The sequence below is a fragment of the Schistosoma haematobium genome, chromosome 1 (assembly GCF_000699445.3).
Source record: "Schistosoma haematobium chromosome 1, whole genome shotgun sequence".
In the NCBI taxonomy this organism is placed as follows: Eukaryota; Metazoa; Platyhelminthes; class Trematoda; order Strigeidida; family Schistosomatidae; genus Schistosoma; species Schistosoma haematobium.
In genome coordinates, this window is record NC_067196.1 from 65,940,016 (window position 1) to 66,012,104 (window position 72,089).

General features: G+C 36.9%; 2 protein-coding genes across 4 annotated transcripts in view; both read left to right on the plus strand.

The window, feature by feature from the left end:
• Nucleotides 1–13,368: 13,368 nt before the first annotated feature.
• On the plus strand, nt 13,369–43,451 carry SEC13_1 (GTPase-activating protein S13). Of its 2 annotated transcripts, XM_051209396.1 has the most exons (11): nt 13,369–14,415; nt 15,025–15,176; nt 16,003–16,140; nt 16,346–16,440; nt 20,283–20,439; nt 22,019–22,288; nt 24,994–25,251; nt 26,604–26,689; nt 35,245–35,355; nt 37,680–37,818; nt 42,684–43,451. In XM_051209396.1, exons 2-11 carry the CDS (start codon nt 15,029–15,031, stop codon nt 42,803–42,805), a joined length of 1,524 nt encoding a protein of 507 aa, XP_051074851.1. In that variant the 5' UTR covers nt 13,369–14,415; nt 15,025–15,028; the 3' UTR covers nt 42,806–43,451. The 2 variants fall into 2 exon arrangements, with proteins under 2 accessions (XP_051074851.1, XP_051074850.1); XM_051209395.1 differs by having other exon boundaries at nt 13,369–15,176; nt 16,346–20,439; nt 22,019–25,251; nt 35,245–37,554.
• Nucleotides 43,452–47,245: 3,794 nt separating this feature from the next.
• SEC13_3 (GTPase-activating protein S13) overlaps nt 47,246–72,089 on the plus strand; it is a 37,216-nt gene continuing 12,372 nt past the window's right edge. The window contains exons 1-7 of one of the 2 annotated variants that reach the window (XM_051209397.1): nt 47,246–47,572; nt 48,428–48,472; nt 48,512–48,627; nt 50,710–50,861; nt 52,532–52,665; nt 57,472–57,623; nt 70,864–71,266. In XM_051209397.1, coding sequence (XP_051074853.1) covers nt 47,570–47,572; nt 48,428–48,472; nt 48,512–48,627; nt 50,710–50,861; nt 52,532–52,665; nt 57,472–57,623; nt 70,864–71,266 — 1,005 coding nt within the window. In that variant the 5' untranslated portion in view covers nt 47,246–47,569. Of the gene's footprint in view, nt 47,573–48,427; nt 48,473–48,511; nt 48,628–50,709; nt 50,862–52,531; nt 54,033–57,471; nt 58,809–70,863; nt 71,267–72,089 lie in introns of those variants that run through there. The other variant, XM_051209398.1, reaches the window with a different exon arrangement.

Below are 72,089 nucleotides of genomic sequence, written 5' to 3' on the forward strand. Positions count from 1 at the left end.
ATCTGTCTCAGCATCCACATTAGAGCTACTTGGGAAGGTGATGGTTTTGTCTGGATCATTAGTCGCTGTTGTAGCACCTTGGCCACCAATATCTAATGGCGTATCGCTCATTAATTGTTTCGGGATATAAAGCTCTATGGTGTGTTGCACAGTTGGGTGTCTGGCACGTGCCGTTACGGCACTTACGACACTGACCCAATCTTCGCTATCAGTACCCATCTTACCAGTACAGCCCCCATCAACATTTTTTTAGCCAACGCCAGAAGGTTAATTGCTTCTTGGGTGAGCAATCTTTACCTCGAACAACAAAACATAAAGAGCCAATGAGAATTAGGCTTTGGGCACCTTTTATAGACAGTGGCTCATAAGCGGGTACACATCTTATGGAACCACTTCTTACACTCATCAAATTGCATTTCTTCTTCCACAGGAAAAAAGCAATATAGCTGTTCATATTTGTGAGCAGAACCTACCATCTCAAAAATTAACTAAAAATGACAACACAAAACAGTCATGTAAAAAATTTCAAACTTTAACTACATGAATCAAGTCAAAATCGACCAAGTATGCTCTGATGCAGTAAATACACAAAAGCGAAATCAAAACACACAATTACATTATCACTTTAACTGAAATAAATTCAATCAACGTGTAAAAAGTAGTTTTGATGCGTAAATTACTATCAAAAAAGTAAATTTAACACAACAAGGATCAATAATGCTGTTATATTAAAATAGCGCGTTAGTGGACGATTAAGTTTCATCAGTTTCAGATATAACCTCTTCAAAATTCTTGATTTTTTCACAGAAATGAGCCATCGTTTTTAGATCAAGGTCGGTTTTGCATGAGTGTCTTCGATCGTGTGGTCCATTATTGTCATTATATTTTATTGAACTTTAGCCATGCACCCAAAACATTAAGTCTTTAACAGAATACGTTATGGTCACATCTTCCGTTAGAAATTACCAATAGTTTGTGACTAAATATGAGAAAAACATGTAGACGTAAATTACTCGACGTAAAATTTCGGACTTCCTGAGAACTTCTACTCTGACTATCCCTCCTGTTCTCCAGAGTGACATAAGTTATAACGATATCGGGATCTTCGTCCAGTGTATGGAATGTCAGTTTGAGAACACATGGTAGGAGGAAAAATAATCCAATTTTCAATAAGCATTCCTAGACGTTAAAAATATAGTGATATCGATCTTAACCACACAATACTTAAGGATGAATATGAGATAACTGGAAGAATAGATATTCAACATTAAACACGGGAAGAAGGCCAGCATTGGTGAACGCTAAAATATTCACGCATTAAATCAGATGGCATGGCTCAGCCTTAACTGGTAACGACTTTTATAATCGGAACGTGTCAACCCAGTGAAATCAAAAGTCAGAGGCTAATGGGCTCGAAGATATATTTGATAGGATATCAATACATTGATAAGTGACTGATCTAAGCTGGCTAGCAGTTATGGGAGGAGAGAAGAACGGCCTACTCACTCGTGAACTTGTGCGAATGCGTGACCGAAAACCTTCAGTTAGGTGACTGCAATAAAACGAATGAGGTCAGCATCAAGCACCAAAGACCTACAAAGCTCTTGATTTGAGTGATTTACCTACCGCTACAAGCCAATGTGATTGATTACAGAGGCCTTTAAGGGCAAGAATTTCAAGCAAATTCAAGGAAGAATTATGAGAGTATCTCATGCTTGAGGTCAAGTGTAGAAATATTTAACTGTGTGCCTTCATTTGGTTAAGGTTATTATAAACAAAGACGTCAGTAGCGAATGTTAAATTCTCTTCCGAAAACTGGTATTTATTTACCGCAGTGCCTCTACGGGTGTAAAGTGTGTCATAATTATGATCCTTTGTGAATTGATCAACATAAAAGATAGTTCATTTCCACATGACTCAGCACAAGAGTAAAGTTTATCCAGATACTTTACTAAATTTAATGGTAAACGTAACTGGATGATAATTGCACACCACATGCTCACGTACTAGTCCCGAAAAAACTAGCAATCATTTTCCTTCAATGCTTTAGGGTTTTTAAATGATTAATATCAGATCTAAGAAAGTTCGCACTGGTGTTGTAATCATTCAAATAACTGTAAGATATATCCCCTTTCAACAAGTACTGAATATGCCATCACTTGCATCTAAATATTGCCGGAAAACTTGTAGTGACATTGGACCCTAATACGAGACAATGTGGGAAAAAGACATTCAACATTTAACATGGAATAAAACCCAACGATGAAGAGGGCGGGAAGAATGAATTGAATTAATTGGAGTTGATCGTATGGCATGGCCCGGCCATGCAGGCGTAGTCCCTGCTGAATATAACCCGATATCTCTTATTCATATTAAATATATTGTTCTATCTTTAGCCAAAGTTTGTTCTCTATCGTGTATTGGTAATTGTTACAATGTAGTGAGTTGGTGAAGACAATGATGTGACTTCCACGTAAAATCTTATAGATTAGGCATTTATATCATGAAAAGTCTACAATTATAGGATTAGGTCTATCATTAGAGCAGTACTAATATCATAGTAGACCATAATTCTACAAATTCACCGCCTAAAACTTCAGTTTGACCAGCTTCATTGTCGGATATTTGTTGTGATCCTGTCTGAAGAATGAATGGTGTTACGGGTTCTCTGCTCCAACTCTTCATCTGAGGACAGGAGATCATTGTCCTGGCTCAATACCGAGAGCATTGAACCAGCTTCTTTTTATGTAATATTTAGTTTTGCACACCAGTGATTCACAATATATTAATTTCATCTATCCGGAGCGGTGGCTGAACATCCGGAATCATCATTATGTAGCGGTAAATAAATCCCCAAAATCAATAGCTCTGTAAGCCTTCGACATTTGATGCTGACCGCATTAGTTTTAATGAACTCGTCTAACTGAAGTCGCTCGGTCATGCATTCGCACCAGATCACGAGTGGGAACGCCGGGCCCATTTTCTCCTGCCACCGCTGGCCAGTTTAGATCAGTCACTTCTCGATATATTGATGACCTGTGAAATATATGTTCGAACCTTCTCGCTTCTGACTCTTGATTTCACTGGGTGGGCACGATTCAATTATAGAAGGTGTTACTGGCTAAATTGTTGTCAAACTGCAAATACTCGTTGCATCTTCAATAATAACAACCTCTAAATAAAATTAAGTTGATGTACTTGATAAACCGATGCTCATGAGCAGCTTCCAGAACCATCTGAAGCTGTTAACACTTGCCAAACTCCAAAGGTTACGTAAAGGTCTAACGCTCACTAAACTGAGGGCTTGGAATGTCACACAAGATTAATTGACGTGCTTGAAATTGCAAACGCAAATGACCATCGTATTATGGGTGGATGAAAACGCGTAGCAAGTTTCATGGCTAACCCATTGGTTTGTTAAGAAGCAACACTATTGTTGAATTTCAGCCGTGAACTAAGTACTTTCTTGGAAACAGCAGTAAAATGCCTCCCAACCTTCCTTTTTACATGTCTTTCTCCACATGGAACATAGGTTATCTGGAGTCCGTCTACAATAACTTCTGTTACCGAGACTGGGTTAGGGAGGAGTACTGGTCATATGGTTACCAATCACATTCTGTAGAATGAAAACTTGCTAAAAGAGGTGCTAGTTAGAGAAGTGACGCCTGGTAACCTGTCCATGATAAATAAAATTCAAATTAATGCCAACATAAATAACGAGTCTAGTGACCAGAAAATGACTAGAGTTTTAAGGTAATTTTCACGACTGCATTATTAAAAACCTAGAAGCACTAGACGTCCGTATCGTCCTAGTACGTAACACCTCATCAGTGATCATCCATGATCCCGCACATGGGATTCGGACTGAGTACCTTCGGTCTCGCGCACAAACACTTAACCTACAGACCAGTGAGCAGGCGTCCAACGAATTTAATGTTCAACTTCATTCAATCCATGGTCTTGCGCAACCGTTTATTCGTTGTCTGAAGTGGATAACTGTTTCACACTCGGCAGGGATTGGGCTCCACTGGTCGAGGGTTACTAATCATCAGATGTATAGTTTATATAGGGAACGAGCAGATTACGGAGCAAAATTCATTCTTTCACGGTAGCTGATGCCAGCTTTTAATGAACACCTTAATGAACGGGAAGTTAAGTTCCGACGTAATTTGCATTTCTCAAACTTTTTCTGTTTTCTTAAGCAACAAAAGTACCATTTCTGATCTAAAGAATCTATTCTGAGCTATACGTTCGTTGAATCATTTTTTAGTTTCACGCATCATGACAGTTATCTGTGGGTGTCGACAGCGCTATTATCAATGTAGCATATAATGGCGCTAATAATGACATGCTGAAACTCAGCACCATCATAACATCGACAGTTACAGACCTCCTATGCAGACTTGGGTCTCCCAGCAAAGGGTCCCTGAAGGCGACGGTGGTTCCGCAAAACTCCGCAGACGATTGGACTCATGTTAACATAGTTCAAAAGGATCAGGCATCATCGTCTAAGTTGACCATGCCAAGCATTGTACGGAAGTCATCTGGTAACTTGGCCGCAAGGTCTACCACCAAGAATGTCCGTCCAGTCACCAAAGAGCCGGGAAATCGGAATTGCGCTTCGCCCTCCAAACAACAAGGTGCTCAACCTGAACGCACCGTTCAATCTGAGAAAACAACAACGGTTCGTGAAGACTATGTCATAATCATGAACCTTAAAGAGAGCCCTGACCTTTCCCTCAGTTTGCAGAACAAAACTGACAGGATACTCTGGGAAGGATTGAACAAGAGGCTTGAACTTTATGGAAAAGAGCCCTTGACGGTCACACGGCTCACTTGGGGAAGGGACTCTGAGCATAAAAATCACCCGAGACTACCTCTTGTAGCATTGACTAATGCTACAAACGTAGAGGATATCCTACTATCTAGTCACTTGCTGAAACCAGATAGGAACGTAAGAATACTGCCTGACATACCGTATTTTGAGTGAAATCTCATCCGGAACATCCCTTTAGGAATCTCGTAAGAAGTTTTTCCGCGGAAGAAATATCATTGTGCAAGGTTTACCGGAAAACACGGAACCTGGTCAAACACACTCTGATATTAGGAAATGGAAACTCATCAAGCGATCCCTGAAGCTCAAAAATATGCTGACTCAGCAATTGACGAGACTAGCCAAGAAGGACGTATATTCTAGACCCAGCCAATGAAGATAACGTTCTCATCCTCCCATATGACGGCTGCAACTCTAAAAGTATTTCGTGGCAACAGACGTCGGTTGCCAACCGGAATCCATCTTCACCCGGACAGGCCACATGACTCCAGAATCAAGCACAAAGGTAAGATAGAGCTGTTCATTCCACTTATGAATTGTCTTGATTACAAGAAAATGTGTAAAGGACAGAGGCTATCAACTCTGAAAACCGTGTATAGGTAGGCCACCTGTCCATTCACGTAAGGCTCATACAGACAAGCAGGAAGAAGCTCATGCGTTTCAAATTGAAAGCATAAACTGCTCATACATGAACGCCACGAGTTTACGAAATAAAATGGATGAGCTACGTGAACTCAGCAATGCTCAGCAAGGCTCATCTGATAAAAATATATGAAATTTGAATATCTTCTCAGTTTACGAACCAAGAGGTAGCAATACCTGCTGTGGCTTTATGTCCGGCTTTTATCACGTAATTTATCCACCAATCAAAATACGAGTTATACAATCTTAGCACTGTGCCAAACCAATGACGTTCGACCGGTATGGGCAGCCTAGCGTCTTATTTGGTCATATGTCTGCCTAGCCCGCCCACTTGAGTCCAGAACACCAATACCAGCTTCCACTATGCGAATCGAATCGATTTGCTGATTTCAGACATACTGGGTTTATATATCAATTAAACAGACCGCAACATACCATAAAATAGGAAATAACATTTGTACACAATAAAGCCCAAAAGTGGCTGTGGACGTGGGAGGCAGTAGTTAATAAACTGAACATAGCTTAAAAAGAATAAATCGTACACTAATAAATTATAGGTCAAAATAAAGCTTATAGTAAGAGAAATATAAATATACATAATCTAATTATTGAATAGTTATACCACAAGAATGTATAGATAATACTAGTCAATTAGTATGTCTCAGAAGTTACTCGTGATTCAATCTTCGCTGGGACATAACAATAAGCGGAATGTCTTCTTTTCGCAACGACAGAAAAACAGGAATTGGGGGTGGAGTAGCCTTATAAATAAGATCATGCCTGGAGGTACATCAAGTTCACAGCCAAGAGTTTATCAGTCTTGATAAATCCATATGGTGCTCAGTAAAATTGTCTACCATCTCGAGGTGTCTTGTTGGGGTTATCTATAGGAAGCCCAATGCTGATACCCAGTACGACAATCGTGTGCTGTAAGGATTACCCCGCTCCATGAGTCTCGGATTCACTCATATCCTGATTCTAGGAGACTTTTATTTTCCTAAAGTCAGTTTCGCGGAACATACGTATATTGGAGGTGAAAGCTCAACTGAAGCTCGGTCCTTCAACCTTATTAAGGATCTGGGATTATTGGAAAATGTGAAGTCGGAAACTCGTTGGAGAAACAGTCAGACGCCATCGCACTTAGACTGGTTATTTAGAAACAGATTATTCCTAGTTCACGACCTCTCAATACTCGTTCCCCTGGGGAAAATCGATCACGCCGTCATAGCTTTCAGTTTTATCAGCAAAACTGAGCTAAGACATCCCACCAAAAACAGACGCTGGAATTTCAAACGGTTGAGTGTTTCAACCTTATAGGACTATCTACAACAGGTGGATTGGGATGTTCACCCTCAACTTGATGTGGATGCTCACTGGGATTTCTTACTGCATACGATCTTATGTGCTACGAAGAAGTCTATTCCTCAAACGGTCCCCAAAAGCCACAAGGAACCTACAGTAATCAAGAACCACACTCTTCACCTGCTAAGCCACAAAAGGCACTGTTGGGCAGAATACAAACGGCACATACACGCAACACAAACATATAAGTAACATATGCACAGAGGAAATAAGAGAAGACAGGCTTCGGTACCAGATAAAGCTTATGGATAAATTTGTCTCCAATCCGAAAACCTTATTCCGTAATGCAGCCTCTCTTCGACAAGCCAAAACTGGAGTTTCCTAACTGCTAGGTCGTAATGGCCCGACCAATAACTACTATGACAACACTAACCTTTTGGCTGAACAATGCTCTCGGACACATCAAACGACCCACATCAACCATATTGATGAAAACTTCAACTGCAACTGAGCAGGACTTTCCGAAGTGAACCTGAGCGCTGACTTAGTGTTCCGAAATCTGTAGCACTTAAGAAAAAACATTTCCCCTGGCCCGGATATGGTTCATCCTGCTCTACCGAGGGAAGCAGCCTCAATACTGGCAACACCACTTAGCGTGAAGTTCTTACACTCGCTAGGCCGAGGCAAACTAGTTGAAATATGGAAGCTGGCTCGCATCACACCAATTTTCAAAGGTGGTCGACGCAGCGAACCCTCAAGCTACCGACCACCGACTCATCTCTTTACATTCAAAAATTATGGAGTCTCCGATATGTGACGGTATTGAAGATGCCACGAGTATTTGCAGTTTGACAACAATTTAGCCAGTAACACCTTCTATAATTGAATCGTGCCCACCCAGTGAAATCAAGAGTCAGAAGCGAGAAGGTTCGAACATATATTTCACAGGTCATCAATATATCGAGAAATGACTGATCTAAACTGGCCAGCGGTGGCAGGAGAAAATGGGCCCGGCGTTCCCACTCGTGATCTGGTGCGAATGCATGACCGAGCGACTTCAGTTAGACGAGTTCATTAAAACTAATGCGGTCAGCATCAAATGTCGAAGGCTTACAGAGCTATTGATTTTGGGGACTTATTTGCCGCTACAGTATACATGACTATTTATTATCCTTAGATTTCTTTACACTCCAATAACATGGTTTCAGGAAGAGTAATTTTTGTGTAATAAACCTGTTGACTGTGGTGGACAGATGGACAACCATCTTTGATCGCAAGGGAAGGTTGACCTCATTTACCTTGACTTCTCAAAAGCTTTTGATAGGGTCAACCATATATGTCTTATCAATAAGCTCAAACGATTGTATATCAAATCACCTCTAATGGATTGGCTCATTTCATAGCTAAAATCTACATTTTAAGGTCAGGGTTAACTTCACTTTCTCTCAGACCATGGAATGTCATAGTGGGGTCCCCCAGCGTTCAGTACTAGGAGCTCTTCTTTTCTTGATTTATATAAACGATCTTCCACAACAAGTATCGTCCGAGTTATTGCTTTTTGCTGATGATGTGAAACTCTGGAGAGAGATGCACAACCGAGAGGATATACTGGCACTTTAGGAGGATCTGACTCAACTTCAAAGTTGGTCAGATGACAACGGACTTACCTTTAACACTTAAAGGTATAAAGTAGTCCATCTGAGACATGTTGCAAACTACAGTTACAACTTAAGAAATTTCTCTCTAGAAGTATCCCAAGTTGAGTCCTGGTGCCCTACTATTTAAAGCCTTACGCTAACTGTGACAAAAATGCTTTTCGAGCAAACCTTGCACTGGTAATATTGAAGCGCATTTTGGGCCAGTTTTACGGAAAAACTTTCCACATAATCTTCAACTGTTTTTTTCGTCCCCATTTAGAGTACGGAAACATGGTATTTCCCCCCTCGCTCCAAAAGGACAAGGACACTGAGGCGTACTACCGGCGAGCCACGAAATCAGTATTACGAAGAGCGCCTCCAATTACTAAACATTTACCCATCAAATTATAGACGTCTGAAAGGTGACCTAATGGCTTACAGTATCTTTAACACATCTGGACATCCCCTTAAACACCTACTTAACTTTATCTCCGACACGAACCTAAGGGGTAAAACCCAGAAACTGGAGACACAACATAGCAGAACGAACTACTGACACAGCTTCTACTCCTTAAGAGCTGTCAAATGCTGGAATTCGCTGTCAGCTGAGCTAGTCCAAGCGACTTCCCAAGAGTCCTTTAAGAGGAACTTTGACATATGCTTAAGGACTAAGGTTAATATCTTACTATGATTTACCAATTACATTCTTACTCTATTATCGTTAATATACCTAGGTTCCTGCCTAGAGGTATCGGTGATCCCCTGCTTCTAGACACGGAAGCTCGTTAAGTGAAAGCTTATTCTATTCCGTCCACAACTATTTGAACCACTTAGATGATTCCTATGCAAATAATCATTCGTTTTAACCGTACGTATCGCCTACTTCTTCACCATGAATCGTTTCAGAGCCTAACATTGGTTCCTTGTTGGCTAGAAAATAGTCCAAGGTCATTTATGTATTGTGCTTCAAACACTTAGACACATCAAAACCAATACTTTCCGGTAGTAGTTGTAGAACTGATCACTATTTCCTGGAGGCTGATTGGCTGACGTACCTCAAGGTCACCGATGTGGTTGAGTTGCCAACGTAATGTGAACCCTCACTCTACTATAGGGAAGAAAGGTTGAAGTACTTTGATCGGTCGTTATAGGCGAGTTCAGAAAAATCCATCACTAACTTAGTCCCCACACATTGAACACTCGAATGTGTTAGCGTCCTTAAAAAGGCATAAATTAGCAGCTTGGATACAATATTCCAAGTGATGTTTCATATAAGTAGGGTATAAAATCTGAAACAAAGCATTTGAAATTTCAGGGAGATGATCATAACACTCGCAACATTTGAAAGCTGGTACATCCATCTCGAAATCCAAATTTTGGGACCATCCAACTAACTCGTCTAAATCAGCTCGGATCCGAGCTGATCTCAAGATCAAGATGATCAGTATCACTGCGTATTGTTCTTCAGACTTTGTCATCCGCAAGTAAATTTCGTTGACTGAAGTAGTTTTGGTGATTTCTTAACGTGAGTAAGGGGAAATGAAGAACATGAATCAATACTTTTGACCCGTTTCCTTCCGGATATATCCGGACGCTATAGCGTCTTACTTAACCTTACTCCCCGCATTTGGCCGCAGATGGGTTTCTTGTTCACCTTTGTACTTTATCTCATTCCAAAACTGGAGAGTTTCTGTATGCTTTGTCATAATCTATAACTATCAAAACAACAGGCGAACCGCTATCTTTGGTTCCTACCAATCCACTTCTGCAGTTATTGAGTTGTTGCTCAAAAGTTAATAGATTGTGTGGCTTCTTATCTGTTAAGCTAGTTGAGCTTTTAGGTCCGTAGATGGACATGATTTCCCCTTCCATGCCTATGTAGAAGGCTAACGATAAAATCCTTCCAACCACTATGGTGTTAGTTCTGGGGAGGTAACATCTCGAATAGCTCCTTGAGTGGTTTGAAATCCCAAATACAGATACTCCTGAAAAACCCAATAAAAAGGACTACAAATGGATGAAAACATTGGTACTATTCAGATTTATGTAGTAAGGACAGAAGGCCTACGGCCTATGTTATTCCCTTTCTAGTATGCTTCTGTGAGTGTCCAGTCTTCTCTTGAAAGAGTCAATTGAAGGTGCGGACACCACTGCTTCAGGCAGCAGGTTCCAAGTATTGGTGACGCGGTGTGAAAACCTGTATGCCACGGGTATTTTGTTCGTTCTTGGCTTTTCTACTCGCCTGCTATGTCCTCTAAGGTGTCCCGATCTAATGGGAAGAAAGAGAGAGAATAAGTTAGGTCCGAAATCATTTCTCAGTATTCTGTACATCAAAATTAGATCTCCCCTTAGTCTGCGATAGGGCAGAGTAAAGAGGTCCAGTTTTTCAAGCCGCTCTTTGTATGATAAACCCCGGAGTTCCGGAATTGCACGGGTAGCTCCCCTCTGTACTTTTTCTAGTATGTCCGAGTCACCTTTTAAACAGGGGCTTGCAGCCTGAGCGCAGTTCTCTAGCTTAGTTCTCACTAAGGATGTGTATACTGTGGTGAACATGGTAGTATCTAACTTAGTGAATGTCCTTTTTAAAACCCAGAGGGTTCGAAACCCCTTAACTGCGACCTCCCGGCAATGGGCCATCGTCTTAAGATCATTACTCACTGTCACCCCTAGATCCTTATGAGACCGGACTACTGGTAATGACACGTCCCTTATGTTGTACGTACTAACCTTTGAATCCCCCAAGTGCATGTAGACACACCTTTCCGCGTTGATAGGCATCAGCCACTCTTTAGACCAGTTTATCATATTATTTAAGTCCGCCTGAAAAGTAAATGCGTCTTTGTCTCCAGTTATTACTCGCCAAATTTTTACATCGTCAGCGTATAATAACATTGGAGACTGTACTATACTTGTAAGATCATTAACGTACATTATAAAAAGTGAAGGACCTAGGACGGAACCTTGGGGTACTCCACTAAGTACTGGTCTCCAGATGGAGCACTTGAAATTTATTCTTACTTTTTGTCTACGACCTACTAGGAAATCCTTAATCCATTTTATAAGAGGTCCGGCAATACCAAGGTTTTCCAACTTCAATAGCAGTCTATTAGTTGACACCTTGTCAAAAGCCTTACTGAAATCTATGTAGACAACATCCATTGAGTTTCCGTTGTCTAGCGCATTAATCCAGAACTCCCTAGCTATAAGGAGGTTCGTTGCACAGGACAGACCCTTCCTAAAACCATGTTGTGCCATGTTCAGCAAGTTATTGGTTTCCATAAATGCCGTTATGGTCCGTTTGATTATTCTTCCCAGTATTTTAATTACCACACTGGTGAGGCTTACGGGTCTGTAATTCGATGGAACTTGTCGTGGACCTGTTTTATGTATGGGAGTGACGATTGCGTCCTTCCAGTCCATAGGTAACACACCTTGGTCCAGTGACGTTTTGAATATCACAGTCAGTGGGCTGCGATATATTGGGCAATATGTCTCAAGATTTTGGGGTGTAGTTCATCTGGTCCTGTTGACTTCTCCATGTTTAGGGTGCTAAAAGCCTTAAGCACATCGTTTTGGTCGAAGTCCACGGTGTGCAGCTGGTTTGTTGACTCTATATTTGGGTCTGTTTCTTTCTCTAGAGGAGGTTCCTGAGTGAAAACTGCCCCAAAATGGTCAGCCATAGCCTCTGCTTTTTCTTGATCTTCCTCTATCGTTTCAGATTCACTTCCTTCTTTAATTAGGCTGGGAATCCAATGATGCATCCTTGTTCTGTGGTTTATGTACGAGAATATTCTCTTGGGCTGCTTGAGTGCAGATTGTGCCAACTGCATTTCTTATTTTCTTGAGCTTCCCGAATTTTCGTTACACATTTGTTTCTTACCGATCTGTAGCGTTCCATCGTATCTGCTGTGCCAAGGCGGATAGCAACATCCCAACATTTCTTCTTTTGTCTCAGTAAGCGCCAAATATCCCGGCCTATCCAGGGATGGCCGTTCTTCTTCTTCTTTGGGACTGTCCAGGGTATGTATGGTTGAGTTATCCGATTGTATAACTGCCTGAAAATAGTCCATGCTTCTTTTACTGATGCCTTAGAGTCAATTTCCCAGTTCTCAGCCGATGCTGCGGAGTTGATTGCCTCCATGTCTGCCTTCCATATGTTGGGACGGGCCGGTGCAACTGTTTGACAGGCAATCTCAGCCATGAATTTGAATAAGATGACTGCATGGTCACTTCTCCCAAGTGGTGGGAGAAAAGCCATTTGACCAACGTCATCACCGTGTGTGAAGACTAAATCTAAAAGAGAGGAAGAGTTTCTTAAGTCGTATCTTGTGGGATCTCTAATGTGTTGGAATAATGCTAATCCAATCGAGGTTTCTAACAGTTTGCAGTCGAACGACGATATGGATGACCCTACTTCTAAGTTAACCCAGTTTATATGTGGTGCATTAAAGTCGCCTACTACAAGACTTTTACCGTTATTACACCAGGACTTAAGTTTACTTAGGATAAAATCATCTGCTACACATTCTGAACTGCGATATACTACAACTAATTCAATATCTTGCCGTCGGCATTTCAACTTACATCTCACCAGTTCACATGTCCCTGAAACATGTGCTACTGTCTCAGCTAATCTTATGGTTAGGGTACTTTTCGTGTACAGAATAACCCCGCCTCCCCTATGGTTTAATCTATCAGCCCTACTGGTTATGAAACCAGTCAACTGGATTTCACTATCTAATAATTCTGACGTTAACCAAGTTTCCGAGACAGTAATAACGTCCGGTTTTTCTTTATCCACCACTGACTTGAGCTCCGCCATTTTATTTAGTAGGCTGCGAGCATTTGTGTAGCATACCTTTAAGTCTGTGGAGAGCTTTCCCTTGCCACCCAGAGTGGCTTGGGGATCGTTTTGCTCCGAACTTTTACAACTTGAAAATCCTTAAGAACAAGGTTTTGTTCCCCATTTTGGCGACGTTCATTTATTTCCGCTTCTGCAGCTCGTCTCTTAATACGATCAGCTAGGCTGAAATCCTCACGGATATATATTCCGGATCCTATCAGTTTACGTGAATTACTTGGAATCAGGTTCCTTTCTTCCACCGTGTTGAATGTAACCTTCAGGAGGCGGTTTTTCGGAGGACTTTCGGAACCCATCTTTTTTCCTATTCTATAAAGCTTACAAATACTGGCTCCTGAAACTGTATCTGGGAGTAGTTTACTCAATGATGGTAGTAGGAGACATGCATATGTTTTGTTATAAGCTTTATTGAATATCGATTGTAGTAAAACTACAATTTAAGGATAACTGAGAGTATTTTGCGTTACCCACTTGTTTGTTTTTTCTGTTTAGGACTTGGGATCACCCTCTGCAAATGTTACATCTGAATGCGCTACTTTTCATTCCAGATTAAGTAGCTTTCGGCGAAACACCCTTAAATTGGTGAAAAAGTGTTAATAGAAATAATATTTCGAAAATACTGGGAGTAAAGGAAAAAGTTGATAACTGAATGAACTCCAGTTTTATTATAGGTGTGTTGCTGATAGAAATTTACTGACTACCTACACCATGAAAGATTGTTTCTTCAATAAGAACCAATAAGAGAAATCGGAAATAATTCTGTTCTCATGGTTCTAGGGTTATAGAAGTGAAGAGCACGGGACACCTTTTAAGAACACTTTCCCGGTTCTGTAGAGTTCACCTCCTATTTTTGAAACTTGAACCTAAAATCAATGCTGCAAAGATGTTAAGCAACTATCAAGACTGGCCTTTTCGAATCCGTCCTTCTAGATGTGGATCGAAGCTATTATCGTTGTTTATAGGAAAGAACGTAGTAAGACTCAAGACCTGAGTACAGATGAAAAGATTTAGAAGAATTTTACTCTTAATCCAGTTTGTATATAGAACAAATCAGTGATTCTATGTTCCTATTTTCTTCCCAAGTACTTTGGGAAATTCACTTACTGATTCACCGAATAATAAACATCCTGGATACTAAAGTAAATCACGTTTTTTGTTTGAATTCCTCTCATCATTGTCTCATAACAGTATTTCGTCGTTTCTCAGCAAAGTCGTTTAAGAAGATTTTTAGTACTATCACCCGGGCTCCCAATTTTGGGGGAAATTTGGCAAATTTTGGGGAAATTGCACAAAAAACCCGAAATTCCTTCAAAAGTTGAGGACTTCCCCAAAATTGGGAGCTCGGGAAGTAGTCATCTATAAAGTTATTTAGGGTTTTATAAAGTATCCTAAGGAATATACTAAATAATTCCATATATTTGAAGTTTTCGCAACATTAAGATTAAAAAAACACACTCATAAGTCTTAAGAAATTCATAGGCTACAGTGAACCACTATTCATTTTGGTTCTATTAATTTTCTGACAAAAGGTTTCTTAATTACGCTAACTGTTTATTCATAAGCTGAAGTCTATCATTAAAGCCTCATGCTCGACAGCATAGTTTTATAACTTGCATGTTTTTAGTCCGTCTGGTTGAAAGGCTAGTATTCCATTGAGATAGTGGAGAAAGTTCGTAGCTCAGGTGGATAATCAAAATATCCCATTCATTTTTCCCGTTTTTTGTTTAATATTTGTATTCGTTTTATAGCATCATGAATGCAACTGTTAAAAGACCGCTTGGGTTATTGATCTTATTGTTTTGGAGTTACTTCTTCACTTCGCTAGCTCGGAGAGCCATACAGAATATGTATCCTATAATTCCAGTAGAATATAAAGGAACTAAATCAAATACTCATTTAGGTAAGTCATGTCGTAAATTATTCTTGATACTGCGTAGGTAAAGTTTTGGTTAAGTTGTGTAACCACTTAACTTCTAGCTTGCAAATTGTGGGTCACATGTTTTGTGTTATTCTGTAGCGTCGTTTTTATTATAAAGTGATTGTAATCCATCACAGTTCCATTAAATCTCTTGTCAGTCTCTTTTAACTTTTATTTAGAGCTGTCGTTCATACATTCATAAATAATGTATAAGCATCAGTGCTTGAAGTCATTAACTTCTAGTCTGAGCCATGTTGGTGGATGCAGACTACTTGGTTGGGGTCCGCGTGACTATCGTAGCCAATGGTTGGAGACTGAGTGACATGGTTCAGAACCGATCACTATGAAGTAGGTGTATACACTCTCTATCTTCCCTTAAACTAAGAGATTAAAATCGCTTCATATCTCTCTTTCTACGAACTAATTCTTTCTTCCTGTACTATATTCTTATATACAATCTTTCTTTTACATATTACCACCATTGACCTAACTACTTTTATGAATCCGGTGTTCATCTTTCTGTGCTAATGCGGTGTGGCAACTTGGACCGGTGCATATATGTGCCTGGTCCTACCTTGTAGCTGAGTGACTGAATGCACAAGCAGTGGTGTTTACGCTTATCAGCCTTTTGGATATGATTTAGTGTTTGTAGGATAAGATACTTATTACTAAATGTTAAAACTTTGTGCTCTTTTTCGTTTAAAAATTGTTATAAACACCCAGTATCTGATCAGTTCGAATGGTATCAACATTTTGTGTACAGTACCTCTGAAATAAGTTGTATATTACTTCCTTAATCTTATTCCAGGTTCCATAATTACTGCTCAAACATTGGGTTATACAGTTACCAAATTTATTGGTGGGATTCTTATGGATCACTTAAATCCACTTCGAATTTTTGTTTACTCTCTGATTTCAGCCTCAGGTTCACTGTTTCTTCTATCAGGTAAGTAAATATTTTTCTCGCTTGACTTGTACTTATTGAAACAAACTTTTTGATCTCCCGTCGTTTTAAAGTTTATTATTTATAAGTAAATAAACGGAAACTATGGAAAATTCCTTTTGTATTGTATTACATCACATCAACTTATTTAACGAATATATAATTAAATTTATAAAAAGTAGAAACAAATTCTGTCATGTTTCTTTAGTTTCATCTCATCAAATAGTTTGGTTAGTATCCTATGGATTAATCGGCTTAGCACTTGGTTCTAGTTGGCCAGCCATATCAAAGACACTTCGTACCGTAAGTTGACACAAAATTTGTAATTCTGTTTATATTATTTATTTATTATTATTTATAAATGACAATATTTGAAGTGGCTTAGTTATAATTTCCTGTGAATACCTTTTTTTTTCTAAAACTCCAGATAAAAATGAAAACTAGGAAATCATTTTTATAAGAAAGATTTATTCAAGTAATAAAATCCATGTAGAAGACATAATGTGTTAATTTATACGATGATTTCGTTTTACCAAAGTACCGTTTGTTTTAAGCGGATATCTTTTTACTTACGAATTATGTTCTCTTCCTAACTGGGATAGACTATTATTCACATTAAACTCTTAATAGTAAGCGGCCATCCATTCAAGCTAGTGGAACAGAGGCTATAATATATATACGCATCACTTTGTGAATGTGCATGAAGCTGCGGTTCTTTCGTTAAGTAGCCCAAGGGCTGAACATTAAGTCATAGGTATGAATCATATCCCATCAATCGAGATATCAGTAGCCCAACAGGATTACTGTTACTTACTTACTTACTTACATACGCCTGTTACTCCTCGTGAAGGAGCATAGGTCGCTCACCAGCATTCTCCATCCAACTCTGTCCTGGACAATCCTTTCCAGCTCCTTCCAGTTGTTATTCATCCTTTTCATATCTGCTTCTATTTCCCGACGTAATGTGTTCTTTGGCCTTCCTCTTTTCCGCTTCCATTCAGGATTCCAAGTTAGGACTTGCCTCGTGATGCAGTTTGAGGATTTGCGTAATGTATGTCTTATCCATTTCTATCGTCTTTTCCCACTTTCCTCTTCAGCTGGAAGCTGGTTTGTTCTCTCTTACAAAAGGCTGTTGCTGATGGTATCCAGTCAATGGATGTTGAGTATCCTGCGTTGACAACCATTTATAAATATTTGTACCTTCTTGATGGTGATTGTTGTAGTTCTCCTAGTTTCAGCTCCGTACAGTAGAACTGTCTTGACATTCGTATAGAAGATTCTTACTTTGATGTTAGATGACAGTTGTTTTGAGTTCCATATGTTCTTCAATTGAAGGCATGCGACCCTTGCTTTGCCGATCCTCGCCTTTACGTCTGCATCTGAACCTCCTTGTACATCGATGGTGCTTCCCAGGTATGTGAAGGATTCTACATCTTCCAGAGTTCCGCCATCGAGTGTGATTGAATTGCTGTTCTCTGTGTTGTATTTGAGGACCTTGGTTTTCCCCTTGTGTATGTTGAGGCCTAGTGATACAGGGACTCCTGCTACACTGGCTGTCTTTATCTGCATTTGTTCGTGTGTGTATGCGAAAGGAGAACTAAGTCATCTGCGAAGTCCAAATCGTCTAACTGGTTCTGAGATGTCCATTGTATGCCGTATTTTCCCTCAGATGTCGAGGTTTTCATAGTCCAGTCGACCACCAGAAGAAAGAGGAAAGACTAGAGTAGACAGCCTTGTCTGACTCCGGTCCTTACTTCGAATGCGTCTGTCAGCCGTCCTCCATGCACTACTTTGCACTGTAGTCCGTCGTATGAGTTCCGGATAATATTGACAATCTTCTCGGGAACTCCGTAGTGACTTCAGCTGGTATATTCTCGGGTCCTGCTGCTTTCCCGCTCTTGATTTGTCCGATGACCATTCTGATTTCTTCCGTCGTTGGTGGATTGACATCTATAGGAAGATCTGTGTATGCTGCTTCGATGTCCGGTGGACTCATTGGAGCCGGCCTATTCACGAGTTCTTCAAAATACTCTACCCATCTGTTCCGCTGTTGTTGAATTTCAGTGATTGGCCTGCCTTCTTTGTCCTTGACCGGTCTCTGTGGTTTACTATATTTCCTTGCCAGTTTCTTCGTTGTATCGTAGAGCTGTTTCATATTTCCTTCTCTTGCAGCTTTTTCCGCCGTCGTTGCTAGTTCTTCCACGTATTTCTGCTTGTCGGCTTTAATGCTCTTCTTCACTTGCTTGTTTGCTTCTATGTACTCAGCTTGTGCTTGGACTTTCTCTGCTCGTGTTCGGCTGTTGTTAATTGCTGTCTTCTTTTTCTTCCTTTCTTTGATCCTGTCCAATGTTTCTATGGAGATCCATTCCTTATGATTATGCTTCTTGAGGCCCAGAACCTCTTGACACGTTGAAGTTATTGCTTCTTTGATACTTTTCCAGCTGTCCTCCATAGTAGTTTCTTCTTTCAGTAGATCCTGTAAGGCTTGGGACCTGTTGTTGAGAGTTATCTTGAATTCATTGAGTTTGTCAGTATCTCGAAGGAAGGCTGTATTGAACCTTTGTAGTGCTGTTTGTCCAATTGTGCAGTTCTTCTTTAACTTCAGTTTTAAATTGGCCACAAATAAGTGGTGATCTGAAGCTATGTCAGCTCCTCTCCTGGTTCTCGCATCTTCCATTGTCCTTCGGAACTTTTTATCGATGCAAATATGATCTATCTGGTTCTCTGTAATGGGGTCCGGTGGGATCCATGTAGCTTTGTGTATACGTTTGTGTAGAAATATTGTGCAGCCTATGACCAATTTGTTGATTGCAAACAGATTTGCAAATCTTTCCCCATTTTCGTTTCTCTCTCTCAGTCAATCCATGTCGTCCCATGATATCTTCCTATCCGGTGTTGTCTATTCCGACTTTGGCGTTTAGATCTCCCATCAGAATGGTGAGGTCATTTCTTGGGCACTTCTCTATGATTGATTGCAGCCTCTCATAGAATTGATCTTTAATGTCGTCGTTACTATCATTGGTGGGTGCATAACATTGGATAATATTCATTGTGATCCCCTCTTTCTTTGTTTTGAATGATGCTCTGATGATTCTGGATCCGTGAGATTCCCATCGTACAAGTGCATTTCGTGCTACTTTGGACAGTATTAGAGCAACTCCCTGAGTGTGTGGAGCATTTTCTTCTTCGTGACCAGAGTATAGCAGCATCTCTCCCGTATTTAGCCTTTGTTGTCCGGTTTGGGTCCAATGGGTTTCGCTGATTCCCAGTTCTGCCAAGTTGTATCTCCTCATTTCCGCTGCTATTTGACTGGTCTTTCCGGTCTCCCACATTGTTCGGACGTTCCATGTACCTATAAAAATTGTTGCTCTGGTTGTTAGAAGGGGCATCGGCCTCATGGCTTCCGAAGGAGCTCGGCTTTCACCATGAGGCGTCATATTTCTTCTAAATGAAAACCTTCTAACTCCCAGGGCAGATTTTAAATGGTTTAAATTAATTTTTCTGGTTAGGGTTTTTTACGGAGTTAGTTTTCTACGGGATGGGGTCCCTAACCCCATGCTCAACCCTCATTCTTTACCCGGGCTTAGGACCAGAAGTAACTCTATAACAGCTACAGGCAGAGTTAAGGGGATTACTGTAGTTTTACTTACTTAGATTGTTGAGTCGTATGTACTTGACTCTGAGCCACGGTTTACGTAAGTGTCAATGATACTACGTCATTCCCTAAAATTTATTAGACAGATTTGAATTCAAACTTGAGACTCAGTGATTGAAATCAGAATGTTTGAATCACCGCTAATGCAAAGAGCATCATTCAACTTTAGCCACTAAATATCATTTACGAGATATTTTTTGCATTTTAGTGGCCTTTCAGTTAGATTTGCATGTATTTAACTTACTTTTATAATATCTCTTTTTAGTCCCTATCTTCGTTTTTAAATTATCGGTGAATCTACTTGGTTTCGTAGAGAAACGACGCCGATGAAAATAATCTCTTAATTATTAAAAGAAATAAATATTTGATCAACAGTAACCTATTGTCTTACAGTTATTTAACTTGAAGTATTATCAATTACGTAAATTCCTAGTTCTAATTTAAAGTACATATGATTTTGTTTCTCAAAGTCTACTTAAATTACTTTTAGTCTGTGGCTTCTCATGAATTAGCCACTTGGTGGGGATTAATATCATCGTCTTCTAACCTAGCTGGTTGTATGGGTTCTTGGATATCTATCGTTATTTCTTCGTATGCAACAATATTACTCGGTGATTTAGCATGGATAGCTCCGTTCATTTTTGTTGGTAAGTACATACCTTTTAACTGACCAGTGCATTCATTTTATATTGTGCTTATCATCAACTGTTACCCCCTATTTAAAGGCAAATTTTTGACCTTGTATGTCACTGTATTTAGTGCCTAATTAAAAAACAACTATCCCTAAAATTTATTACCATTCTTCCTATATGAAAATTAATCTGACTTAAGCTTCAGTCATACATAATTTGTATTATTTCTTAACTACATTGACTTCATATTATCTTCTGGAACGAACTCCTAGTAACGTTATCACTTATCCTAAACAACGTTGATAAATAGATTAGTCCAGATATTTCAAGGAATAAATATCATTCAATTTTATTTCAAATTCATCTACTGATGCATGGTACAATAGCTGAATAATTCTAAAATCACATTTTTAAGTGATTTTCACATCAGTATCATAAACCAAACAATACATTCATTCAGTGGTTTCGATTTGTATAACCCAGTTTTACATAAAATCTAGATTCGTCATTGTTTTCTATTATAATTTAAATCTTTAATATTTTTTCCTAGCTGGTATTGCTATTAAACGTAGACAAACTCCGATATATTAGCTACATAGTCGTTGCAGCTAATTGTCAAACCTTTTTAAAAAATTTTTTCTGATATCTTTTATTTAAATCAACAAATGTGTTAACCTCAACATATTTATAATTGCACATTTGTAAACATGAAATTCAAATTTGAAGTGATTTTTTTCCATTGATGTAAATCGTATTTTACACATCCCACGTAATATAGGAATCCTAATGCAGTAAATTCTTAATTGTTTCCTACATTACTGTAAACCCCATATTTTTCTGGGGAAGGGGGTCGAAATAAGCGGAATAAAGTTTAAACCTTAGTTCCACTGGTTGTGGGCTGAGTGGTTTGATGATTTTCCCACCAGTTAACCTAGTAAGACAGTTTAAAAAAAAAAACAAATGTATACAAATTATCATTATTAATTCTATTGTCATTAATCATAACCTGCTCGATCAGTGTTATAGGAAGTACATGATCAATGAAGTCATTGTGATTATGATAACATGTACGATCACCAGACGTAAAAAAATATTTTCTCGAATAGTAGTATATCAATTGAAGTTGCAACACTTTTCACTAATCGAAACCAGAAAAGCTTAATCGAAATGAAAAGTTTTGAAAATGATCCAGTTCTTCGCAATGTTTAGATCACCAACCAGAAATTTCATGAATAACTATTACCTCCTGATCTGGTTACTCTGACATATGCTAATTATTGAATTTCTCCAAAACGTCTGGTAGTCAGCGATGTATCCTCCGAAACACTTGAATTTCTTCGAGTTTTAATTTCATCGAAAATATTCAGCATGAAATATAATCGAAGTCAATTGTTTATTTTATTTAACTAATTCTAAACTGATATCAGTTTTTTGAAAGTTACCATCAAATCAATGACCTTCTTGGATTCACTATAAGTAGTAGCTTTCAAAGTCTACTAACAAAATATAACTTTTCCTATTTAAAAGTAATGCTTGATATCTTTGTTATATGTTAACATCTATTTGAAATTTATGAATTTGTTTAATTTTACAGGAGCATGTTGCATAATATCAGCTTTACTTCTCAATGTCTATCTGCGTTCGCAAACGGTTGATACGCTAAATAAAATCGATCCTAAGAATATACCAACTAAATATTTTAGTCCTTCTAGAGTAACATTATCTAACCAATTATTTGGGAAGCATCTCAACTCAGATGTAAAACACAAAAGCTATGATGATACTTGTCAAAGTTTAATGTCCACTTCGAAATTGGATCAAAACAGTTATGATACAAGTAATCAAGAAAAGCGTTGTAATGAAAGTGAGATCATGTTATTACTTTAATCAGTCCAATAAAATTCCTCTTAAATTTCCTGTTATAATAAAAAAAAACTTGATCATAGAAATTTCGTGTAAGATATGAATAGTTGTTCATTTGGAATCCACTAATTGAGAAACAGCGATCTTAATTTTTGTGAGTACGGATTAGAAAATCTTTTGTAAAATTACAAAATGTGCACTTGTTATTTTGTGTATGGGAAACATTAACTTATTGATAAAGTGCAACTTTGTTGTGAATCAAGAGTTTTAGGATACTGAACCATGCTACCTTGTCAGTGGTATTGAAGTGCTTGATTTTTAGTATAAATCTATAACTCGATGATTAATAAGCATTTATTCCGTTTACCTTAAAGTTCTAGTGTAACATTTCAACCACTCTAAAGCAAATCAAACTATTATATACATCAAATGAATACGTTTATTACTATCACTAACTAGATCTGAACACTTGTAGTGTCGGCTATTATGTTAAGCCCATATACCGCCTTATTCCAGCTTTCGGACAGCCCATTCTATTCATTCTACTTGAGTCACATTTTGACCTTGTTAATTATTCGCTTATCAATCTTGACTGTTTTTATATGAGCGCGTAGGTGTGTGTACATTTCTTATCCTATTCATCACATGTCTGTAACTTATTTTTGTGTAACTATAAATATTGATCAACGCTGGGTCAAATGGGAGTTGGCTTACCCTCCATCTCCACTGCGCGTCGTTTTGCTTTGCTCTATTTCATTCGCTTTGTATACAAAATATATGTATTCAAAAATCGATTCGCGTCATTTGACTTATTTGATTCCGTTATTCACTGAACGTGGTTTAAGTCGATAAAGACATGCGAGGATAGGCGGCATATACAATTCAATAACAATCATTCATACGATCTACTTGGAGTCAGAACTCGGGCCACTAAAGTGGAGAGCCCGTCAACAAACATCGTCCGATCTAAGTGACAAAATAAAGGGCCCCACCAAATACTTTTCATATTTACGTTAGCCTAGTGTTATCTAATGTTTTATAATTACTCCAAAAAAGTTATTGAAACATTGTGTTAACATAGCTAAGAAACTTTACGCTTCCAATAAATAATTATATTGGATTTGATATCCGAATAGCATGGGAATCAGGAGACTTATCGGGTTAAATTTGACCTCATAAGATATGAATTATTGTGATGAGGTCAAAATTGATTGTATTTAGTCTTATTCTTATCCATTCAGGATATAATTTGATGTGTGATAATTTAGTGGGAATAGATACGTTCATCATAATACATGACTTGTTGGTCTAACCACCACCTACTTTGACGGGCAATTTTCGGTGGTGTAGAAGAGGACTGGAAGAGAGGTAGGAATACTCAAACCAAGACATAGCATTAGTCAACAAAGTCATTGACTGTTGATAGTGTAGTGAAAGAAAACAAAGGCGAGGACAACCAAATGTATTTGGGTACGCAACTACAGAATCTCTCAATAAAATCTGAGAACCATACAGTAAATACTTCATTTGCAAAGTTTTAGTCAATTACCTCAAATTTGATCGTTCCTTCGTTTCCACACCAATCATTCTCTGTTCCTATTTTCTTCTCGATCTTAATTTTCTGCCACCAGGCATTCCCACTTCAACTGGTGATACATACTACTTATATCTGTCGACATTAGTAGCACTCACTACAATAGACGCAGACTGCCTAGTTGGTATCCACGCGTTAAGCGCTATCAGTGGTGGGATACTTATTGTGACAGTTCAGAATTTTCCAAAATGGTGCAGATTCATTCATTCCTCACCTTCCTCTCGATTTTGAACTCCAGTATACCCCTGTACGTGTCTAACCACTCTGTCCTTTTGAACCATATTCTAATGTTCAGTCTTTCTTGTTATCATTGCTACTTTATAATTCAATCCATTGATGTTTCTCTTGTTATTTCCATCTCGTCGTCCCAATGGGGTGTAGAAACTTGGGCCAAAGTGCATCTTTGCCAGGCTCCGTTTTGGTAATGACTTATTAAGAAACGCTTAAAAAATCAAAGTATATATATGCATTAAGCTAATTTCTCTGATTACCTCTTAAAATCCACTTGCATTAATTTAATACAAGATTTCTTGATTTCTTTATTTTCCAACTCAGTAACGCAGTACAATTTCTTGTGGTCACTTTTAATCCACACCTTTTTGCCCGACAGCCAATCGAATAGATAGGTATTTGAACCTAAAATTTAGTGATTGAAAATCAATTTCCCTAATTGGAGCAGTGGCTTGGTGGTCCACCCACTTAATCACGGGTTCAAACCCATTTCCATTTTACTCGAGTTTGCTAACCAAGAAGTATCAACACTCACGTTTATTTTTTTCTCTAGAAACGAGCAATTATAAATAGGTTTACAATAGAACCGTAACTTCACGCTTTCGGGAATCGGTTGACTAAGTGGTGGTTAAAATACACTTGACTGCCAAATGTGACCTTCCCATATTTAAATTTTGCCTTATGTAGTTTGGTCTAGCAAGCAGATCATATCACAAATCCTTACATAAATAAGTATAACTTAAAACTAAGTAGACCAGTTTATACTTATTGAGCCATCTAAAAAATTTCATAATTAAATACTGAGCCGGTAAATCATATTTTGAAAGTTCTTTGACAATCACGTGTTTTAAATTATCAGCATCCAGTTTTTTACATTCTAGAAACTAGCCGATTATCGAACAACTGTCAAGATAAAGATTTTACTGAAAATCACGATAATGGCGTGACAATTCAACCCATTAAAGTGAATATTATTAATCAAATATCAAAATTGTTTCGTATTTTAAGTCCAAGACAACGTTTATTGTTGGGTACCTCCGCTAGTGTTCACATGTTCAGTACATTTTTACGTTATGCAATAGGCGATTGGATTGCAATTATGCTTTTGAATAATAAACATGGTTACTCACAAAGTACCGGTTTGTGCATATTTGTTTTTTTTGCCGTCCCATTCATCAATTATGTTACGTTGGTAAAATAAACTTTTTAATTTTATGCAAATATTCGTCAAAATTAGGACGAATAGTGTGACAGAAATTGGGCACCAAGTACAGAGAAGTCATTATATGTGAAAATTATATTTAAAATAATCTTAGCGATTGAAATTTAAATTTCGCTGATTGATCAGAAATGAACGTGTTATAAATTGGACTAAATATCACTGTTGTAGCTTGATCCTTGCTACAGAAGAGTGACCGCAATTAATGAGTACCTGCAACTACTCTTCAACACTGTTCCCCCAATACTCGTGACTCTGTCCTCAACTATTAAGAAGGCAATACCTAACCTGTGAAGAATATATATTAAAGAATAAATATCACTCCTTACTTGCTGTTTCTCTTCCCGATAAGTATTGATTACATTTACGCAGTTATAACCTAAAACCGAGTGAACTACATAACAAATTTTATCAGAATACAATCGAATGTCTTATTAAAATAGTAACCGAATTTATCTAAATTCAATCAACAGTTTTACTCTTGATCTCTTCTCATAAATTAGTGTGAACATCTCAAACTTCCAAGAGGAGCCAGTCTTTTTGTTCATGGCTCAGTTGTAATGTTGTGTCTATGATACTGACTGGTTACTGTGGTTTAGATCTAACAGCGAGCGTAGATTTGTTCAATGTCCAACTGCAAACTTTGGTAGTATTTCAGTTCAGTTTTAAAACTGGAAATGTAATTAATTTTTAGCTGTACCTATAAAGTGAAATAACAAGAAATTACTGGCGCAATCAATGCATTTTCTTCCCTCATTAGACTTTATCAAAATCTCCTAACGAAATTTAGCGTAAGAAACTCATGGACTGTATTCACTGTGTTCGGTTATGTTTTGGAATATATCTAGATGATATATACTTGAGTTATAGTTTCGTGGTATAGACGTTGAATTTACATTTATTATGTCACATTCTCAATCCATCTAGTTGATCCTCTAAATCCTCTCGTTTCCATACAAGAGTGATGATTCAATGTCTAGTATCATGAACCTATACTTAATTTTAATGTTGTATATCCAGTTGATGATGTTAATTAAAAGCAAACGTTTATAAAGTTCTCAAACAAATCACATAAGTCTACAATTCACCAAATACTGTTTCATAGATGTTACTAAATTATAAAGTGAATATATTTCGGATGATGTTTAGTTTGTTCATTTAATGTAAGTAATCAATATAAATTTCATTTGAAAAAATCGTGTATTAGTTCAGAAATTTCTACCACTGTCTTTCTTTTCCAAAAAAACACTTATTTCCACCTATTTATTTCAGCTTATTTAGTTGCCAGTAGTTACGAATTCGGTGGAATATTTGGGTCTATGTTAGTTGGAATAGTAGCTGATTTGAATGTGTTTTCTGTAAGTTACAATCAGATTGTTTACTTGGTGTATGGATGGATATTTCATAATTCTGGCCCATGCTTTTTATGATTATTGTTTATTAAGACAACTAAGTTTGGATATATTTGATAGTAAGACGGTTCACAGTCGGATATTTTCTAGTCTTAAGTGTTTGTTTGGGTTATATACAAATTGTTTTTTCAATTTTTTCGGGTTTTCCATTGATTGATAGACTCATTTCATTGTTAGATAACGGTGACCACCTACCACAACTTTGTGCAGAATACAACCTGTTTCCGGCTCGCACTACCTACCACTACAGTCATCACCCATGCGTCACCTGACGTCCTCCTTCTGCATCTCAAACCTGGACTCAGATTGATCACATCGCGATCACCTACCACTGGCGTGGTTGTGTACAAGACTGCCACTCCTTGTGGAGTATCTATCTGGACTCTGATCATGCCCTTGTTTATGTCAATTTTATCTTACGTTTTAGCGGCCAACAAATTTATCGTCCCAAACGGATCGATATCAGCCAATTGGTTGCAGCTTCTATTGCAAATAAATGTCAAAGCCAACTGGGTTCAAGGCTAGCTACCATCCACCGAAAAGTATAGATGAGCGTTGAATGCACTTGCATGACGCCATGAAAATGGCGAGTAAAGTTGCGTGCGGCTCCGCGAAACGTCCCACTTATAGGCACAGGGTTTCTACAGCATCCTTACAAATCACTGAAGTACGTCAGTCTACTCCGGATGGCTGTGAGTTTGATCATAAACGAGGACTGTTACGTAATGAGATTGTGCAAAGCTTGCGTAGGGACCGAGAAGCCTGGTAGTCGCAGCGTGCCACTGAGTTGGAAACAGCAGTTGCGTCCGGTAACTGCTGGGAGCTCTTTCAACTCATCCAAGTCACTGGCAGCGAGAAGTCTGGTGTGAGCGAAACAATCTATGAAGATGACGAGATGCCAACCATTAACACCAACCGACGTCTTGGACGAGTACCAGTTCAACTGGTCTGCTGCTCCGGCAACATCGATCACTGTCCTGCTCTCCATGGCCTGTGACGACTGGTCCACCTAACGAGGCAGAAGTCCGCAAGGAACTCCGACTCTTGAAGCGCTACAATTCACCAGGCTCAGATGACTTAGCTTCGGTCCTTTGTAAAGATGGTGGTGACTTTCCGGTTAGGGAACTAACTAAGTTCTTTAGAATGGTCTGGCAATTAGGGAGTGTTCCAACATCATGGAATGAGTCAATAGTTGTTATTATCCTTAAAAAGGGTTCATGTCGTTTCTGTAACAACCGTCGGGGGATACGTCCACTTCCGATTGCGTCCAAACTATTGGATTCCGTCATACTTCGTAGATTGTTCAAAATCCAAGAAAGATTGTTTCGAGATGTGCAGGCTGGTTCACTGGTATTGTCTATTGAAGTAGGATGTGCCTGAGAAGTTTAATAATATCTCAAAAGCCCTATATACAAATACCTCAGGCAGAATGAGGGCATACAAACATCTCTCTCTACTGTTCCATTCAAGCAGTGGGGTTGCTCAGTATCACTATTGCTCTTCAACTTTGCCATTGATGACGTTCTGGGAATAGCTCTGACGGATGTAGGTAATGATGGTGCAGATCTGTTGCCTGGAGAAAGACGTTTCAACATTGAGTATGTGAATGATACTATTTTACTGTGTGATGATACCCAAGTCATGCAATCCTCACTAAATCAGTTGGCAATCAGTATCCGTAGGTAAGGTATGTGCTTTGCACCTTCGAAATGCAAAGTACTTTCACAAAACTGGCAGGACCATAATCCTGCACTCACCCTGGGTAGTGAGCGGATACAAGTAGTTGAGAAGTTCGTGTATCTAATTAGCTGCGTAAGTGCTGTTGATAGTTTGAATGATGAAATAAATTCACGTATAATGAAAGCCAGAGAAGTTTATGCCAATCTGGGCCATCTTTGGCGTCTTCGTGATGTTAGTCCGGCTGTAAAAGGTCGGATCTACAAGGCGTCGGTAAGAGCAGTTTTGCTCTATGCTTGTGAAACCTGGCCTCTCCGAGTTGATGATGTTAGGCGACTGTGTGTCTGGTCATCGTTGTCTCCGAAGGATTGCTGACATCCAGTGGCAACATTATGCTATTAATGCAGAGGTTCGACATCGTGTTCGGGTACAGAGGTGATAATTCAATTAGTGTCACTATCTTGAAACATCGACTTCAGTGGCTTGGATATGTATTTTATAAATGTCGCCCCAGAGAATTCCACATCATGCATTATTTGCTGACGCTGGGACTGGTTGCAAAATGCGAGTAGGTGGTCCGTTTATGACGTGATGTCGTGGTATGGATGGTAGCTGTACAGTGTTTGCTTCTGTCCTTCACGACTCCTTGCTTGTCGTCCTAGAGATGGTGCGACACAGTGGCTTGAGACGTTATCATGTATAATTCAGAATAGAATTATGTATCGATCCTGCTGTTACTTTCACTTTGTTCATTAAAAATCAATGTATCTTCTTTAACTGAAAGAATTCTTCCTAGTTGTACTTTTGCTAACTGAACTGTATCTTCCATTATTATTATTATTTCACTCATATCTATTAATTTCTGTTCGTTGGTTTTTGCTTTATTATACACACTTTACATTCCGCATCTTTTCTTTGCCGCATTGTTAATGTATGGCGCATGTGTATTTGACTCCGCTTTGTACCAATATTTATGTATTCAAATAAATAAGAATAAATAAATTTGACTGACTTAAAAAAGCAGATATTTAATATATGGATATTCAAAGAGAGACAAATCTCATTTTTTTCAAATGGATTAACGTTAATAGTTGAGATCATGAGTCAGTTGAAGCTAGATCACCATGGAAAACCTGGAAGCACTAGACGGCCGTTTCGTCATAGTGTGGGACTCCTCAGTAGTTCCCATCCACGACCCCGCGTCGTGGCATTTGAACCCAGAACCTATCATTCTCGCGCGCGAGTGCTTAACCACTAGGTCACTGAGCCGGCATCCAACGGTGTTAATGTCTAACTTCAACTACCCCAGAAAATTGAGCGACACATCCGCTATTGTCGTCAATGAGTTACTATGTCTCAACTGACCCGGTTGAACTGCACTGGTCACCGCTTCTCACTAGAACTCCAAGATATATATCTAGTGATTAAGCGCTTGCACGCGGGACTGATAGGTTCTGGGTTCGAATCTAGCGAGGCGGGGTCGTGGGTGCCCACTGCTGAGGAGTCTCACAGTAGGACGAAAGGACTGTCCGGTGCTTCCAGGTTTTCCATGGTGGTCTAGTTTCAATTGACTCATGATCAAAACTATTGAAATTACTGCAATCTCCACAAAACCCCTTCTGATACGGATTAACCTCAATTTGTTTTTATTAAACGACGAATATTCTCGATTATGACATCAAATCGATTCAATATAAACTGTTAATCAAGCATACAATATCAATAAAATTGGTAGGAAGACAGAGGGTAATACATTAGTTTGTAAGGGTGTCTGAATATTTAAATTGTCTTTTTAGTTTCTTTCCTAGAATTGTACGGTGAAATACGTTTCAAAAGAAACTAATAAATCCAAAATAATATCAAAATTCAGAATTTAGAGGAAACTGAAGTATCTATCTGACTGTGAAGTGATGTCGCTTAAAGTTTCCAACTACTAGTTATAGTTGTCTCACTAGACGTCAACTGGAAAGCCAGCACTTTTCTACACAACTCATACCAACAGTCAATGACTTCCTCAGTTGATGTCATATTTTAGTCTGGTCGACTATAGCCTTTTTTTAATCTATCCCTTCTCTAGATAACATAGTGCTGAAGTAGACCATAAGGACTACATATACGATATACATCCTAATCACTTCATTCATTAAAGTTTCACAATGCGCTTTATCAGTTTACAATATGTGCTTATATTACCCTGAATTTAATCTCAGTAACACTCACTTAGTGGTTCCACCACATTCAACCAATACTTGAACGACACCTATACTTATATCCTCACAACCTATACACTTTCAAAATATTTTCAATCATATTTCTCAACATTGAAGTAACCTCAATCAAATTAACACAAAATATAACGTCTTAGGATAGGCTATCCGTCATTAGTTTTGGTAGTTGTTTTCAATATTTATGCGGTTATATATGTTAATGCAAAAAATTAACATCATGAACTCTCAGCTGATAATAAATTGAGGTAAAATCAATGCCAGAAATGGTTAAACTTAGTTCTACAATTATTTATTTGCAACGAAATGAAATACCAGAAAAAAAGCAGGTTAGGAAAAATAAACGCTTTCACCTATATTCATAGTTCAGTGAACTACTAATAGTTACGCTATTTGCACAATACGCAAATTCATTTTAAGCTTTTCCATTCATAACTGTTACGTCGACACAAGTAATTTATCATAACTGATAATGAGCAAAGATGAATAGTGACTAGCAATAGGGTCCATGACGCCCGTTTCTTCCTATTTGGGACTTGTCAGCTGGATGTACCTGCATTAAAGAGTTGATGTTCACCCCGGAACTCGAACTCGGTACCGTTCGCTTCAAACGCCATTGCGTTGTCCAGTTAGCTACTGAGTCCTGATAGCCACTTGCTAATCACTATTTCAATGTTCCAGAACTTTCCCTCTCTAACTTTATTTATTTATTTATTCGAATCAAACATTTTATGAGCTCATTAACTCTATCTGAATCTTCGCTACATCATCATACACATGTATTGATCCTTAATCACACTCTTATGTATAAATATGTCAATATCTGTAATAATTTGAATTTCAAATAATTTAGGTTGTAAGCAGCTGATGAGAACCTAACGAAATAAAATGAATTCATATTATTCTGCACCAATCTTTGTTCTTGCTCTATTTAAGATAATAAAGGGAGCTATGTGTATGAAATTACTTGGTATTGTTTACTTGAATCTTCCCATTGGTATTTAGGACTGCAATTGATGAGTCTCTTATTGGCATATGTCCATGCTGTGCGTATTGCGAGTCCCAGAGTGAACATAAGCTCTGAGGTACATGTACATCCAGCTGACAAGTCCCACATAGGATGAAACGCGCGTCATGGATTCCACTGCTGGCCACTATCCATCCTTGCTTATAATGCTTGTGAATTAAGGCAATAACGGGGCAATGCGCACAGTATGCACATATGCCAATAAGAGACGGGTCAATTGAAGTTCTAAACATCAATGGGAAGATTCAAGTAAACAATACCAAGTGAATTTATAACTGATAATGATTCTCAAGTTATTTATCTCATTGTAAAAAATAGGTTTCATTTTTTCAGAGTTGAACTAAGATTCAAAACTTCACGTTCCTTCCCATGAAATCTTTACTTAAGTTGTACATTCGTAGTATTAGTTATTTGATTAATGTATGAATACGAGTGTATAACTTTAATAAATGATTTTGTCGAAAAGAAAACTTTCTTCGTTGAATCTTTATTTTTACTAAATGAAATTAAATTGTTTTGTTTCAATTATTCCTCACTATAGTAAAAAACTATGTACGATATTAACATGAAGAATTATAAAACAATTAGGACCAGTAGAAGCTGTTACATAAGATTTCAAAAAATTTCCCTATTCTTATTACTCCTGTTCCTATCTGAACCCAAATAATATCACGACTAAGTCACATACTAGCTTTAATTTCTGATTGTTTCTGATAAACCAACTCAGTAACATGATATTTACAACCTCATCGAGGACTTTTATATGCAGCAACGTGTGCTCATCTGATACACAGGTATATTTTATTAAGTGACTACGTCATAAATTGGTTGTTTTTCAGCTTTCATATTGTTTCAGTGACAACATACACTAGAATGGTTTATGTAAAATATTTCCAAGTCATTAGATCTATTTACTAAAGAACTACCTCCATCTTTCTTAAATACATTTCGTTTGACTTAAGCAATTTCGAGTCACCTAGACTAGTGGCCACATTGCATCTTGGTCGATAGCATTCGATCTGCAGTAAGAAGGACTTGACACACGTGACATTGATCACCACCCAGTGATCAATCAATTGTGAATAAGTATTACTTTCATAGTGTTATCGTCAAACGAAAATCAATATCTGTTGCATGTATTGAAAGGGAAATTCAAGACCCCAGAATTCCTGGACCCTTTATCCCAACAAAGCTATGTTGAATTGAGGTGTGTGAATATAATTTCAAAAAAAGTAAACAGTTATCCAAAATCAGTACTTTCTGTCTTCAGCATATTATTACTACTATTCACATTTTTTTGCTTCCTCTAGAGGTGTGACTTAATACAATAAATCTTCTTGATCACTAGTCTGTGATTGTGACCTTAAATACTGTAATACATTTCAACATAAATCAGATGTTATAAAACGGGACACTTGTTATTTCTCATAACTGTTCTACTTTATAAGTAAAATAGTTGGCAACTGCTGAAGTTATACCTGTTGAATTATCTTGGGGAACCTTAAATATAGTCGACTCCCTTGTTCAGTTAGTTATTCCTGCACTCTGTACATATGCATTTATCAGTACAAAAGATTGAGACATTTCAAAACAATATTCGTTAGTTCCTAACTAATACAGTCTATACTTTCTGTCATAATAAGTGGTTTACATTGTAATCAATGTGTAAATGTGGATTGGATGTTAGTTATGGACATTTTTTCCTTGTAGCACTTACATTAGTGCTCACTATAGCTTTGTTACGTCATGTGCATTTGTTCATCCTACACTATCACATGAATACAAATAAAATGATCTGAAATTCACCATTCTCTCGATAGTATATGTACCATGTATTTTCAAATTGGCTTAAACACTTTTTCTGTCTCTATTAGATTAAATAGGCTGAAAATTTTAGAAGATATTTAAAACTTCTCTTTTGCCACACTAACTAATTATGAGCCCTTTTAAGCTTATAATTCTTTGATCTCATCAATCCTGGTTGGGCATTCTAAGCTTTGTAAAATGAATCAATAACCAATGACTTAACGAATTATTTTCATATCTAGCATAATCACACTTCGTAGAAAATGATGATATCATGTATTTCACATTGCCACATAAAGTTCATCCCTGCTGAGGAGTCCCACACTAGGACGAAACGGCCTTCTAGTGCTTCCAGGTTTTCCATGGTGGTCTAGCTTAAATTGACCCATGAATCCAACTATTAAACTTACTATGATATCCACAAAACTCCTCTCTGATTTTAATCAAATAAGACCGATACATATTATGTAAGTCAGATGACAATATCCTGAATGCGTATTCAATCAGTCGTTTAATGCCACTCGATAAATTGTCAGTCACTATCATCGTTCTCTTACTTTTCTTCTACGATATAACATCTGTTGCAAAATCACTTCGTATTGAAAATCTATTTGTATTATCTTTTCGCTAAGCAATTAATAAACTCCTGTTCTCTCTAACTTACTTACTTACTTACACCTGTTACTCCTCGTGAAGGAGCATAGGTCGCTCACCAGCATTCTCCATCCAACCCTGTCCTGGGCAATCCTTTCCAGCTCCTTCCAGTTGTAATTCATCCTTTTCATATCTGCTTCTATTATCCGACGTAATGTGTTCTTTGGCCTTCCTCTTTTCCGCTTCCCTTCAGGATTCCAAGTTAGAGCTTGCCTCGTGATGCAGTTTGAGGATTTGCGTAATGTATGTCTTATCCATTTCCATCGTCTTTTCCTAATTTCCTCTTCAGCTGGAAGTTGGTTTGTTCTCTCCCACAGAAGGCTATTGCTGATGGTATCCAGTCAATGGATGTTGAGTATCTTGCGTAGACAGCTATTTATAAATACTTGTACTTTCTTGATTGTGGTTGTTGTAGTTCTCCAAGTTTCAGCTCCATACAGTAGAATTGCCTTGACGTTCGTATTGAAGATTCTCACTTTGATATTGGTTGAAAGTTGTTTTGAGTTCCATATGTTCTTCAATTGTAGGAATGCGGCCCTTGCTTTGCCAATCCTCTCCTTTACGTCTGCATCTGAACCTCCATGTCTATCGACGATGCTTCCCAGATATGTGAAGGATTCTACATCTTCCAGAGTTTCGCCATCAAGGGTGATTGGATTGCTGTTCTCCGCTTTGAATTTGAGGACCTTGGTTTTCCCTTTGTGTATGCTGAGGCCTACTGTTCTCTCTAAACGTCTTGTGAATTGATAAGTTGATAATGGTTGCTTATTTTATTGTGTTTAATTATATAATGATAATAACATGTTCGAAAAACTAGTAAAGAAAGGTAGTCAATTTACTGGCACAATCAGGTTGATACAAGTTACTAGGTAACAATAATAATAAAATTTAAGTTTATACTTTCCAAAAAGATGAGGTTTCTAGGTTACTTCCGAATGACCATTTTGGACAAAATTTGAAATAATAAAATTTGTGTATAATTTTATTGAGAATTTATTAAGTGTTATGTGTCAATCATATTAAATTCAACATTGAATTCCTTAGTTGATTTTTGTTCTTTAATATGTTTATCACCTTATTAATTCACATATTGTATTGTATTTTGACCTTAGAGAGTATTTTCATGGCCTAGTCGTCGGATTCCATTAATAATTATACAAATGTTAATTGCTAGTGGTACATTATGTTGTCTAAGTTGGATTACCAATCATAATGCTTCTTTAGTAAGTGCAAGTTTTTTTTTTGTTTCTTTTTCTGATATTCATGTTTGCGGTATAGAAAAGTATCATGCATAAGTCACCAAGTGCAGTTTCATTCATGTATTTGACTTTAAGTATTGTTAGGACTTGTCAAAATTATCGGTATGGGGTTGTGTAGATTGTTAAGTTTCACTGAAATCATGAGCCGATCGATTTTAAACCACCATTAAAAACCAGAAATCAATGGACCGTCGTTCCGCTCTAGCATGGGAATCCTCAGCAATCCGCATCCACGACTCCTCATGTGGGAATCGAACCCGAGACCTTTGGTCTTGCGCGCGAACGCTTAACTTCTAGACCATTGAGCCAGGATCTGACGGTGTTAATGTCTAACTTCACTCAATCCACGATATTGACACAATGTGGACACGGCTACTAGTATTGTGTTGTGCGCTACTGATGTCGACAGATATAAGTTGTATATGTCACCAATTGAAAGTGAAATGCCTGGTGGCAGAAGGTTAAAAAGATCGAGAAGAAGAGAATGGGAACAGAGAATGATTGGCGTGTAAACGAAGGAACAACCAAGTCTAAGTTAATTCATTAAAATTTTGCGAATGAAGTATTCGCTGTGTGGTTCTAAGATTTTATTGAGAGATTCTGTAATTTTGTGTTCAAATATATTTGGTTGTCCCCACTGGTGTTCTCGTTCACTACAATATGACTAGCTGTTGTAACTCCCGAGTAAACAGCTATTTACTACTTATTACAACAGAACAAAACTAATGTGGCTAGATTCAAAGAAAAATACCACGTAAGAGATGAAGATTTTTACTTACATCAAACACATATCAAAACGTACAGTGTAATTTATGTCATTTTTAAATATCCGACTAATAACTTAATTTGAGTGCATCAAACTGTCAGTAGTCAATATTGATTAACCAGTTATTTAATTTATCTATTTAATTCTCAAAATCAGTGTTTCAAACTGCATGTACTGATCATTATAACTAAATTACTGAGTTATACGTTGTGCTCCTTTCTAATAGACATATTTTATATGAATCCATATAATACCAACCAGTTGTTTAAGCAATAAGGTGAGGAAAGCAATGCTTGAACCTACAGTTCAATTACTGAAAGTCATTTTCTTTAAGCACAAAGTCATCAATTCACTTCTTGTTAGTTAGCCATGGATGGTAACTCGATATTGAGTCTATAAGTATGACAACTTGATAGTCTGATCTCATTTTCATTGACTAATGATGATGATGAATGGTCTACAAGATTGTATTATACAATTAATTCTTAAAATAATTTCAATATTGTTGGAAAATAGCATTGTTATCTTCACACATCTATTTAAAATTTGAATCTCCAAAAATTAATTAGTGTCTACTTGTTAAATAATATAAATTAGTGTGTTATTTTCAGTAACATTTCACAATTAATCTCTATTTTTATCTTCATAATTGTAGGACTTGATACAAAAAATTTGTCAATTACACTTATCTGTTTTCGTTATTCGATTATTAGATTTTTATTAATCATGATGAGATTCTTCCTCTACATTCTAAACAAGAGTAAAATAAGTCAAGTTTTAGATGTTTTGCTCTTAGAAATCTTTTATCTTTGACAATATTTTATAGTTTAAGATCATATATATGCTCTACTAGTTACGGTTTATGAAATTGTAGTGATTAGTGAAATGGTTAGCGATCATGAGCTGTGCATCTCATGTTACATTTGATCTCATTTTATAATCCTGTCTAAAGTAGGATCATGTTTAAAAACGTAAAGGGGAATATTTCAAAACGTATCTAATATCTCTTCCAAACTGCATGACTAGAATTACTAATATAAAATTTTTAACTTCTTTTATACAGTAATAATAGGAGTACGAACCTCAAGAACAATTCTTAGTGTAAATCACTGTCCAAATTTATCCGATAACCACTGATCGTCCTACCATGGGACTCACCAGCAATGCACACTCGTTCCCCTTCAAGAATTGAGCTGTAGGTCTCACTCTGGAAGCCTTACTTTTAGATCACTGAGTTGATGTCTAATTATTCATATTTCTAATTTCAATCAATTCATGATATTGCGCTGCCATCATCCATTGTCATCAGTGATACACATCTCACTCACGATATGATTCAATTACGTTAATTACAACTACAGGAATTCCTGTCAAGGTTACCCATTGGTGAGCCCAAGGTCAGTGGAAGATTACTCGAATCGAACAGTTTACGGCATTTATGAACATATTTATTAAAGTTTATTCATTTATGAAAACCATTGGATAGTCTGACTGAATTTTCTCTTTAACCTTTTCTTTTTAGACTATACTCCTCATTATCAGCTTGGTACTTGGTACTACTGTTATCGGGACAATTGCTTTATGTGGTGTTTTAGCTGTTGAACTTGCTCCACCTGCTTTTAGCGGTACTGCACATGCGTTGAGTGCTTTGATTGCGAATTGTGAGTGATTATTTTTAAATAACTTTTTTAGATGTGAATCAAGCATGCAGGTCAAGAAAAAAAATGAATCCTTAGTTTTGAATCTAACCACTTAGACGGAATTAGATTAATTGCGAATTCACTCAGCAACCCTTCAGCTGGATGTTAAACACTCTTATGATTAATCTAATGCCCATTCCTTTTTTGGTTATTTATTGGCCTCTGGAAAGTACGGGAATCAATAGAAACTATGTTGGTTTCTCTAACAAAATCTTTTTTAATTCAAAATCACCTGAAATAGTTTTGTTCTGTTTCAAATATGATCGACTTGGAAATAATTATTTCACTTTATTAATTATATATTTACTCTGTAGGCAACCAGGAGCTGACAACCATCCACACACCTTTAACAGTACTCAAATCACTAGGGTTTTTATTTTAATTTGCAGTTCAATCACATGAGCGAATTCCTTACCTACTTGCGACTGTTACTCCTTGTGTAGAAGCATAGACCACCCACCAGCATTTTTCATCGAACTCTGTTTCGGACAATTCTTCCCAGCTGTTGTTTGTCCTTTGCATATCTGCTTCCAGTTCCTGGCGCAATGTGTTCTTTGATCTTCCTCTTTTCCGTTTCCCTTCAGGATTTCAAGTTAGCGCTTGACTCGTGATGCAGTTTGATGGTTTACTCAATGTATGTCCTATACACCTTCATTATGTTTTCCTAATTTCCTCTTCATATGGAAGCTGATTTGTTCTCTCCCACAGTAGAATGTTGCTGATGGTATCCGACTAACGGACATTGAGTATATTGTGTAGACAATTGTTTATAAATACTTATGCATTTTTGATGGTTGTGATAGTTTTCCAAGTTTCGGTTCCGTACATTAAAACTGTCTTGACATCCGTATTGAAGATTCTGACTTTGATGTTGATTATTTTGAGGTCCATATGTTCTTCAACCGTAGGAATGTTATTCTTGCTTTGCCAATCCCTGGTTTTACGTCTGCATTAGATCCTCCTTGTCCATCGATAATGCTGCCCCGATAGGTACGTGGAAGATTGTACCTCATCCAGAGCTTCTTCATCAAGTGTGATTGAGCTGGTGTTCTCTGTGTTGTATTTGAGTATGTTGCTTTTCACTTGTGTATGTTGAGGCCTACTGATGCATGGTGAGCAAATTAATGTAAACTAAACACCGTTCGTATGTATGATGGAATAGTAATTCCTTAGATATTAGGGCAAGCTTTTTCACTTTTAACCGAAGGTTCTCATTTAGGAAGAATTTTTCATTTAATCGAAATGGACTTCTATGAACTCATACATTCCCTTGATGAATTTCTTACACACGATCCCTTGTTTTTGATGTTTGTTTATTCTAATTAGGAACTCCAAACTAAAATGAATTATCTGTCCAGTGCTCACTGATTGTCAATTATTTCTTTGCTAATATCAGTTTGTGATAAAGAGCTAACTTTACATTGGGTTATGTTGACGAAGCCGTCACTTAGATTAGTTGTTTAGTGTCCAAGAAGTCCTTGAAAAATGTGGGAAATTAGGCACTTAATGTTTTGAATGTTGACTGTCTTTTGACCTATTTATAATTTTCCTGAAGGTAGTTGCACAGATTCATTGAACTAACAAATAATTTTTCTAAAGGATTATTCTACTTTGTTGACTTTATTATTTTATATTTTTTTCAAGGATTTATTTGAAGTCCTATATTTGATCAAACTCCGCTTGTAGCTCTTCTAGAGTTACTTCTGGTCCTAAGCCCGGGTAAAGAATGAGGGTTGAGCATGGGGTTAGGGACCCCATCCCGTAGAAAACTAACTCCGTAAAAAACCCTAACCAGAAAAATTAATTTAAACCATTTAAAATCTGCCCTGGGAGTTAGAAGGTTTTCATTTAGAAGAAATATGACGCCTCATGGTGAAAGCCGAGCTCCTTCGGAAGCCATGAGGCCGATGCCCCTTCTAACAACCAGAGCAACAATTTTTATAGGTACATGGAACGTCCGAACAATGTGGGAGACCGGAAAGACCAGTCAAATAGCAGCGGAAATGAGGAGATACAACTTGGCAGAACTGGGAATCAGCGAAACCCATTGGACCCAAACCGGACAACAAAGGCTAAATACGGGAGAGATGCTGCTATACTCTGGTCACGAAGAAGAAAATGCTCCACACACTCAGGGAGTTGCTCTAATACTGTCCAAAGTAGCACGAAATGCACTTGTACGATGGGAATCTCACGGATCCAGAATCATCAGAGCATCATTCAAAACAAAGAAAGAGGGGATCACAATGAATATTATCCAATGTTATGCACCCACCAATGATAGTAACGACGACATTAAAGATCAATTCTATGAGAGGCTGCAATCAATCATAGAGAAGTGCCCAAGAAATGACCTCACCATTCTGATGGGAGATCTAAACGCCAAAGTCGGAATAGACAACACCGGATAGGAAGATATCATGGGACGACATGGATTGACTGAGAGAGAGAAACGAAAATGGGGAAAGATTTGCAAATCTGTTTGCAATCAACAAATTGGTCATAGGCTGCACAATATTTCTACACAAACGTATACACGAAATCAGTTCGAGGACTCAAATCTAAGCCTTACGAAGAACGCCTCCGTTCACTAGACCTTTACCCATTAGAATATAGGCGTCTTAGAGGTGATTTATTAATGGCTTATAGTATTCTTAACACTTCTGGACATCTTCTTAAACACCTACTTAAGCTTAGTTCGAATAACAACCTAAGGGGTAACACCCAGAAACTGGAAACACAACATAGCAAGACGGAATGTAGACACAATTTCTACTCTTTAAGAGTTGTCAAAAGCTGGAATTCGCTGCCAGCCGAGCTAGTCCAAGCGACTTCTCAGGAGTCCTTCAAGAGCCAACTTGACCTATTCTTAAGGACCAAGAACAGCATCACATTATGATTTACCAATCTCTTTTCCTCTTGTATTGTTAACATACCTAGGTTCCTGCCTGGAGGATTTGGTGATCCCCTGCTACTAGACACGGAAGCCTGTTAAGCGAAAGCTTCTTCTATTCCGTCCACAACCATTTGAACTCTCAACAACAGGTCCCAAGCCTTACAGGATCTACTGAAAGAAGAAGAAACTACTATGGAGGACAGCTGGAAAAGTATCAAAGAAGCAATAACTTCAACGTGTCAAGAGGTTCTGGGCCTCAAGAAGCATAATCATAAGGAATGGATCTCCATAGAAACATTGGACAGGATCAAAGAAAGGAAGAAAAAGAAGACAGCAATTAACAACAGCCGAACACGAGCAGAGAAAGTCCAAGCACAAGCTGAGTACATAGAAGCAAACAAGCAAGTGAAGAAGAGCATTAAAGCCGACAAGCAGAAATACGTGGAAGAACTAGCAACGACGGCGGAAAAAGCTGCAAGAGAAGGAAATATGAAACAGCTCTACGATACAACGAAGAAACTGGCAAGGAAATATAGTAAACCACAGAGACCGGTCAAGGACAAAGAAGGCAGGCCAATCACTGAAATTCAACAACAGCGGAACAGATGGGTAGAGTATTTTGAAGAACTCGTGAATAGGCCGGCTCCAATGAGTCCACCGGACATCGAAGCAGCATACACAGATCTTCCTATAGATATCAATCCACCAACGACGGAAGAAATCAGAATGGTCATCGGACAAATCAAGAGCGGGAAAGCAGCAGGACCCGAGAATATACCAGCTGAAGTCACTACGGAGTTCCCGAGAAGATTGTCAATATTATCCGGAACTCATACGACGAACTACAGTGCAAAGTAGTGCATGGAGGACGGCTGACAGACGCATTCGAAGTAAGGACCGGAGTCAGACTAGGCTGTCTACTCTAGTCTTTCCTCTTTCTTCTGGTGGTCGACTGGACTATGAAAACCTCGACATCTGAGGGAAAATACGGCATACAATGGACATCTCAGAACCAGTTAGACGATTTGGACTTCGCAGATGACTTAGTTCTCCTTTCGCATACACACACGAACAAATGCAGATAAAGACAGCCAGTGTAGCAGGAGTCCCTGTATCACTAGGCCTCAACATACACAAGGGGAAAACCAAGGTCCTCAAATACAACACAGAGAACAGCAATTCAATCACACTCGATGGCGGAACTCTGGAAGATGTAGAATCCTTCACATACCTGGGAAGCACCATCGATGTACAAGGAGGTTCAGATGCAGACGTAAAGGCGAGGATCGGCAAAGCAAGGGTCGCATGCCTTCAATTGAAGAACATATGGAACTCAAAACAACTGTCATCTAACATCAAAGTAAGAATCTTCTATACGAATGTCAAGACAGTTCTACTGTACGGAGCTGAAACTAGGAGAACTACAACAATCACCATCAAGAAGGTACAAATATTTATAAATGGTTGTCAACGCAGGATACTCAACATCCATTGACTGGATACCATCAGCAACAGCCTTTTGTAAGAGAGAACAAACCAGCTTCCAGCTGAAGAGGAAAGTGGGAAAAGACGATAGAAATGGATAAGACATACATTACGCAAATCCTCAAACTGCATCACGAGGCAAGTCCTAACTTGGAATCCTGAATGGAAGCGGAAAAGAGGAAGGCCAAAGAACACATTACGTCGGGAAATAGAAGCAGATATGAAAAGGATGAATTACAACTGGAAGGAGCTGGAAAGGATTGTCCAGGACAGAGTTGGATGGAGAATGCTGGTGAGCGACCTATGCTCCTTCACGAAGAGTAATAGGTGTAGGTAAGTAGGTATATATTATCACGCAACAGTTAACGTTGCATTTGTCAGTGGAAAACATCAACGTATTAAATCGCTTACTTCTTAAATCAATTCTATTGTCTGTACATTTCAGTTGGGGCTTTATTGGCTGGGTACCCATTTGCTGTGTTGGCTGAACATGTCAACTGGTCTGGTGCCTTTCTTGTAGCTGGGATAGTATGCGGACTTTCAGTTATTCCACTTTCATGTTTTTGAGATTTCCAACTCTTATGTTCTCTTAATAATGTAGATTATTTTACAATTGTTTTTAGATGTTGTGCACTTTTTTTCATTTTTAACATTTCTTGGTAATACACGTTGAATATCAGATGAGTTCTAACTTTCCTGGTTGTGGAATTTCTTTTTCTACACCAATTTTGCATTTCATGGAGTTACGAATTCATACTTTTTTTTGCCAATGGGAGTGTTTACACTTTATTTTCACTCAAATTCAAATAAACAATGTCTCTAAATGCATGCTGTGCTTAAGGACTGACCTGCGTCAACACCTGAACCAAGGATAGTGAGTGAAGTAGTCGAACACGTTGACAACTTCACTTATCTTGGAAGTCTGAGCAACCCTAGTAGGTTGGTGTCTGACGAAATCTCGGCACGGATTCGAAAAGCTCGTTTGGCTTTAGCCAACTTACGTCACGTATGGCGAAGGCGAGATGTTCGTCTATCAATAAAAGGACGAGTATACTGCGCGGCAGTCCGCTCTGTTTGAATTTACGGCAGCGTGACATGGCGCCCGTAAGCTGCCGCAGTAATATTGCTGGGATCACCGGGTAAGTAATAGTGAGGTTAGACGCAGGGTATTAGGGAATGATGGTGAGCCAGTCGATGAGGTTGTAAATCTTCATCGACTGAGATGGTTAAGCCCGGGGATACCTTTAAAAAAAAAAAAATTTTAAAAAAAAAAAATTTAAATAAAAAAAAAAAAAAAATAAAAAAAAAAAAAATTAATAAAAAAAAAAATTAATTTTTATTTTTTTTTTTTTTTTATTAAAAAAAAAAAAAAAAAAAAAAAAAAAAAAAAATTTTTTTTTATTTTTTTTTTTTTTTTTTTTTTAATTAATTTTAAATTAATTTTTAAAAAAAAAAAAAAAAAAAAAAAAAATTTTTTATATAATTAAATTAAAATAAAAAAAAAATTTTTTTTTTTTTTAAATAATTTTAATTTTTTTTTTTTTTTTTTTTTTTTTTTTTTTTTTTTTTTTTTATTTTTTTTTTAAATTTTTTTTTTATTAATATTTTTTATTATCGATTACTACGACGTGCAATGCTAACCGGTGTTCGGGATGGTTGGAAGAAAGTTAGGGGCAGCCAAACCAAAACGTGGCATCAGTGCTTGAAGTCACTACCTTCTAGTCTGAGCCATGTTGGTGGATGCAGACTACTTGGTTGGGGTCCGCGTGACTATCGTAACCAATGGTTGGAGACTGAGTGACATGGTTCAGAACTGATCACAATGGCGTCGGTGTATACACTCTCTATCTTCCCTTAAACTAAGAGATTAAAAATTGCTTCCTATCTTTCTTTCTACGAACTAATTCTTTCTTGCTGTACTATATCCTTATTGCAATCTTTCTTTTATATATTACCACCTCTGAATTAACTACTTTTATGAATCCGGTGTCCATCTTGTTGTGTTAATGAGGTATGGCAACTTGGACCGATGCATATATGTGCCTGGTCCTACGTTGTAGCTGACTGACTGATAAGTTGATATATATTAACCACTGAATATCTCAATACTCTTAAAAGTAGGTATTCCGTCCCCATTGTTAGGTTGGAATGCTTTTCTCGACCATTACCATTGTTCGGTTTCAAAGAAATCCTGAGTTGCTGCCCTTTACTACTATTTGTGTTGCAGTAGTAAGCTCATCACGAAATCAAGGATTCCATCGTTTATTAAACATAAGGAGTGGATACGCAAGAGTAGTAAATACTTACGGATAAAGATCGACTATGTCTGATTTTAGATTCTTTGGTTAACCACTTCAGTTGTTTCTCCGTTCGATCTAAGGAAATCTGTTAATTAATGATTGGGGGGTGGAAACAACACAAAACGTAGTATGTTATTAGGAGAGGACGAAAAAGTATACAGAAGATGCTACAGTAAACTGATTGGCGGTTTCGGAAGTCAGGTCTTGGGGATTTTGCAGACGGGGAATATTTTATGAGGTTACTTGTATTGAAGTTATCAAAATAATGTTATGAGTATAGACAGTTAAATCTACTCAGTTGTTGGTCCTGTATTAGAACAGTTCTTGAGTAGTAATAACCGAAGCCTGGGACTAGATGACTTCAGTAAGCATGGTGTGTACGGAACAGACTTGCCCTTGACTACATTTAAATGGTACATTGATCAGGTTTCTTATTGTTTTGGTGGGATATACTTCAGTATGTATCCAAATCTTAGACATTATGGTTGGAGAAATTATCTTCGTTATCAGATCTGGCACTGTATCACATAGTTACAGATATTATGTCTTGATTATGTACTTCAGCTGCCAAAACGTGACTATCCGGTCTCGTAACTCAGATTCAGGAATCATCAACGCATGCGAACTCACAGATATATATGGGGGGCAGCAACCTCACACATGCTTGTATGTAAATCCCACATGCTTGCGTTCTACATAACAACATTCCTTCTTTTCCCTCTGCATGAAATACTTCACTTATCTCCCTCCATGTTTATCTATATTGGGTTCATATATCATTTGTCTGCACTAATTCTGGCGCCTATTATTATGGAGTTGATTCTTTGAACAACTGTTTCATCTCTGCTTTAATTGACTTTTAACGCATCTCTTTTTGGACTTGTGTACTTCGCAGTTTTACTCTATGGACTGAGTGTTGTCTCATTTCATTGCATCGCATATCAACTAAATACGGTTCATAACTTCTTGTGAATTATTTGACAGCAGCCTGCTATCAACCACTATTCTGCATGTGCTTGTGCAATGTATCGCGAAACCGACACATTGATTTGGAACATGAACAGTCGTTGCTGGATGTTGTGTTTACACACCACCGTTACAATGTCGTTGACGTTCAGCACCTCCCCTTACTGGCAAATAGTAATCACACCGTACTTCTTAGGTTTTGGACACGGTTTACAGCATGTGTCTGCTCCACTCCGTTTCCATGTCCAGCGCTCTAACGTCCCCGCGGTCGTAAATTGTGCTGTGTCAACAGACTGGTCGGCCGATCCAGATGGATCGGTCGCATGTTTGTGGAACAAATTCAAAGCCAAATCCGAGTCTGTAACACCATCGTACATCCACAGGTCAGCACGTGAGCCATCACATTGCCTTCTATGGATCGACAAGCAAACCCGAAAGCTCCGGCCTAGGAAACAATTCTGTGACTTATTCATATCAACAGGCCACGAATCCTTTGAGTGAGAATACCAAAAGATCCGAGATATATGTAAAGAGAAAATTGCCAGATGCCGTACTGATTTTGAAAGACAGCACATGATAGCCGTACCTGCCTAGAAGATTGTTTTTGTCGATTAAACCCCATTACTATTGCACGAAAATTTGGATTTACTCGCTAGATCAGATATGGTCAAACCTGGGACTTTATCAAACTATTTCCTCGAAGTCTACTCTACGGGTATTGTTACCAGCCTATGATCACGTTACTGAGATTCCAGCCATAGGACCTGTATGTGTGACTGAGGACGCTGTTATTCAAATGAACATTAACCTCAGACCTAGTAAGACACCGACTCCCTGATTGTGGACATCATTCAAAGGCCACTCGCGATGCTCTTCAATATATCCTTTTCCCACAATCAAATCCTTAGGGATTGGAAAAATGCTATCTTAACCCCATATTTAAATATGGAAAGATAAAGATCATGTTTAACTACCAAACTTTCAATCTAACCAGGATAGTAGTTAAGTTGCTTGAGAAAATAAGTCGGTAAGAAACTTACTCTGTAGCCGAAGACGGAGTGAGTGTAAACACGACACTATCTGAATAGAAAAGCAGTGCACTTCAAGGCTATATTTTGAGTTCCCTAGTTTTACCCTTCGTCAATGAATTACCGCGAATGCTTGAGTCATCGACACTTGTTTGCAGATACTGTCAAGTTAGATAACTATAAGTAGTAAGGTTGTTCATCTTAGTTGCGAAGCTGAATCACACAAATTAGTCAATTAGTCACATTTTTCGATTTCACACATTAATTCCGAGAAAAGTATGATCATCCATATCGGGTACGGTAATAGTTATCAGTATGCTATCAACGGTATATCGCTTCGTGTGTGCAGGAACACAATGACTTAATGGTGATAGTACATTACGGCTTGGAAACAACTACGCATTACAACGCAACAGTCGCCAAAGATTTTCGAGCGTGGTGGTCACTTCGCTGAGCTTACAAGTTCTTTGACAAGTTGTTTCGAGTTTGGTATCCCACCTAAAGTAAGATCACACCCACAGTACTGTGTACAAGCAACCAGTCCATGTCTTATAAAAACACCAAGTCATTTGAGCGTATTCGGCTTGTGGGAAAGAATTAGTGAAGGGTCTTTCGAACGCTTTTATGATGAACGCTCAAAACTCCTGAACATTTTCCCCTCATCCAATCGTAGGACTCCAGGTGAACTTATATTGGAATTTCGTATCTTTAATAACCATTTTGGTGTTACGATATCTGAACTTTGTGCTCCTCTTAGCACTAGTAATCTCCAAAGCATTATCTCGATTGTTCAAAAATGAAATTTAATAAGCTCTGAGTGTGGTTTCGTTTTTCTCGTCGAGTGCCTTGCCCGAATCAGAGTTATCAGCCCCATCAGTGAACGTTTTCATTAGAAATGTGAACTAAAAGACAAGCTGTGGGGATTACCACAGGTCCACTTAGCTACTATATTACGACTGAAGACTGAGGATCAGTGATTGAAAGCGGTAATAGCGAGAGCTGCGCTACTTCGTGACGTGTTTGTTTTATTTTAAGCTATGGTAAGAGTTTCGGTGCGATATAGTCCCTATTTGACTCCAATATTTAAAGCAAAAATCTCTGGAAATTATTTTCACGGTGACGGCGTGGATAAATGACTATATATTACCCCGGATATTCGTCCTACACATAGTCGTCCAAAACTTATCTTCCAAGGCAGTTTATTTAGTGTTAATTCCCTATACCGATAATAAATAAAATCGAACAAAATTAAACTGAAAGTGATCTGTCTTGTCTACTTATCACAACCTAATTCTTCTACGTATTCCCCAACGTTTATGTAGTTTAATAAGACTATCTTAATAGTATGAGTCCATAAATTTCCTTTATGTAGTTGGCACTAAAATTAGCAAATAAGTTTACTTGTCTCCTGGAGTTTCTCGTCTTTTTCATGTCTCTGTCTTACGTCAACTGATATCTGGTTTGCTTGCTTTTTCTCAATAATGACTGCATTTTTTGGAGACTTATGTATGTAAATCTATTCTTAATAAATGAGATTTGTTCCTTTAAAGACCGCTTCAAGTTCACGTTATATGGATATGATTAAAAATAGGGAATCCATCTGTTCCAATATATGTGTGTTTTTGTTCGATTTCTAAATATCTAACCTATATCTTTTAAGATGCTTAGTTGTGAATTTAAAGTCCCTAAATACTTTGAAGTTAATTCAAAATAATGATTAGTACATACTTTTGTAAGCTTTCAGACTGAAACCAGCAAATTGATTCCGATGTTATCCAACTGTAGCATTATAAGTCTCATTTACGTACGCATATTGCACATCAAATTTATTTAAATATTCTATCACAAAATCTTACCTTTCTCAGATAATTGTTTTCATCCATCTATTGGTTTAGGTTTCTGGCATTCAAACTATTGATACTAACCATGAAGATATGATAGTAAGTTTTTTTATATTTCAAATACTGTCGAATTCTTAGCATGATGCTCAGTTGGACTACTATGGAACAACTCTAGCAACAGCTTCGTCTGATCATTCAGTTAAAATATTTGATGTCCGTAACAAGAAACAAGTTCTTATAGCTCACTTACGAGAGTATGTTTTAAGCGATTTTGAGTTAATATTACCATAAACTTTTGAATGTATTTCAACATGATTAAATATATAACCACCATCCCAAAGTATTCATTAACTTCCTTATTTTATATTTCCGGGAGTCTTATCTAGAAGATGGATGGACTTCATCTTGTAGGTCTTCATAACAAATGTTCCTAGTCATGTGATTATAAAATTCTGGAAATTATCTATGTTATGTGCTTTGGTCCGGTTTCTTGGACAGTATTTCAGCTCGTAAACAAATGTCATTATAATCATTAGGAAACTACTCTATCCCCTTTGCTTAGCTACCTACTTAAGCGATGCATCCACCAATACATATGAGTTTATTTTACTTTGTTTTGACCCATTCTGTTTTTTATTGCCATTTCATACTTTTAAGCACTGGATTTACGTCGGTTCTTTACAACTTATCGAGGGATAATGATCTTCCACTCAACAGTACATATAGATTCTTATGTTAGATCGCATAAAACGTGCGCGCGAACTGAGATGCCTGGTTTTCAGCACGTGGTAGTGAGTTGAACGGAACTACCAGAAAATGCTCCAACTTTATCTTTTTTTTATTTAAACACATAAACATTGATACAAGGAGGCACGAAATAGATATGCATCACACAAATCATTCGTTTTATGTTAGGGGTAGAATACTGCCCGGGTGCCCTAACCGAAGTAGATGGTTTTATTAGGTGGTCAATCCTCAAACCTTTGACCTAGAGGAGCAACGTTAGGAGATGCAGTAACATGGTAACTGGTGGCCAACAACAGCTTCATACGCCTTTTGTTTCTTCGGGATTCTGGAGCTGATGTGCACCATTAGTTTGGGACCAGGGTTTTCTAACTTCCCTATGTGAATCCTCCGTATTCACTTACCCGGTTAAAGCGCCGGAAATTCTCTGAGAGATGCTAGATCCCCAGAAATCACTTGTTAAGCGCCTTATTTTCGCAATTTTATTTTGTACATTCGAATTTCCCGTTTTCGCGCCAATAGCGCTCATTTTTACCTTCAGATTGTATATCTCACTTGAAAAGACTCTAGATGTTATTGGTTTGTTGGCTCTTTTAATACGCTGTTTTGTGACGTTTTCCATGGACCTCTTTATACTATATATATATATACTTAAGTTGCATGCTTGGTTTGTTCGGGCTTCTGGCTGCTTTTGAAATATACCTTTCGTCCTAACCTGGTCTTCTCTGTTTAGTTAGCAGGCCTGGAACCCATCGGCATAGTTGAGCTTGTCTCGTTGCGGTGTTACTGACCCTTCGTTCCATTCGCTGATTTAGGTGATCTCATAATCTCTTCAAACATAGTACATTCGCCTTTCGTCTTCTCAATTTCGTAAACAACATCCCTGCCGCGAGAAGGCAGTGATTAAGACTTCCCTGACAGTGGCTGTATACGCGTGACTATGTGAGAGCATTTGGAGAGAGAGGGCTTGCTTTATACACCCTTGGCCGTATCAGGGCATTTGGGAGCATTCCAGCTGATTCAAGACACTGGGATCGAGAAGTCTGATTTCGGTTTAGTAACCTCTTAAGTTGGCAGCACGTTAGTTAGTAACATTCAAAGGCGCCTATGAGGATTGGCGGGATTTTTCGAGGAACATTTCATCTGGTTTGTGTCCTGAGCAATGTCGATCAGACTGTTTTGTCCCTCAACCAGTGACTACCATTATGTCTAAGCTAACAACGCGGAGGCCTGTAAGGAAGCCCAGCTTTTGAAGCACTAAACTTTAATATTTAAAAGTCGAAAGTAATCCTGATAAAAATATTCGTTCATAAACCGACTGCATCTTCAACACTTTCTGTCGGTGACTTACATGACACCAGGTCATACATACACAAAATACATGATTCCGTGTGGCCACTCGTATACAGTTAGTTTTTTTCTTAATCAATGGCATTTTCTAATTTGGTCTAGTTGTTTACAATTTCCTTGCCACATTTATGCATGATATAATTTCCATTTGAGAATTTTTCGTGTAAACTAATCTTTGGTTGTCTAGACGTATTTCATACACATACAAGCATCTGTTTTATTTACTAATCATTTTCATGTAGTCATCAAGGACCTGTTTGGAGTTTAAGTTGGTCCCATCCTATGTATGGGAGTTTATTGGCCTCTTGCGGTTATGATCGTAAGGTGATTATCTGGCAAGAAATCAATGGACGATGGGGAAAAGTCTTTGAATATGCTGAACATGCTAGTTCAGGTTAGATATAACTACAATACTTTGAAACTATATATAATCGTGTACCAGTATGAGATGACTAGTATCACAATTGTAGTATATTTTGAGCCATCAGTAAGTTGACAATTCAGTGTTTTCGATTGTTTAAGCAATAACTGTTTCTCATACAAGTCCATGAAGACCGATGGTTTGGAAAGGTGATTCAAAATACTTTTTCATATATGTAATCCCACGTGTTCGCCATTACTCCTTTTGAACTTAGTAAACTTTTTCTATCTGTATGAGGAAGTTAATACGTTAGTGATCTCGAAGATCCTAAAACTAACATAGTCATAGGTGTTTTATCCAAAGCTTTCGTGATGGGATGTCAGGGCTTATTTTTTTCGTACATAACAGCCCTCATCATATTTTGGCTAACATTTTATTTGTTTATTTATTTGAACACATGAATATTGGTACAAGAGAGCGCCAATATATATGCGCCACACAAAATAATGAGAATTCGAAGAGAAATAGAAAAAAAAAGCTAAGGAGCGCAAAAAAAAAAGAGAACAGTAACGGAGAGATTGGTGTAAGGTGGTATGGTAGTAATGAGGGAACGGAAAGGTACAATCAGAAGAAATCCTTCAGGTAAGGGAGACACAACCACTTTTTATGAAGAAAGTAAAAGAAGGTTACAGCAGGATCGCCACTGGTTTCTATTCTGAGCCATATCTGATAACGTCTCTAGCCACTGTGTAGCACTATCTCTCAGACCCCAACCAGGGAGTCGTGAAGGACCAACAGAAGCCAGTCCTTTGCAGCTTTCTTTCATACCACGACACCATGTCATGCACTGACCACCTCTCCGCTTTTTCCAACCAGTCCCAGAGTCGGCAAATAATGCACGACGTGGAATTCTCTGGGACGACATTTGTAGAACATGTCCAAGTATGCATAATTTCTTATATTATTTTGACCATAAACATTCCAATCACTTACTTTCGATTATTTGTTGAACTTAAGATTCTGTACCTTCTACGATATTTTGCAAACTGTGTCACTTTATAATTGTCCTTTTCAGAGTTTTCTTAAAATTTAAATCCCATTAATCACCGCAAAATTCAAAATCATCACTTATATATTATTTTTAAAGTTGCTTTATAAAAATTTAATCCTATGTTTGTAGAGCCGCGCAAGCCGCACTTGCTTTTAATGCACGCTTAATATCTTTTTAATAATGCATCCACTAACTTCAAGCGGGTTAATAAATTGATATTTATGTATGGACACTGCAGTAGTAAATTTTTCCCTTCAAACAAACTTTTTCCTTAATTTGACATAAAATGGATGGGAAATTATTTTAAATGAGCACTAATTATCAACAAATCTGACTCACTGATTCCTGGAACTCTTAGCTACTTTTACTGAAAACAAGTAGAAAGGTAATAATGTAAGCAAAAATTCTCTTCAAAGACTTAAATGCAAGCCAAAAAATAATCCTACACAAGAATAACTTTCCCAGAAACTAATTAGGTATTTTGAAAACACTTGGTTTTTGTAGAGATAAGGTAGGTTATTGTAGACACTCAGTCGTCGAAGTTTTGTGTTACAAATAAATGACTTAACTTCAGAACATTTGCATTTGGTTAACTCTGCAGCTCTTAGTCTTGTTCTCCAGAGTCATCCACCGTTTGTTTTTTATTTAATAGTCAATTGCGTTTGTTGGGCTCCTCATTCTTATGGACTAACGCTAGCATGTGCCAGTTCAGATGGGACAATCTCTATCCTTATATCGGACGAAACGAACTCTTGGCGTGCCTTTCGAATCCCAGAAGCACACTCCGTAAGTGGTAGTATCAGCTGTGAGTTTTATGACCTCCTTGAATTTTTGCCAAGTCGACCCCGTCATTGTTTAAAGCACATAAGTTGGACATTATTATTGAAAAGCCATCGATATTACTTTTCGGAAACATAACAAACTACTAACAAACACTTTAGTAGCACAAAATGCATTATGTTCTAAGAGTGCATTTACAGTTTATTCAGAATGGATTCCATAAACATCGGTCTTGCATAGACCGAATCACGACACTACAGATCATCGTTAAAAAAACTCGTCACTATACACCAACTTCCTTGATTATTAGAAAGCATTTGGCAGTGCGGATTGGGGAACATTATGGAACCGTCTTCGACACTATGGAGTACCTAGGAAGATCGTCGACATCATAAGGAATTCATACAACGGACTACACTGCAAAGTCGTGCATGGAGGACAGCTGATGGATACATTCCTAGTAAGGACCAGAGTCACAAAAGGTTACTTACTCTCCTCCTTTCTCTTTCTTGTGATAGTTGACCGGATTATGAAAACCTCCACATTTGACGGGAAGCACGGAATACATTGGACAGCTCGGAATCAACTAGAAGATTTGGACTTCTCAGAAAACCAGGCTCTTCTATCCCATACACAAGAAAAAATGCAGGTGAAGTCAACTAGTGTAGTAGCAGCCTCTGCATCAGTTGGCCTCAACATACACAAGTGAAAAGCAACATACTCAAATACAACACAGAGAACACCAGCTCAATCACACTTGATGAAGAAGCTCTGGATGAGGTACAATCTTCCACGTACCTATCGGGGCAGCATTATCGATGGACAAGGAGGATCTAATGCAGACGTAAAACCAGGGATTGGCAAAGCAAGAATAACATTCCTACGGTTGAAGAACATATGGACCTCAAAATAATCAACATCAAAGTCAGAATCTTCAATACGGATGTCAAGACAGTTTTAATGTACGGAACCGAAACTTGGAAAACTATCACAACCATCAAAAATGCATAAGTATTTATAAACAATTGTCTACACAATATACTCAATGTCCGTTAGTCGGATACCATCAGCAACATTCTACTGTGGGAGAGAACAAATCAGCTTCCATATGAAGAGGAAATTAGGAAAACATAATGAAGGTGTATAGGACATACATTGAGTAAACCATCAAACTGCATCACGAGTCAAGCGCTAACTTGAAATCCTGAAGGGAAACGGAAAAGAGGAAGATCAAAGAACACATTGCGCCAGGAACTGGAAGCAGATATGCAAAGGACAAACAACAGCTGGGAAGAATTGTCCGAAACAGAGTTCGATGAAAAATGCTGGTGGGTGGTCTATGCTTCTACACAAGGAGTAACAGTCGCAAGTAGGTAAGGAATTCGCTCATGTGATTGAACTGCAAATTAAAATAAAAGCCCTAGTGTAATTAGTGATTTGAGGTAACAGTCGTTACTAAGTCATCATGTTTTCGATCATCTCGAAGCTGACTTCCCTCCTTAATCATGACCGCCGTTAAAGTATTTCGTAAACAAGCTACATGCACCTAGTTTATAAATTATCCAGTTTCAGTTTGAATCTGCTGCAAATAAGACAAAATATAAGTACTATAGAACCAGTTTAAAGATCCCAAGATTCCTACCCATCTCATTTTCCTAAGAACTTTGGTCTTTCATGCACTTATTAATCATTATTGTTGCCATAGCTGTTTAATTTGGTATAACTTCTTCACGGATCGAAATATACCATCATTCCCTTGTGGATGTCTGTACATGTATTAGATATACTACCGTTCACTATATATAATAAGGATTCAATCTTTGCTTTTGATTTCACAATTCTCTGTATAGGTGAAATGAAATCTAGTTGACCAATGTTAAGTAGTGATTTAGTTTTTTTTCACACAAAATATCATGTATATGAATGTTTTACTTAAAAGAACATTACTGAACTCTAAGTCATTGCATTGTGTTTTGACAAGAAGAGACTCAAAAATACCCTCTAAACTGTCAATACATTCCTTATAGATATCACCCCACCTACTATTTTGATATCTGTTGATGTAAAGTTTTCGTTGCCACTATGATCCAGTATATACAAAACGAATTCTCGCTTATCTGGGACACCATTATAATTATTATGCTTGGAAGTGAGCACTTCCCGCATAGTTGACAAGTAATTTTTCCGTCACGCAAAATCCTAATTATGTTAAATAATTTGGTAATATAGCTGAATCTCCGGTGAGATTGAATTCCTAACCAATCCACTCGTTTTTCATGTTGCTACTAACACTAGTATTCTACAGATTTTTAATTCAAACTGATTTAGTTACCTATAATCACTACGTTGATTAGTTTAACTGCAGCTATCCTCCAGTTGTCACTTTAACCAAGCGACCTGTATGGGATGTCATATCATCTCCCCGACTCAATGAAGTAAAAATAGCCATAGCTAACCTAAAGCGAGGGAGGGCAGAAGGCTTTATTGAATTAGCCCATGAGATCTCGAAGGATAGTGGTTCAGTTTTAGCTGTTAGATTGACTGCGATATTAGCTAGAATCTTGGGACGGGACGTAATCCTTTTTCACTGGTTTCAATCGTTGATTGTTTCAGTTTATAAGAAGGAACAAAATTTCACTTGTAAAAACCATAGACGAATCAGTCTGACTGACAGTATCTATAATATTAACCTCAGTCATCATCCAACGCCTAACTAAAGCTTGTGAAGAACAAACCCGAGAAAACCGGGCTGTTTTCAGACCTGAGTGTGGATATGTTGACTAAATAATTACCTTTCACCAGGTTCTGAAATATAAACTTACCTACTGACTCCTGGCCACCGTTGTATTTTTCGAATTTAAGGCAAGGTTAGAATCAGTAGGTCGACAGGTTTTATGCCAATGTCCGTCATCGAAAGGCATACCAAAGAAGTACATTAATTTTGTACAGACTCTCCACTTGAACACCACTGCTCGAGTCAACTTTTGGTGAACTGTCACGGGAGTTCATAACTTCAAGTGGTATTCGTCAGGGTTGTTTTCTTCCTTTATTTTTATTTAACTTTGTTACAGATATTCTTTTAATCAGTCGATGAGGTTGTGAATCTTCGACTGAGATGGTTGGGCCACGTGTTACGTATGCCCAAACATCGATTACTACGACGTGCAATGCTAACCGGTGTTCGGGATGGTTGGAAGAAAGTTAGGGGCAGCCAAACCAAAACGTGGCATCAGTGCTTGAAGTCACTACCTTCTAGTCTGAGCCATGTTGGTGGATGCAGACTACTTGGTTGGGGTCCGCGTGACTATCGTAACCAATGGTTGGAGACTGAGTGACATGGTTCAGAACTGATCACAATGGCGTCGGTGTATACACTCTCTATCTTCCCTTAAACTAAGAGATTAAAAATTGCTTCCTATCTTTCTTTCTACGAACTAATTCTTTCTTGCTGTACTATATCCTTATTGCAATCTTTCTTTTATATATTACCACCTCTGAATTAACTACTTTTATGAATCCGGTGTCCATCTTGTTGTGTTAATGAGGTATGGCAACTTGGACCGATGCATATATGTGCCTGGTCCTACGTTGTAGCTGACTGACAGATATTCTTTTAAGGATAACGCTCATATCGTCCTTCCCCAGAATCGATCTTCTACCACGGGATTCTCTTTCTAGCTTTGAATACCTAGATGATATAGTTCTATTCGACGAAGACTGAGAAATACCGAGTCCTCTGGTCGCCTTGAGCAAGGATGTTAGTATGTTTAGGCTACGTTTTCCATTCCCTATCTAAATTCAAATTGCTGCTTTAGAGTTGGTTTGTATCAACTCCTGAACTAATGATAGGGAGTGATGTAACTGAATGCATCGATCACTTAACCTATCTGGGAAGTCTCATCAGCCCTAGTGAGTTGGTGTCTGACAAAATCGTGCCAGAAATTCGGAAAACTTAATGGGCATTCGCACACTTCCGTCACTTGTGCCACGGTGGAGATATCTGTCTGCTGGCCGGACGACGAGTTTACTGTGCAGAAGTTTGCTCCATTCTACTTTATGGGTGTGAGAAATGGCCTCTAAAAATGGAGAATATCCGTAAGTTACTAGTATTCAATCATAGGTGTCTTCGAACCACTGATGGTACATTTTGAAACCATCGAATTGACAATTCTGGGTTTAGAGTCAGAGTGCTAGGTAATTGTGGTACATTGACTGAGATGGTTAAGAAACGTGTTACATATTCCCTCCGATCGACTACCTTGACGCGCAATGATGGTTCGTATAGGAGTGGGTTTGAAGAAAGCTAGTAGTCAAATCAAATTATGGTATTAGTTCCTGAAGAAACTGACTACTGGACCGAGCCATGTAGGTTAGTATAAACCACTGGTTGTCATAGCTCAAAATTGTTTGCAATTGGGCAGATTCATTCACTATTTGTCTTCCCTTAGTTTGTGAATTTCCTGTAGATTTTTATTCCACTAATTTGCGATTTCTGGAATTGAATTTTGTATGTTTAATCTTTTCTAATACTACTAATAATGACACTATCTCTACTGCTGTGGGATTTGTCTGGCCGCAACTCATTAGCACAGTCAGACGAATTTGTCAATTCGAATCGATGTACACATGTTCCAGGTTTTATCTTGTTTATGACTAATTACACTACATTGATTAGTATATGTTTATCAAGTTTTTAGTCATTTCAAAAAATATTCGTACCTTTTAATCAGTTTTATGACAAATACCTAATAAATCTTCTTGTATCCTTGTCAAACATGCATCATAAATCAAGTTATTTTTCTATTGTTTAAGGTTGGTGTTAATAGCGTGTCTTGGGCACCCTCCATAAATGCTGAATTTATATTCAATCCCACGTTGGCAACAACAACATCAACAAATACTATGATTCCTCCTATCAAAAGACTCGTTTCTGGTGGGTGTGATTCTTTAATTAAAATATGGCGGTAAGCTTTTCATTTATTGTTACTTCTTCGTTTTTTTTCAATATTTTCCAAATCATTACTAGTGTAAATATTAATTAATTATTTCCAAAGCTGTCCCATGCAAATCAGTAGTGATGTTCAGTTTTATATCCCAATCTCTTTTAAAACTACTCCGCACTCCACTATCCAATTTATTAAACTAAGTCATTCGCAAATAGTTCAGCTAGTAATTTCGTCCAATTTATGTGCGCTTCAGAGGTAATATTATTTTAACATTAGAGAATGCGCTTACACTGTCATCAAATGTTCTTCGGAACGATATTTAAAAACTTAATTCAATATGAAATGGTTTGGATCATTCAGTTTTTGATATTTTTGGATGAAATTCGATCAGTCTTAGTTGGCATTTGTGCGTCCTGTTCGGATCGCCTCGACATAGCCATTGTGATAAAGTTCGACGTAGATAAAATTGAATAGATGCAGGTACATCTAACTGATGAGTCACAAATAGAACGAAATAGACGTCCTGTATCCTACTACTAGCCACATTCTATCTACTCTTTATTTAAAACCTGTTTTCTCCTAACAAGCTCCTGTCCCCACATTGACATGCCAGATTACGAAAGGTGAGTATCATCCAGCCAACAGTTCAAGTCTAATAACCCTAAAGCAAATACCTTCATGTAAATCAACTGTGCCTAATTATTTCTGTCTTACTAGAAAGGGGTTTTGTGGAGATAGTAGTAATTTAATAGTTGAATTTATGAGTCGATTAAAGCTAGATCACCATGGAAAACCTGGAAGCACTGGTCAGTCAGTCAGCTACAACGTAGGACCAGGCACATATGTGCATCAGTCCAGGTTGCCATACCGCATCAGCACAACAAGATGAACACCGGATTCATAAAAGTAGTTAATTCAGAGGTGGTAATATATAAGAGAAATATTGCATATAGAGACATAGTACAAGAAGAAAAAATTGGTTCGTAGAAAGAAAGATATGAAGCAATTTTAATCTCTTAGTTTAAGGGAAGACAGGGAGTGTATACACCGACGTCCACTTTCCCATTTTTGTTTAACTTCATCATAGATCTACTGATGGAAATAACTTTCTCGTCGACTGAGTTCTCGGGTATTGATCTCCATCCAGGAGGTCCACTTATCGACTTAGAATACGCAGATGACATAGTCCTGTTTGGGGAAGACGCTGACAAAATGCAGAGTCTTCTGGAAGCACTGGAAGACCGTTTCGTTCTAGCATGGGACTCCTCATCAGTGCGCATCCACGATCCCGCTCGCAGAATTCGAAACCACGACATTCGGTCTCGCACGCGAGCTTATATATATATATATATATATATATATATATATATATATATATATGTTTAGATAAGTAATATTGTCTACACCCTGTCTTACCATGCGTTTATTTCACCCATAACTTACTAAACTGTCAGTGTTTGTCATAGACACTGAAAATACTACCACCATACTGATTGTGTCAAATCAATGCTATGCCGTTCAGGTCATTATTTGTTAGACTAGAAACTCAATTGTTTTAATGTGTAGGTCAGTTGTTATTTTACTTTTGTTGTTTTGTGTTCTCTTTTCATTTTTACCTGAAATAACCGTGACCTAGCACAATTTTTGTACAGTAGCAGTGGTGGTGTCAGTGTTGACGATGATGATGGTAGTTTGTTTAACACAGATTGAGTGGAATTTCTCGTCTAAAATCGGAGTCAGTCTAATCTAATTAAAGTACAGAAAAAAATCATTCATAAGATATTTAGTCGCTAAGGCATTTGGAATGTCTACCTATACACCTTCACTTATATACATATACTTAGTCATCGTAGGTAGCATTGTTTATCATTTTATTGTTTTCCGTTATACCTATGTATATTAATATGCCAGTTTTGTGATGTGTTTTTCTTTATGTTCACCTGAGTTATTCAAGTGCATCGGTCTATTCATTGTAAATCATTCACTCACCAACCCCGTCTTTCTAATCTTGTGATGTCCTAAAATATAAAATGTTTGTAAGTTAATCCAGTGAATGTAATTATTAGGAAGATAATTTTTGTTATTATATTGACTTGCTGTTGTAAATGAATTGGTGGGGAAAAAGAAGTTTGTAGTTTTTGTTGGTCTAGCTTTATACCTAAGCTGAATGCATTATCATTTTAAGGTTTGTGTAACTAAAAACAACACGTATTTAGTAAAAATGATAGATTAACATCTTACAAAAACATGTCAAATGAACACTATCAAAAATACCTATCTTCGAACTAATCGCATAAACTATAATCCCAAAGATTAGCAGCTATCATTGTACTTGTAATCAAATCAAAATACCAGGTAATTTTATCCAGACCAGATAGTGAGCAATAAACTCATATAAAATAAAATACTATCATATTGATTGACAGCATTATAGAACAATATTAGATCATTAACTGACTCGTGGCCTGAGTCGCTCAATGAATATGATTAGTGATTAGGGAGACGTTAGAAGAAAATTGCTTCGAGTCACTCGCAGTCTTCCAGATCTATTCACGCTTCATCTCACAACTTTCTCAGTTTCCAATATTATTTCATACTATCTAGTGAATCCATTCTTTCTTCTGGAGCCATATTCTATGTGTGGAGTTGCTATTACTGGCACTATCGTTACGTTTGATCTTGGTCAATTTGGCGTCCGTAAAGTCATCTCCAGAAAACATATTATCGTGCGACAAACATTTTAGACTTTAAAACTATATAAAGTTAACGTAACTTAAAAATTAAGATTGTTCGTATTTTGTTGTTGTTAGAGGTGTAGGGATCGTTGTAACTTCACTGTTGCGTACATCGTGAAAGAATATTTCTTTTCAAGAAGTATTAAAGTAAATACCAGTTATTAGTCGCGATCCTGTCAACACGAGAAGCGCAACTTTACAGCCTAAGAGAGACATCTGCTTGTGCCTGCTCAGAAAGTCAGTCAGTCATTTACAATGTAGGAGCAGACGTTTATATGCGTCAGTCCAAGTTGCCATACTTCATTAGCACAACAAGATGAACACCAAATTCATAGATGCAGTTACTTCAATGGTAGTAATATATATATAAATAAAGATTTTATACAGGGAGTAAGAATCAGTTCGTAGAAAGAAAGTGATTAAGTGATTTTAATCTCACCGCTTAAGGGAAGACAAAGAGTGTATACACCCTACGCCATTGTGGTCAGTTCGGAGTCATGTCATCTAGTGTCCCCAACCAGTGGTTACGATGGTCGTGCGGACCCCAACCAAGTAGTTTGCATCTACCAACATGGCTCAGACCAGAAGTTAGTGACTTTATGGACTGATGTCATGTTTTGGTTTGGCCGTCCCTAACTTCCATCCGTCTCCAACACTAGTCCGCATTGCTTTTGGTCACATAACTTTTTGTAATTAGTTTGTTATGTATCATTTCCATACTCAGACTATACAGGCGACATCAGATATCTGTGTGGCAAGGTGAGATTTGCTGGTTGTAGGTTCGACCCCTCCTAACTTTCTTTCATCGTGGGAAGGTAGTATTACTAAAGATTCTTGTTATCTATGAGAAATACCGTGCTACTACTATAACTCAGCACAGTTAGTAGTATGATCTTATCCTCGGACCTTAGATTTTTTACATAGGACCTGTTAATCAAAACTAACTTTTGAAACACAACAGTGTTTTGAAAAGAGTGAGGATCCGTATTTCGTATAAAATATAAATATTCAATGTTCACTCAATCAGATATTAACAAAATGAATGCGAAAAAATACAGTGTTAAAAAAAATTGACACAATCATGTTGGATGGATTGCTAGACATCTTTAAAAGAGATTTGAAATTGGATCTATTACAATAGTGACATAATTGGTTGATTGTTAAAATACTTGATTTTCAGTCACTGAATAATTGCACGTGACAGACTCGCTTTGTAGACGTCACACTAATAAATGTGTAGTTAACATGATCACAAGTGGGGGACAATCAGATGCATTTAACATACAATCACAGGACTTGTTAATAAAATCTAACAATCATAAAGTAAATGCTTAATTTGCAAAATATCCACCAATTATCTCAAAATGACTCAGACTTCATTGTTCTTGCATTTTCATACAAATTGCATTTTGTTTCCATTCTTTACTGTTCGATCCTCTTGTCTCTCTGCTGCCAGGCCTTCTGTTTATGACTAACATCATATACTACTTATGTCAATATAGGTAGCACACACCACAAGTGTAGCTCATGCTCGAGTGTACTAGACCGTACTTCGTTAGTGAATTAAAATAATTTTCCTTATCCATTTTGATGTTTACGTAATTATTAATTAAAATAAGACTACTACTGTGTTATGAGACAGTGTTTCAAACAGTTTATTGTTAGTGGTTTTTTAACTTCATATTTTCTTAAACACAATATAAATTCATAAATAGTCATGACCACTTTGAATTGGTTACATAATAATTACTTGCCAGTTTTCTGATAATTCTATCATAAACACCTAACACTCTTACTGGCCTCTTGTCTTATATCATTTCTAGCTTTGACAAGGACTATTTATCAGACATGACTTCAAATTATTCTATATGTTTGAGAGTGAAAATTTTTCTACTGTTTTATTCAATTTAATCATAACCTGTTTTTCAGATGAATTACAAAAAATAATGTTTTACAAACATAGAAATATACATATTATCTGGTTTCTGTTTTGTGTCGATTTAAGGAAAAAGTCTAACTTAGTTGATATATTTGCTTGATCTAACAATTGGATCTTCATTCCTCACATTTTATGTATCATATGTCTATTCTCTACTACCTGTCTGATTTTTATGTTCTTATTTATGTCTGCTCAAAGTATATCGTTTGGATTTTTTGCTTAAACTTATGTCTAGATCTCGTTATTTCTGTAACTTATATCTTTAATTTTATTGGCTATTCTTATTCTTTCGTTGTACGTTAGTTACATCAATTCAAACATTTTTGTACACACATCATTTTATGTCCTTGAATAAGATCATTTTTATTTTTGTCCGAAATTTGTCTCTATGATCGAAAAATATTTTACACGCTTATTATTTCTCTTTTTACTCTAAAACTTAGTAATGGAATACTTTGTAGAACTCCATTACCATAGTATAAAAAATAGAATGGCAATAGATTTTTATTATAACAAATGTCTAACGTTACCATTTCGTATATGAAAGGAATGTTTGTTTTCTAAAAAATTGGTAGATATTATGCTGATTATAGATATGTAAATATTTTTATACTATTACGGTTGGATTAACGAAAATTAAACATTCCTTTCGTTCCACTTTTTATTATATCCTGTTCTTTTGAAGATTACCTATACTCAGTTTAAAATTCTTTAATTCGTTTGACCAAATGTTTAGGTGTCAGCAATTTTTTCAAAAAACTTGTGTTAATTATCATAACAGTAAGTAAAATAAAGTGTTTTTATATATCTGTAACAAGTATGTCTTATTTACTTAGTTAATCCTATTTGTCTTCGTTTCTTTTTCTAAAAAAGCATTGGTTATTTATACTTTCTACCACATGTGACCAAGTATGATATGAATGCAATGGTAGTGCCTAACATTCTTATGCCTGTCTTCTTTCCTATAACAGTCACTTCATATCCCAAAGCAATAAAAATTCATGTCGAGTTGTTAGCAAATTCTACCGCCCAATGACCTCATAAGGTCATGGTTTTGTCCTTGTCCTTATTATGACCCTCACGGTTAGATCAGTATACATACCTAATTCTTTGTTTAGGTATACACGCCTGCCGTTTGAGAAAAACATAGATCAATAAAGTTTCAGGCCATTCATTGTTCTGGTTCTTCTTTATGGTTAAACCGATTTTCGACAGTTGTTTTAAACATCAATTAAGTTAGACATAATTAACTATTCTATTTATTTAGCTGTAGTTGTTTAGTTACTTATAAGTAGACAATTACATGACAAGCATTATTTTTTGACGTCATATAAGTAGTGTCACTGGTCCAATAAAGCTGTTAATTTAAGGTACTTGACTAACCTGGTATCTCATAAACTAGCAGCGCATTTGTATGATAATAGTCAGTACATTGTCAACAATAATTTGTCATTCCTGTAAACAATCACCCACTAAGATAATTTCTTTTCTATGAGTTACCTTATACAAATTATCAAAAACCCTTTTGCTCTAATAAATTTCCTATTTGAACTATCCCTGTCAATCTTCTACCTGTTAGTCTTTAGTCACTTGTGAATTTGCATTCGTTGATCGTGATACTTCTGGAAATAAGTATCCTTTCAATTGTTCATTGGTATCTGGTTCTAAGAAAACACTATTCAAACTATGTTTCATTACTTAATTTCATGCTGATTAGTAATAAATAGTCTTTGCTTGCATCTACAAATTTTTATCAGAATGGGTTTTGTGGAGAGTTTTAGAAATTTCACAGGTTGAAATCATGAGTCGATTGAAGCTAGACCACCATGGAAAACCTGGAAGCAAATTTTTATTAATATATACCATGATCTATCTTTCCAGTGTATATTCAATGAAGTATTTAGGATATTTAATTATTTACTAGAAAGTCTTCCAATCTTACCATTGCTCGCTTTTTGCTCTGTGTGAGCGCTTTATAAAACATCCATTATCAAGAAATAGCAACCTTTGTATACCGGATCCGTTCATAGAACATCTTTCACAGTCGTTCACCTAAATCAAAAGTTTGTCGGTCTTCATCGCATTAGGTTTTATGAGACTTCAGAAATATATAGTGGTCAAAACTCTAAACTACCTCACTCCTCTAAGTATGCTAAGCATTGATATAAAGCAATCTCGAAACACTATTTTGCATGAAAAGAAACATTTCGAACCACTATTTGGTTAATGAAGGCTTCCCGACTATAACTCTTACCTTGACACGGTGGTCGGGCATGCCTATCGCGATGACTAGACAAAGGTATACTGACTGGAATACATGTTTCTTTTGGTCCCAACATTTCAAGCAAATCGGTCGGTAGACGGTAAGACTAGAAGTATCAACTAAAGGTTCGAGGGCAAAGTCGTACTGAAGACTGTTGATGGAGATGACAGCAACAGTGTTTCCCTCGGACAACCAGCATCTGCAGCGATGCTGTCTTCTTACAGTAAAAGGAAGGTGTTAGAAAAGGTTTTCCCTAAAAATGTCACACTTCGTCTTATCATACGTATTTCCGTGTACGGTGGTAAGGTTTTTTAGAGTTCCGACCTAACACATCAAAAAAGTCCCGTTAAAACGTCGTGAATGATTGGGTTTAAACAGCGTTGACTTGGGCTCTACGGTCACGCTACCAGGTCACTAACCCAGCTTCTTTTGCAGTTTCCTCAAGAATAAAAATATCCTTGTACGGTGTGGGCAACCGGAAAGTGACACTCGCCCTCATAGCTCTACCTCTCTTTGACTAATTATGTTCAGAAATATGGAACTCGTCAGCCTATGCGCCATACATTGCTCTAAATTCGTGACGTTTTCTGTCCAACTGCATTCTTGTGACGGAATAAGTAAAAATAAGCTTCCAATTCTAACGAAATCAACGCTTGATGCGACCAATCAAGATGATAGGGTTTATCCTTTCGTACTGTTCTCAGAATCATCAACTTTCTGTGGAATTTACCTTATAAGAGTACGACTGAAACCTGGGATGTTGATGTTTTTAATCGTTTTGCATTATTGATGCTTTGTTACCAATGCTACGATCTCAATGGACAATTTTATTCGCAGCCGTATTTAATTACCTGAGTCATCAAAGTAGTTTATGGTCTCATAAGTTGCAAATTGATTAAAAGTTGAATCGTAAGCCATTGAATGTTTATTCTGTTTGAAATTTAAACAGTAGCCGCTATTTATGAAGATCCTTGCTTCAATTTCTGATCATGTCCCAGTTGAGTACTACTGACGAGTCCCATATTGGAGCGAACCATTTGTTCACCTCATCTTGGTGTTCAGTTGTTCGTCAACTAAAAACGAATTCCTGATGTAAATTAAGAAGTAGACGAATGTATTTGTTATTCCTCCTAATATTTCAAGTATCTAATAGAACTATAGATTAGATTATAATTAAACTTTGACTATTGTCTTCTACTCATACAATACCCGTTTGTTTAACATTACTTCTGTCTGTTTATCTATCCTTTTGGTTTTGGTTGCCAATTTTTGGCAACAGTCCAAATTTATTTGATTGTCAAAAATATCACAATGGTGCTGGAAGAGTAGACAAAATGGAGTTATCATCACCATAATATTAAGTCTTCACTTAACCATTGTTTTTATTATTATCGTTATTCGCCTGCCCACCCTGTATAATCACATAAACACTACGAACACTATTCACTGCGTCAATGAGTATTAGCCATAATAATAATCACATTCATTCTCTCTGTATCCATACCTGTCTATGCACATGAAAGTAACGATGACCTTGTGTCAGCTTAGTTGTCTAGTATTTACTTGTGTAAGTGTATCCATATATATATATACAGAGAAAGAGAACTTTTTTGTAATAGAAAACAAACATACTACCTTGAAATTCATGCCCAGTAGAAATCGAGTTCTAGTTCATTGACTCTAGTAAAAGGCAATAATTTGTTCTAAAATTAAGACATCTGGTTAGTTTTGTTTTAATAATCACGGATACATATAAAGTTGATGATAATTATGTGACTTGTTCAGCTCGATAAAAAAAAAAGTTCACCACATTGACTACACTACACTACAATGATTAAATTTTTCATTGGAACTATTGTAAACCTTTTTAAAGACTATTAATGGTTATGAAAATATGACATAAGCTGAATAGTACAATTTAAACTGACATAATGCTTTGAGTATTTTGGTTGATATTATTGAAATAGTTCTTTTCTTGCACAGATTTTCTTTAAAAATCTTATGTTTTTGCTAATCATGATTTTTACAGCGCTATTTATACATTAATTTTAAATCTTTATAGCTTTTTGCGATTATTATTACTCTGTACAAGCTCTTTTTGAAATCCTTATCCATCCTAGTTGCTACATTTCACATGTGTAAACATTGTGAATGGATTTTACAAGGATAATTGTAGTAAATTCGTAAAGAACAGGTGACTCGAGTAGAATTAAAGAGAAGACATTTAGTATGATGAAATGGTCAATATCTAGCGTTATATAAACATTGGTCATCATTATTACAATTGTTGTGCAAAAACCAAATTAGAATCGTACGAAACAAAGGTTCGTGATTAGACCGTTTAAATTTTCTTATACATTGTTCTTTTCGCCCTTAACCTTCTTCTATTGTACTCCATAGTAAGATAATCACTGGATGTGACACTACTGGTATCAGTTGTATATATTTTAGAGACAATTAAGGATAATCTGAAAACAATTTCCACTCTCATACTTCATTCGAACGAATTTTAAGGTCAAAATTGTACAACATCCGATGCCGACTTTATGGTCTAGAGGTTGAGCATTCGAGTGCGATGCCAAAGGTTCTGGGTCCGATCTCCAGTTTCGGGTTCGTAGATTTTTCACTTCAAAGGGCTCCCATATTAAAGCGATACAGTTGGTCAGTGCCCTCTTGTTTTCAATGCTTGTTGAACGTATGTTGGCTCTTGATTTCAGTAAGATTTGAATATATCATTCTCCTTGTTTATTAATAGTAAATTAATGCTTTTGGGAATCAAGTAGACAGAATACACACTGTCTTATTTTGTAGTCTCATCAGTGATCATAGATGGCTTATTATCTAACGAATATCTACTATAAACACTCGTTGGGTTGGAACGATCTTCATTTAGCCTTCAATCGTTATCTACATTATCTATTAATGATGCTTATAACACTATTATGTTAAGTCAGTGGGAAGGACGTTCGATTTAGTCTTTGAATCCTTAAATACTGATCTTTCTACCAAAAATATTGCCTTCCTATTAGCTTCTGAGTTCCTCATAATTTCTTCGTCAGTAATTTGTATTTTCTTGAATTTTATGTTCGATGTCCGGTCTTTTTTATTGCCACTGATGCTGTTACTCCCTCTAATACCCTGAGATACTCTATAACAAATTCACCTCTTTGTGCTAATGGGATATGATTGCTTCGACCTTTGTACACACGTACCAAGTTCTACGTTGCGCATGACTGACTGACTTCCTGCTAATATGGGAAGTTTATGGGGTTTGATTAGTTTTGTAATGTTTATCGTGAACCGATTTCCCACTAGACAGCCATTGAGAACCAGAAAAAAACTGAACGATTGCTTCATCGTAGTATGGAACTTCCAATGAATGTGCATTCTCGAAACCGCCTGAGGTTAAGCCTATTTTTTAGGCTTCATGAAAACCACTACATTTGCATCCGATGGTGCGTAACTATGGTATCTTTACTCTTGTCGTTATTATCAGTTTCAGTTTGGGAAAGGCAAGAGCTGATTGATCTGTGTCAGTTCTGACTATGGCGTTCTGTCAGTTGATCAAGTTTTCTTTTGAGTGAGTAGTGAGATTGGGCTTCGACCACTTGCTTGAGGTAAAGAGTTCCATTTATTGAAAATTTTATGGAAAAGTTAGCGATTTTCTAACTAGTTATTGGTTCTGGGTGTGTTAAAGTCTCTAAAATGTGCTCACAGGTCCTCTGTTCCGGAAGACAAAAAAATGAGAACATTGAAGACTGTAATCCAACCACCTCTACTTTTTCTGCACGTCAGAGGTAATAGACTAAGTTTATCTCATCATACAATAGCTTTAGGATTTCAGGAATCAATTTATATGTGGTTCTTTGAAATCTCTTCAGAAGCTCACTGTCTTTTTAGACAGAAACTAATTACGTGTATGCAATACTTGAATTTTGTTCAAATGAACACTGCATTCAAAGTCTAGGTTAACATTTAAAACACAAATTAAAAAATCTTTCCATAATTTTTATTACTAGTGAAATGGAATTTTCTGACTGACTTTTAAACATTGTGTTGTCACTAGGTCGAATGTATTCATATCATCATCATCATCTTTAATATGACTATTAGTTCACTAACTTGTATATTTTCAATCTATTTTATCCTATATTTCTAATCAAAATGTATGAATAAATAAGAAATAGTGAGAGAATTACAGGAATACAATACAACCTTATTATACATTTCTATTTATTATTATTATTCTGTTCAATTATAATAAATATAAAATGGATTAGTTAATAAGGAGAGAGAGAGAAAGAAAAAAACCCGACAACCTAATAATAATTCAACTGACTTATTTCATCTGTTGTTTATGTGTTCAATATTTATTTTTCATATTTAATAAATATTTATTACAATCGAAATTAAATACATTTTATATTTAATATTCACTGTTATTGTTATTATTTTGTAAATGATTGTTTGAAATTATTATTATTATTATTATTATTATTATTATTTTCATTATGATCAGTTAAAACTTTGATGTAGATATAACACGATTGAAAATATTGTAGAAAATTATTCACAAAGTTCTACTGACCAATTGTTAACATCAATAAAATATATGTTTGATTATATGTGGAATATACAGTATAGTATAATATTCAAATGAATTATATATTTCAATGGTTTAGATCATGAGTTAGTTGAAGCTAGACCACTATGGAAAACCTGGAAGCACTGGACGGCCGTTTCGTCTTATTGTGGGACTCCTCAGCAATGCGCATCCACGACCTCGCGCACTGACTCATGATCTAAACTATTGAAATTACTATAATATCTACAAAACCCATCTGAAATTATATATTTGTTAAGATTGGACTTATGTTTATATCCAACGAAAAAATAATGATAAGAATAAGAAACTGAATGAGATATGTGTTATAGGTGCCTAGACATCGGTTACTCTAAACATTCAATGTTTATTGGTGTATCAGTAGATTAGAAGAAAAAAGACAGTCAAATCAAGAATTCATAAAGTAATTAACTGTCAGTTTGAGTAGTGATGCAAATTTTCCTATTTTAACCTATGTGGTAATAGTAATTTGTGATAGTCTAAGTAAATTCTAGTGAGATAAATGTATTCGTTCTTTATGTTTCCTTAAAATGTGCTTCTTAGTATCATCGACAAGTTTATTCATTTGACTCCTTCACTAATACAAGTTATGAATTTTCACATGCTTTACTTATGTTATGACTGACAATATGAACTGATACACATTTGTATCAAGTCCTAACTTGTTTACACATAACGGACTCTATCAGCTATGTATTACACAAAAATGACTTAATTTATGATACCTTCCAATGATTTTAAAGTGCATTATTTAGTGTGGCTTCCTTAGTCCTATAAAACCTTTGAAATTTAAACTGTAATGAACCGATTAATTCATTTCAAAAAACCAGTATAAGTTAATCACAACATCTAATGAGATTTGACTCTATTCATTGTACTAGATGAAGTTAACGTAAATTAATAAGTGTTAAAGATGAACTCTCATTTTAGGCCACATCGGTCTGTATTCATAAGTTTGCTTACTCTTGTGTAGTAGGTTACATTGGACGAACAATGTGAGCGTTTTCCAAGCTCGTCCCTGGACATTATCCTGCATGGCTTTCGGAAGGCGAATGTAAAATATACACTGAAGAGGTGTTAACAATCCATTTTTTAAAACTTGTACTCTATATGCAAAGGGGGCATGTGAAAGACATATATTTGTAGCTACATCTTTATAAACATTACTTTGATTGTTAATACATACTTCTAGTGTTTTTAATCTCTTTAATTCTAATTATTCTTTATTAACACTCATGTTCTTAATTTATTCTTTACCCTTCTCATACTCGTAAAATGGACAATCACCTTTCATGCATTTGGTTTCATCTTATTATCTTTCTTCAAATTCTCTATTATTAAGCGATCTTCTTTGACACATTTTGTAGTGTAATTGTCCTCCGATTTTTCAATAAACTACTTTATGTGTGAATTTACTACAAATATGATTGCACAGCTAGAGTCTGTGATATCGTCGAAAAGAAAATTTTCTTCGCCGAATAATTTTTTTTATTTCTCTTTAATAAAACCATGAGTTATATTTGTATTCATATTGGAAAACTGTAATTGTAAATCATAGGTTGTACTGTATTAATTCTCATATGATACAAAAGTGAATAAGTATGAATTCATTCTGACTTTTGGGGATCTTTTTTCTATCATTTCGTAGTTAAAGTGAAATTTTATTGTTACTCTTCATTCCGTTTTTTTACTAATAGTGAAGATGTTTCTTCTGGAAATCCAGAATGGATCGAAGAAACTCGTCTAGATGGTCATACCGATTGGGTACGTGATGTTGCTTGGTGTCCAAGCTTGAATATTTCACGACAATTAATCGCTTCATGTGGCCAAGATGGAAGATTAATAATTTGGCAATCGACAGCTAATAATGATAATAATAATGAAAATCGTATGACGAATCGATCGACAGCAGTAAATGATAATAATAATGATAATAAAAACCCAAGTTCTAATGAATTAGTAGAATCAAAAGATTTCCAGTCTACACAATATTCCACATTTTGGCGTCCAACTATTTTGTATACATATCCCGATGTTGTCTGGAATGTTTCGTGGTCTGTAACTGGGAATATTTTAGCGGTATCTGGAGGAGATAATAAGGTATACTTTCAAACTATAGATTGAATCAGTTTTCTTTTTGTAGAAATGTTTGTTATGATTAAATTTTTAATGGTTTGAATTATACTGTTATTGTTATTTTGACCGAAATGTGATCAATTTTAGTTAATATCTTATGAGGATTCCCTCGATATAGCGATTATGACAGTTTTATGTTGAAGTGGAATGTGGCTAAGAGTGGAATCTAAGATGCGCGTTTCGTCCGATTTTGGACTCGTCAGTTTAATCTACCTGCGTTCCAGCGTTTGTATCCATTCCGGAACTGGAACCCAATATCTTTCACCTCAAACAACAACGTGTTATCCACTTGTAGATAGCCACTCACTTGTGGAATGACTTTGACTCATTTCTTCATAGTTTGGCTTATCTCGTTGATATTTTCACCAGGTAATCCAGCTGAATAGACCCGCATGAGACGAAGCGTGCATCTTGCATTCCACTGGCAGCCACATTTCATCTAATGTACATAAACTTTGCTTATCATGATCATTAAATTGTCATATTTATGAAGAAAATGATAAAGTCTATGCAACAATGTGATATCGGCTGTTTTCCTGGCTTCTTGATTTTTCAACTAGTAAACACATATCACACTAAGGAGATATGGGTTTCAATGGTTTCTAACAGAAATCGTGTCCTTCTTTTTTGCATTGTTGCTTTAAACTTGTTTGTTGAATGTTTTCACTTCCATTTCATTAAAATGAATCACTTATTGATCGTATCCCTTATTTTCTGTCTGCATTCAGTATATTGTTTGATCCTTCTCGCTAACACTGATCCTCCTATATTTTTTGACCCTTTTATC

What these genes read in the sequence shown, in the direction of transcription:
- SEC13_1 (XM_051209396.1), top strand. Translation starts at nt 15,029, where the DNA reads ATGAATGCAACTGTTAAAAGACCGCTTGGGTTATTGATCTTATTGTTT. An exon ending in TAAATCAAATACTCATTTAG is followed by an intron (nt 15,177 to 16,002) that starts GTAAGTCATGTC and finishes ATCTTATTCCAG; the next exon opens with GTTCCATAATTACTGCTCAA. An exon ending in TTCACTGTTTCTTCTATCAG is followed by an intron (nt 16,141 to 16,345) that starts GTAAGTAAATAT and finishes ATGTTTCTTTAG; the next exon opens with TTTCATCTCATCAAATAGTT.